Source organism: Trachemys scripta, chromosome 6 (assembly GCF_013100865.1).
Source record: "Trachemys scripta elegans isolate TJP31775 chromosome 6, CAS_Tse_1.0, whole genome shotgun sequence".
NCBI lineage: Eukaryota > Metazoa > Chordata > Testudines > Emydidae > Trachemys > Trachemys scripta.
Window position 1 is genome coordinate 40,355,503 of NC_048303.1, and position 71,661 is coordinate 40,427,163.

Below are 71,661 nucleotides of genomic sequence, written 5' to 3' on the forward strand. Positions count from 1 at the left end.
GCCTAATGTCAGGGTGTCCCCTTCCCCCCGCTTACCCCAACTCCATAGAGCAGGGGCGGGACATGACAGGGTTCAGGAAAGAGGGAGTTTGCTGGCAGCAGCTGCTGTCTCAACTTGCTGATCTACTTAAAAAGGCAGTGTACTTAGAGTGGGGTCAGCGTACTTAAAGGGGCAATGCTCATCTCTCTCTCTCTCACACACACAGGGTGTGTGTCTCTGTCTCTGTCTGCCATGCTGTCTCCCCTCCCTCCATGTGTGGTGCCTTGTAGAGTGTGAGGCTACATTAAAAACAATGTGTTAACCCTTGAGGGTTCAGCAGAGTACTAGTTCATCATTTAGCAGTAAGGCATTCCCTAGGAAATACCCCACCCTCTGACTTCACCACCTCAACCAAGCTTCACAATCATCATTGCTGTGTACAGTATTAAATTGTTTGTTTAAAACTTATACTGTGTGTATATATACAGTATAAGTGTGTATATATATATATATAGTGTTTTGTCTGGTGAAAAAATTTCCCTGAAACCTAACCGCCCCTATTTACATTAATTCTTATGGGGAAATTGGATTCGCTTAACATCGTTTCGCTTAAAGTCGCATTTTTCAGGAACATAACTACAACATTAAGTGAGGAGTTACTATATATAATATTATATTTAAAACAAGTGTTAAGAGAATATTAAGATAGCAACGTCAAGCCCTGAAAAGATAGGAAATGCCAGAATTAAGATTGCCCTTGCAACCTTCATTTGCCGCCCTTGTAAAATGCATTTTGCTACAATCTTACCCATTAAATAAGAAGTGTGTGTGTGTGCTATGAATATAACCCAACTCTCCTGAGTTCCAGTATAGTCCCTTAGCCATGAGAGAACATCCTCTCTCTTCCCATTACCCTCAGTCACTGTAAATCTTGGCATTTCTTAGCTTTCGAGTGCTTGACTTTGCAACTTTAACATTCTTTTAACATAGCTTTTTCTTGTTTTATGTAATTTCCTCATTTTTTGAAAAAGAGGACAGAAATTCCATCATATGGAACGTATTGTACCCCATTGCAAGGGTCAGCACCAGGGTATGAACTAAGGCCCTTTACCTCTTGAGCTAAATTAACTGTCCTCTACCTCTTGAGCTAAATTAACTGTTAGAAGTAGTAGGCTGTCATCCTCTTTGGACCAACCGCTAAAGGGGAATGCAAAAGACACTTTTCTAGAGGCTTGAACAACCAGAAGTGATCTTGTTCAACCTCTCAGTTAGGCAAATATCCCTCAGTTGGGTTTCTCTTAAGGCAGGGGTAGGAGGCCATGCTCAGTAAGAAGTGCTGTGAAGAACACAGCATTATTAACAACAGCCAGCAGAAGAGATGAGACTAAAACTCTTAGTGGTATCCCACTCCAAAAATCTTCTCCAATGGAGGAACATGATCAGTGCAGATGGAAGGTCAGGGAGGGTTCTGGAACATGCAGTCATGTGGGTACAGCCCAGGCATTGGACATTAGGAGGCCTGGGTTCTACTCTGAAGTCCTCCATAGATTTCCTGGGTGATGTGCACAAGTAATTTAGGTCTAAAATTTCAAAGTTTTCCACTAATTTTCAATGCCTCAATTTTTTGGTACACAGTCTGAGACACATAGCTCCTGATTTTAAGGGGCCTTGAAAACCCACAGCTCCTTCTGACTTCAACAGGAATTGTGGGTGCTGAGCCCCTCTGAAATTCAGGATCAAATTTAGGCACCCAAAGTTAGTGGATACTAAAAAAGTAGGGTTTAACCTCTCCATGCCTCAATTTCTCTATCTGTAAAATGGAGATAGCAATATTTACTACTCAAGGATTATATGAGACTTAATTCTAGAGCTGTGCAGGAACTAGATTTTTAGTTCTGGAGTTTCACAATTTCAAAATTTCTTCCATTCTGGAACAGAATGAAACAAAAAAAAATTCTAAATTTCCCACAAACTGAAATTCCAGGGGGAAAATTGCATTTCACCCCTTTGTAGCCTACTGGTTGCAAACTTCTGTGTGTCATTCTCTCTCATCATGCACAAACTTTCTGCAGTTTCAGGTAGGACTGCAGTAGATGTTGCAATGTCTATGGCCTGGGCTTGTTCTAGGTTCGATGCTAAAAGGGTTCATTATTCTTTCAGTCACAACTCTGCAGCTATTCACTTGGCAGTAGCTTCTTTGTGGAGAGTGTTGCTGAAAGCAGCATTCCACACATTTGTTTTGTCATACATAGCTGTTACAGCTGCCGTAATATGTGCAGTCAGGTGATACTTGGTCAGAGCCTTATCTTTTGTGCAAAAGTGCTCATGCTTCCCACAGTCCTTGATGAGAGATTGCTTGATGACCATATCATGCCGTACATCACTGAAGGGTCCGGAATTTTGATCCACTGCTCCCTGACTATCATCTAGGGTCTGATATATATCTAGCTTCTCCTCTTCCAGAAGTCTGGCTTCTGCTAGATTTACATAACCCCATCTAGCACAATTCACATGACCACCCTGGAAGTCTAGTGAAATCACCTTTGCAAATGTCTCAAGCTCCAGGGACTTGTTATTGTCTCTCTTTCCACTATGTAATCCATCAGTAGTTGGGAGAAATCTGTTACATTTCTGTTCTGGGAAGACTATATATCTGAACAGCTTTTTCTTTGGATAACATAAATGACCATGAGCTGGTGGAGTTATTGGGTCAGAAAGTCTGCCACTTTATAATTTTATAATTAGGAGGTAGGGGTCTTTTTATCTGCATAATTCTGTAAAAAAAAAAAGTAGATAGAAAACCTTTTCTCAGATCAGTCCATTCTACAAATAACGACAAATATTTTCATGTGTTACAAGGTACAAACAAGTTCATACTGTCATGTGGCTATAGACTGTTGCTTTAACTAAAGGCAAAAAAGTACGGGAAAATGCATAAATTATATCACCTGAAGCTAAATATTTCCCAAACTTTCCAAAACAGTACTATTTTGAGTACATAGTTGTATTATCAATTATATCTAGAACCGATCTGCCAATTTTGGTCACAATTAGACTATGTTTCTTCAAGTTATGGCCCTTTTTGTGACTTTTTTTTTCAGATTAGGTGCTCAGTAATGTTTACATGATACAGAAAAACTGAACCACTTCTGGCATCTACATCACCCTGGTGATAACCCCCCAGATATTTACCTAATGTGGTAGCAATGAAATTTTTCTAGCTGATGGGGAACCCTAACTCATTAATAAGACCCCTTTTAAAATCTTGCTGGTAGACGGCAATCAACTCTGATCTTCAACTTCACTGCCACTGCTGTACCCACAGATAGCTGTATGCTTCCATCCACTGGGCAGCATAGAGAGAAGAAATATGTAGCAATTTATTATAGAATGACATAGCAAGCCCCCATCCTGATTTCAAAATGCCTGTTTTCTTGGTGCATATTAAAGATGGGCCTACAGGCCAAAGTTCATATCCAGATCTGGTTCTGAATCTGAATTTTCCTAAAGATTAGGGCAATTTGTATCCAGAGTGTTAATGCTGCCTGTTATAGAGTGGGGCCAGCTACAAAGGGCCTGAGTCTGCTCTCATTTGCACTGGTGTGAATTAGAGTAATTCCACTGAATTTAACTGAAGCCAAAAGGAAGGATGGTTTTGTGGTTAAGGCACTGAACTGAGCTCGGCTCAGTTAGAACATAGGAACTGCTGTACTGCATCCTTATGGTCCATTTAGTCCTGTAACTGGCAATGGCCTTGTCACTTCATCTCTCTGTGCCTGGGTTCCTATTTGCCCTGTGGGCTGGAAAGCCTGAGCCTAAGCCAATCCTGATTACAGGGGGAGCCCCACCTGTGAGGGTTCAGGTGATTTCTGTATAAAAGGAGACTGCAGAGGAGTCTATAGAGACTGAAGGGAGCAAGAAGGCTCCTGCAGAGCCCTGAGCTCACAGGGGAAAAAGCTCAGAGCAAGAAAGGAAACTGCATAGAAGCGAGTGAGGGGAAGAAAGCTCTCTAGGTTGAGAGGCCTGACGGAGATCCTGATGAACCAGAGAAGTGACTGGGAGACCCAGAGGAGAATTTGAGAAGACAGGTAGGAATGGCCCAGGGAAAATCACAGCCACGGGTAAAGAAGCAGACCTAGCTCTTTGATATAAGGCCCTGGGCTGGGGAATGAGACTGGTTTCCCTACCACCACCATGGAAGGGGGCATACATACCCATTGTCAGGGCTGTCAAGTCCTGCAAGGGTGCAGCAGGCTGAGCTGAAGACTGGCTAGGAAAGAGCTGCAGAGAGGGCAGAAAAATTCTTTTGTTTCTGTTAAAGCATTTTTGGACTTTTAATTTGGGACAATTATGACCCCAGAAGAGGTGGACTAAAGTTGGTGACCTGGCCAGAGGGTGGAGTTAGCAGGCAGAGAAACTGCCACCAGGCAGGAGGGATCATTGCCAGGGGGTGCTATATATAAGAGAGCTATAACATCAGACCTGGTCATGAGAGTGCCTAGCAGTAAGTAGCCACTGTGCTACAGTTCCCCAGCTGTAAAACATGATTTTACTACTACCTGCCCAGTGAGACTATAGGCTTTTGGGGCAGGGATATTTTACTATGCGTTTGTGCAGCACCTAACATCTGTACTAATAACCTCTGAAATGTTATAAATAATTAAAACTAAAATATATTTGTCAAAAGAATAAAATACCGCTTATGATGCATTTTCCTTCTTCATTTAAGGTCCAATACTGTGAGGTTCTTAGGCTCTAGTCTTTCAAACATTTATGCATTTGCTTACCTTTAAGCCCTTGCATAATCATTAATATCAATGGACTAGTCTGTCACCTTTAAAGTTAGAGCAGGTACATGAGTGGCAGTAGGGTAAACAGCGTTAGTGCCTTTAAGTTTTGTGCCTAAGGGCCTTTGTGCCTCTACAGTATTGCACTGTATGCTGTTGTGAGCAAGTGGACACAGAATATGAGTGGCTCTGGTAGCAGTGTAGAGTAATAGAGACAAAAGGATTTGGGAGGTGCTGACTAGGTAATTGCTTGAAGTTCACCAGGGATGAGCAGATTTTAGGGTAAAATGTTCTAGTAGTGTAAATTTGAAGTATGTGGAGCAGAACCAATATATTGCAGCTAAGGCTTTGTCCCTGAGTCAGTGTTTAAATTTACCAGGGCTAAGCACATTTCACTGCATCACTCTACAATATTGAGTAACATGCTTCAAATGTGATCGTTAGCTTCATTTTTCTCTCCTGTCCCCTACTCCTTTTTGGTCTATTGCTTCTATTAGCTCAAACAAAGCTGTCTCACAAAGTGGGAGAAAATATATAGAAAGAGAACATTTATTTAAGTCTCTAACTCTAGCAAAAGGCTAAATACCCCTATAGGAAAGGAAGATTGAACCAAGCTTGAAAATGTAACTAAGAAAACCACTAAAACAGCCAATACTTCAGTGCATACTGCATTAGAATACCAAATTACAAGTATGTTGGATTATAAATGATAACCATATCCCTATGTAAAATGATACAATAGGTTTCTTTTACTCTAGTTTCTGTCATGAGAATGGAAGATGTGTTAACCCTTGAGAGCCTCAACAGTCAAATGTGCTGCATAGCTGCTACTTCTGTCCTAGGAGAGAAGACTGAGTCTTTAAGTCTGCTCTCCAAGCAAGTTTAGGATTCCATTTGCAGTCCAAACCCAGGATCCACCCAGACCTCCCCAAACAATTTTTCTTTTTCTTTCCATAAAATCTTGAATGTGCATCTTGTGAATTGCTTTAGCAATTGGTATGCAGCCAGCAAAATGTTCTCTGTTACGTGCCTATTAAACTTCATGGGCAAATTAAAGAAAATGTGGCCCTATCACAAATAAAATATATACACTCCCCAGGAAGTCAGCAATGCGTGTTTATTCCCCCTATAACAGTTCTGTAACATTCATCCTTTTTCCTTCATATCCAAAGGCACAAGAAGAGACATTAGTATTTACCTTGTCAATGATTTGTTGCTTAATGGCACCCTAACAAGTTTGGTAATGTACTCTATATCCACCTCCATATGAGCAATTAGGATACATTATCAATAATTATAATTCATCAGTAATCTAAGGGATCCTTTATACCAAAAATGAACCAATACAGGAATATCCAGATTATCCCATTTTCAGTCACCCATAGGGTGCTGAACATTCATTAAGTTGCATCAAGCTTCATAGTCTAACCGACACATCTCCTGGGTGTGGTGTTCTGTCCCATCTAGTGGCACTGAGACCACATAGAGCAGGAGAGAAAATGAGTTTGCACTACAGCCTTAGCTAATAGTCAGTTGGCTTTTAGTTCATGCTGTAGAGGCTCATGCACTAAGCTCCAGAGATCGTAGGTTCGATCCCGCCCGCTGATGACTGGGGTTTGTCAGTGTTACAATAGCACCCCTTGAAGCATCACAGCAGGACTGAAACACAGATGTCTGACTCACAAAGTAAAAGGAATAATAAAAGTTTACTTTCTAGATTTTTGGCCTTTGGAGGCCTTTAATTATACTACCATTTTAAAAAATCTATAACATTATGACAGTGACACAAAACCAATACAAGCAAATAAATTCAGATTTGAAAAATCACTGCCACACTAAATCAACCTGAACAGAATAAAATGTGTTGCTAAACTAAAGCCTCAATAAGCTATCATGTACTTTTCCTGTTTTCTTTCCTATGGACATTGGTCATTAGGTTTTCTCCTTTTTGTTCTTGGGGAGTTCCTGGCCGTGTTGAAGTCAATAGGAGTTTTGCCATTGACTTCAGTTGGGCTAGGATTTCCCCCTAAGTGTTGTGTTTTGCACTGTAGACACAACTCTCCATGAAGTGTGTTGCACTGCCTCCTCTGCACTGCTGCAGAGTTATTTTGTTATAATCACAACGTGCTGTTAACATCTTTATACATATATACAATATGATGCAAAAATGGCAGCCCTATCACTGCTATATATTGTTACAGAAGCGATAAATGCCTTATGACTCAAGGATCTCCAGCCAGAAGAGAAGAGCTAAAAAAAATAATGCAACAAAATTGCCATCTATAATTTAAATGGGCAGCATTCCCATTGAAAAATGCATTTCAATTTAAATTCTATTAACAGGAAATTAGGAAATCTCCCATCACAGTGTTATTGTTTATTTTATAATGAAAACTAAGAACATAAAAATACTATCAACACAAATGTTTGGTAGACCCAGAAATAAATTAAACCATCCCTATTATGTTTTCCCTCCCCCCGTGCCTATCTTATGATTTAAACATATGCAAGAAACAAAACTATTAAAGACACAGTGCATATTGAGATTGAGAGCCAAAGCCTTGTTGCACTGAAGTAAATGAGAACTACCATTGACTTCCATGTAATCAGAATTTGGCCCTCAGGTACCAGCTGAACCTGAATTTACAATATAGATATCACAAAAGAAGGGCCTGATCCTGCATTCTTTGCACACCCAAAACTTGCATTGACTTCACTAGGAAATTAAAAATGTTATATTGATTATTATTTGTAAAACAGAAATATTGCATTTACCACACTGATCTGTATGTAGTAATGTTTAGCCCTTATATAAATGTAATCTACTCCCACTTTAAGAACCTGTTTACACTGCCAGAGTGATATAAAGGGGCCTTCATGTAAATGAGACCATAGGATTTTAATCACTGCTGTTTAGATACCCATGTAATGTAGATACATTCAATAAATCTATTAACTCAATAGTCTAGTACAGAAGATTCAGTGTTTGTATTCATGGAGCTGCCATTAACTTTGGGGGGGGGGGGAATTATAACATTGTTGAACTTATCCAAGCCTCTTTGGCCTGGAAATGAGACTGAGACCCTCACAGGATCAGATTTTCTCAGGAGTTTTCCAACACTTCCATGTTTCAGCTATGCTGGAAATACCACTAGAACAGTCTTTCTCATAGAACTTTTGATCCACTTTGGTAATGTTTGAAATCAGGAAGTGCACGGGGATACAAAAATGGGGGGGGGGGGGAGCTAACCAAAATCTTTTTCACAGCTCAAGAAAATAGGAAGATATAATTGCCTTCATGGTTGCAATGTACCTGATCCCTGCAGTACAGCCAAGAAAGCTTTGGGTTTTGTCTGGTTTGAGTATGGTTTGAAGATTCAGCATAGCTTTTCTTTTATCTGCAGTGGATCAACCATCCCTGAGTTCTGGTTTTATCAAAGTTTGCTTTTACCATATTGCGTTGTTAGCAAAGTATTTTCGTGTTTACAGTAAAGAAACGTGACTTGCACTGTGGTGCTGCTTGTTTTTCTAACTCATACCCCTTCCCTATGCCCTGAAACCTTAGTCTCTGTAACACAATAAAACTCTGAATAGTGTAAATAAAAAATGATACTCTATAACAGTGTCAACACACGTAAATGTGATGGTGCCTTTCAGTGAACTGTGTTTTATAGGAGAGTCCCTGAAGGATGAAGCCTGTCAGTAGGATGATACCAAGTCTGGGGTGATGTTTTTTAGAAAGCAAAACCTACTTCACCTTTAGAACATCTCTGACCTCTGCTCAGCACACGGAGGAGAGGATGACTTTCATTGAGCTGGTTATATAGTTCCCTGATTCTACATTGGCCTAGTACCAGCATGATGTAAAGCAGTTGTGGGACTGCTCTGAGTTATATCAGTGGGGGATTAGCACAGCTGAGCTCAACTATGATTCCCTCTCTCCATTCCCAAAACCCACCCACCCATATCCCTATGCCTAGAAGGAGATGGGACAGCAGGCATTAGGAGGTGGTTCTGCTGGCTTTGTGCCAATAAGGAATTCCCCTTCCCAGAGAAATTTTCTGCTAGTTTTTTACAGCCAGAATCCATCCCATTTGTGCTGTCTATGTTAAAGGGGTCAGATCAGAACAGAGACTCTGACCCTACGTTTTAGAACAGTGGTTGCCAAACACCAGTATCCAAGACCCCATGTGTTCAGTGATTCCTTGGCTGCAGAATCTACCATTTGCCACAGAATTATGCTCCAGAATCTAAGCTTTCATTTAAAAAAATATGGTTTCTATTCAATGTTGTGGCAGAGCTAACCTTCCCAACAGGGATTCTCTGCAAACCTGTGCATTGCTGTCTTCCCGATTCTGCAAACAGCTTCTAATAATAGTTGTAAGAGAGGTCTGAACTGTTTCAAACATAGCTCTGGGGTTTTAACTCTGAAGCCCAGCTATGACCATTTAAATGTCAGTATTTCACTTCTGATCCTTTTAGCAGAAACATCCAGCTAAAGGACTTATCCATGACTGTAGGATGCAGTTGCAAGTACTAGGGCAACATGCAATGGGGTAGCAATATGCCATTAAAGCTTTTGGAGAGGGAATGAGAAGAACAAGATCCTCTCAATTTCAAGGGGGCTATTCACCCAGTAAGGTGCAATTGAGTGTAAGAATGGCAGAACGAGGCCCAGAGTACTCCCCTTTATTATAAGCACACATGCCTCTCCATGCACCATAACACACCCTTCAGCATGGAGCTTTCCTAGGGCACTTTAATTGTCTTCCTAGTTGAAATGTTTCCCATCTCTGCAGTACAACCAATTACACTGACTTTGAATGTTTCACTGTCTAACTTTGCCCATCTCATCTATTACTCTACAGGCCTACTTTGTGCCCAGCTGTCATAGCTCCCAGAGACTCTTCCTATATCCAGGGATCAGTGGAGCCCAGGAATGCCTTGGCTATGCTCCCCACTCCCATGTAGATGGGGGAGATGTAGGACTAGACCACCCGAAGATTCCCCTACACCAGAAGAACGCTCAGGGAGTTGGGTATGCCAAGCTTATGACTGCTTTGCACGGGGGGGCACAAAGCAGACTTAGTGGACATGAGAATCAAACTTTTTATGTCATGTTAAGATGTGGCTTTGTGGATGTCAAATGGTTTCTGGTTTGTATCCAAAAGCTAGAGATGTGAGAAAATAAGCCTCATGACAGGCTCAACCAGAACTATTGAGACAAAATGGATAAAAGCTGGCTAACGGATAAGTCTCAAAATGTGTGATGCTGTGGCCAAAAGAGCTAATGCAATCCTGGGATGCATAAACAGGGGAATCTCAAGTAGGAGTAGAGAGGTTAGTTTACCTCTATATTTGGTACTGGTACAACCGCTGCTGGAAGAGAGTGTCCAGTTCTGGTACCCACAATTCAAGAAGGATTTTGATAAACTGGAGAGGGTTCAGAGAAAGGTCAAAAGAATGATTAAAGGATTAGGAAATATGCCTTAGAGTGATAGACACAAAAAGCTCAATCTATTTAGCTTAACGCAGAGAAGATTAAGGGTTGACTTGATTACAGCCTGTAAGTATCTACATGGGGAACAAATGTGCTCTTCAATATAGCAGACAAAAGTATAACATGATCCAATGGCTGGAAATGGAAGCTAGACAAATTCAGACTGGAAATAAGGTGTAATTTTTAATGGTGAGAGTAATTAAGCATTGGAACAATTTACCAAGGGTTGTAGTGGATTCTCCATCACTGACAATTTCTAAATCAAGATTGGATGTTTTTTCTAAAAGATCTACTCTAAGTATTATATGGAGAAGTCCTATTGCCTGTGTTATACAGCAGGTCAAACTAAATGCTCAACAATGGTCCCTTCTGGCCTGGGAATCTATGAATCTATGAGACACAACACATCTCTCCATAAAAAATACTCTGATACCAGAGTGATTGCTGATAACTGCCTCAGGAGTCAGGGAACAAATTGATTATCTGAGGTTTGGAAATGCTAGCTTTATTCCCAATGCATTTAAGAACATAAAAGCATGGGGTTGTGTTATGGACTATCTTGGCTAATAGCCATTGATGGACCTGTCCTCCATGAGCTTATCTAATTATTTTTTAAATCCTTTTATGCATTTGGTCTTCACAAAATCCCCTGGCAAAGAGTTTCACAAGTTGGCTGTGTGCTGGATGAATAAGTACTTCCTTAGGTTTCTTTTAAACTTCCTACCTATTAATTTCATTGGGTGATCCCTGGTTCTTGTATTATGCATTTTCTCCATATTATTCATGATTTTATAGACCTCTTTCATATTGCCTTTTAGTTATCTCTTTTCTAAGCTGAACAGTCAGTCTTTTAAATCTCCCCTCATACAGAAGCTGTTCCATACCCCAGATAAGTTTTGTTTCCCTTCCCTGTACTTTTTCCTATTCTAGCATATCTTTTTTGAGATGGGACGACCAGAACTGCATTCAGAATCCAGGTGTAGATGTGCTTTTTTCTGTTTTATTTATCCCTTTCCTAATGGTTCCTACCATTCTATCTTTTTTGACCTCTGCTGCACATTGAGAAGATGTTTTCCGAGAATATCCACAATGACTCCAAGATATTTCTTGAATGGTAATAGCTAATTTAGACCCCATCATTTTGTACATATATAGTTGGGACTATGTTTTCTAATGTGCATTACTTTGCACTTATCAACATTGAATTTCATCTGTCATTTTGTTGCCCAGTCAGCTAGTTTAGTGAGATCCCTTTGTAACTCTTCGCAGTCAGCTTTGAACTTAACTATTTTGAGTAATTTTGTAGCATCTGCAGACCTTGCCAGGGCTGGCTCCAGCTTTTTTGCCGCCCCAAGCGGCGAAGGGGGAAAAAAAAAAGATAAAGCCGCGATCGGCGGCACTTCAGCAGCAGCTCTACCACGCTCCTTCATTCTTCGGTGGCAATTCGGCGGCGGGTCCTTCCCTCCAAGAGGGACTGAGGGACCCACCGCCGAATTGCTGCCAAAGACCCAGACGTGCCGCCCCTTTCTATTGGTCGCCCCAAGCACCTGCTTTCTGCGCTGGTGCCTGGAGCCAGCCCTGGACCTTGCCATCTCACTGTTTACCCCTTTTTCCAGATCATTTATGAATATATTGAACAGCACTGGTTCCAGTTCAGACCCCTGGGGGACCCAGCTATTTACCTCTCTCCACTGGGAAAACTGATCATTTATTCCTATCCTTTGTTTCCTATCTTTTAACGAGTTACTGACCCTGAAAGGACCTTCCCTCTTATCCCATGACTGCTTACTTTCCTTAAAAGCCTTTAGTATGGGATCTTGTCCAAGGCTTTTTGAAAGTCCAACTACACTATATCAACTGGATCACCCTGGTCCACATGTTTGTCGAAACCCTCAAAGAATTCTAATAGATTGGTGAGGCATGTTTTCCCTTTGCAAGAGCCTTCCTGACTCTGCCCCTACAAATCACATTCATCTATGTGTCTGATAATTCTCTTCTTTACTATAGTTTCAACCAATTTGCCTGGTACTGAAGTTAGGCTTACTGGCTTGTAATTACTGGGATCACCTCTGGAGCCTTTTTTAAAAAATGGCATTACACTATCCTCCAGACATCAGGTACAGAGACCAATTTAAGTGATAGGTTACATAGCACAGTTAATAGTTATGCAATTTCATATCTGAGTTTCTACAGAACTCTTTGGGGCATAGAATTTGATCCTGGTAACTTATTATTGTTAAATGTATAAATTTGTTTCAAAATATATTGTATTGACACCTCAATCTAGAATAGTTCCTCAGATTTGTCACCTAAAGAAATGGTTCTGATGTGAGAATCTTTCTCGCACCCTCTGCAGTGAAGACTGATGCAAAGAATTCATTTAGCTTCTCCGCAATGGCCTTGTCTTTCTTGAGTGCTTCTTTAGCACCTTGATCATCCAGTGGGCTCAGTGATTATTTGGCTGGCTTCCTGCTTAAGATGTACTTTAAAAAATGGGCTGTTCATTTTTGTGTCTTTTGCTACTTGCTCTTCAATTTTTTTTTTTTTTTGCCTGCATAATTATACTTGTTTATGTGACTTGCCAGAGTTTATGTACACCTCTACCCCAATATAACGCGACCCGATATAACGCGGTAAAGCAGCACTCTGGGGGGCAGGGCTGCGCACTCCGGCGGATCAAAGCAAGTTTAATATAACGCGGTTTCACGTAGAATGCAGTAAGATTTTTTGGCTCCCAAGGACAGCGTTATATTGGGGTAGAGGTGTACCTTTCTGTTTTCCTTAGTAAGATTTGAGTTCCAATTTTTAAATTATGCCTTTTTGTCTCTGCCTCTTTTACTCCATTGTTTAGCCATTGTGGCATTATTGGTCCTCTTACTGTGGTTTTTTTTTATTATTTGGGGTATAAATTTAGTTTAAACCTCAGCTATGGTGTTTTTAAATAGTTTCTTTGCAGCTTGCAGGCATTTCTAAATTCTATCAATCCCCTTCTCTCCCATTCCCATCTTTCTTAACACTTTGGGGCAAATTCAGCTCTGGCATAAACAGGTAAATCCTATCAACCTTCAAAGGAGTTGCACATGCTTATGCCAGTGGTGAAATTTTGCCTTTCACTGTTAGCACTCTTAAAAACAAACACCGATGGCACCTAGACTGTAATTGTCTCATTGCACATGAGTTCTGTAAAAAGTAACTATTTACCTAGTAGTGTATGTGGTGCTTCTGATCTCAGTGATTTTTGGACTGCTCTAATATCCTTTGACTAAATCCTTTTTTGAAAAATTCACCTACTGCAAGAAAAGCCGCTTCAAGGCGAGATGCTCACCAAGTTTAGTATCATGGCACGCTGAGACAATTTAGGGTAGTTATGATAAATGTCCTGACCACTAGCAAGAAACAAACTGTTTCACAGGGACATATGATTTAACACATTTGTACAGTTATCTGGGGCATCATCTTGCTGGCTATGTCCTGTCTTGTTTTTACAGTATGTAACAAATACAAAACCTTAGATAGTTATGCAAAATGGACACTGGCACTTTATACACACACACACACAAACTCACCTACACATATAAATTCAAGGAAGTTTTACTAGGGCTCTTTTTGTCATATAAAAAAGGAATTGCTTCTGGCCATTCCCAGACTCGTTCTATTAGCAAATTTGAGTGAGAAGCTATGCTTTATAAAGATCTGGCTCATTGGCTGTAGGATACTGCTGCAGCATTGGTCTAATAAAGAGAGGCTGTCACCTGCCTGGATGGATACTCGATGGCAAAAGGAAAAATTATTTGAATTGAGGGGGAAATAGAGCCTGTCAAGCCAAAATATAATGAAAGCTCAATCCCAGCCACTGTCTGTGGCATAGATTCTGAAGGCCCAAGCATGAAAATGCTACCTCTCTAATACAGTACCATTGAGAAAATGGAAGCATATAGAGCTACTTAGGAGTAGAAGAAAATGAGATCAGAGACACACATTGGGCTTTGAAGGGAAGAGAGATGGAGGAGATGGAGTTTAGCACAATATATCCATGTCTGCCTTAACATTTCTTCTCTTCTCTTGTTTCCTTCCATGTTTCAGCATCTCTTCCCTCAGATTTCATTTGCATTACTTTCTTCTTCAACCACAGCCTCAGTTCCCTATAATTGCTTCTCCTAACAACCCCTATATTTCCTTATTCCCATCCTCCCTAAACAATTCACCCTGTTTTCTTAAACAAGCTTTCCATTCCATCCTACTTTGATCCCATTAAATCTCACAAGCTAAGTATGGTTGGCCTCAGCAATTAGATGGGAGACCTCCAAGGAACACAGATGCTAGAGGAAGTGGTGCTGGTGTGTTCTTATGTATCACTTTCCCTTCTGAGTCAGAACCAAACCAACGTCCCAGAATGGTTTTAGGGAGCACATGGCTGCTGGAGGTGTAATTTTTAAATGAAATGTAACCCATGTCCTGACCACTTTGATCCCATAGCACTTTTTAGAAGAGCTGGGATGTCCTTCTCAAGATCCAGTTCTGGTCATTATAATCTGCCTGGCAGTTTCAGTTGTATGCAGTTCACATCCTACCCTATTATGAAGTGCTGCTATTTACTATTAAACAGCTGCCATATTCCACCACAGAGGGGGCTGCATTTCAGTGGCAGGTAAAGTGATCCCTATATCCCTAGCATTCCTCAGACTTGTGGGCTTAATTAATTGATTAATTGCTTGAAAAGACTTTGAGGATCTCAAAGTCATTCTCGACAGCCAAAGTATTATTAATTATTTATTTATTTGATACTAAAATGTTCCCTTATTCTCAATGCCTCAATATTTCTCGCCTTCCATCTCCTTCTTCTCACTTTAAGTGCTTTCATGAAGATATTTCCGAAGGCCAATGAACATGTTCTGCCAGGGACAGAAGTGTGACCTCAGTATATGTCCTGCTTACACTGGAACCAAGGTCAAGATCCTCAAAGGCATTTAGGTGGCCTAACTCCCACTGAAAGCAGTGGAAGCTAGGCACTTACATACCTCTGAGGATCTGGACCCAAGCTCATTCATATATATATATATATATATACACACACACAGAGGAGAGAGAGCGAGCTCATATGATGGATAATGGCCATCTATTCTCTATGTATCATGATAAATCAGCATTGATCCCCCTTGAGGTCTGCGGAACGGAAGAAGAATGTGTAACATGGACTCTGACTTCATTTTATGGCTTAATATTAAAATAATTGGAAAAAAAATATGAACAGGAATATCATAAATAGATTGTAGTCTGAGCTCTGTTTTCTATCTCTTTTCTACAGCTTTCATTTATCACTGTGTCCTGACAATAGACTCTGTGTGGCTATGTCTACCCTGTTAGTTTCCTTCAAATTTCCCACCAGTGCAGTGCAACCAGGGGTAGTAACTGTGGGAGAACTAGTGTAGACTGACCCCCAGGGCCAGCGCTTCCATTTGAGGGGGTGGCATTTTGCTACCCTCGGCAGCAAGGGGGGGGTCCTTCCGTGCTCTGGGTCTTCGGCAGCAATTCTGCGGCGGGTCCTTCACTCACTCCAGGACTCGCCGCCGAAGTGCCCTGAAGACCAGGAGCGCGGAAGGACCCCCTTGCCGCAGAATTGCCAACGACGACTGGGAGTGCGGAAGGACCCCCGCCTAGGGCGCCAAAAACCCTAGCGCCGCTCCTGCTGACCCCTGGCATTTTAACTACCAAGTCATTGAACCCTGCTCAGAGTAGATCTAGCGAAGTTGCTGTATACAATGCCAGTGGCTGTCCTACTCTAATGTTCCCACCATTGCCACAGCCAGTGACACTGGAAGGGTGAGAAATTTGAAGTAAAAAGCTAGTGCAGACAGGTCCATGAGGTTCGGTTTCTAGACAGCATGTGCTCCTCATTCTTGTGAAATTATAAATATCACAATGGAGAGATGATGTAAGATACAACCAAAGCAAAGCTGCAGCCTTAAAACTCAGAGTTAGTGTCATTTGTCTTTGCTGACACTGATCTTGCGTCACAGGTTTCCTAGAGCAGCACTCAGCTCTGTCAGCAAAAAGGGGTATTATAAAACATGTATATTGTAAATTCTAAGGGGAGAAGTAAAACATTTCTAATGGTTCAGGTGTACTCAGAGAAAAGGAGTAGGAGTTTTGGTCTCAGCACCCAGTTAGTTTACAGTGCAAAAATACTTGAGGTGATTTCAATTAGTTATTACAGTTTATACATCAAATCAAAAACTGGTACGTAGTGGAAAGTTGGTCTCATGGTTAAGGCACTGGGCTGGGCCCCCAGGGTTTGGATTCAATTGCCAACTCAGCCATAAATTCCCATGAGACGTCTGGAAAGTCACTTAATTGCTCTGTGTTTTATTAGCACAAGCTCATGAGTTCCTGCCTTGGCTAAAGACAATTATTAATGTTTTCTTAATAAACTGAGCACTTGATCCTGAGAGGTGCTGAGCTCCTACATCTCACATTGACATCAGTATTCAAATCCAGAAGCAGTTGCTGTGCAGGTGTGCAGGTTGGTGGCCAGGGCCCTGCATGTCTGCAAGTTTCCATCCTGAGAGGGCAGGTTTCCTCAGCAGCAAAGCTGATTCAAAGCTGCCTAGCCCCACCCCTCTGAGTCTGTAACTCCACCCTCACTGTCCTACATATCCAGGGAGGTTGCTAAGGAGTGAATTAACAGAGGCAATACCTTTTCTGATGGCTCTGCATAGGGTTCAGGCTCTCTCCAAATGACTATGAATCAGGAAAATACTGTTGTCCTTTGCCAGCAAAGCCATCTGGCAGCTCCAAACCAGAGCTGTCAGCCTGGAACAGGTTTCAGAGTGGTAGGCGTGTTAGTCTGTATCAGCAAAAAGAACAGGAGTACTTGTGGCACCTTAGAGACTAACAAATTTATTTGAGCACAAGCTTTCGTGGGCTAAAACCCACTTCATCGGATGCATGCAGTGGAAAATACAGTAGGACGATATATATATACATACAGAGAACATGAAAAAATGGGTGTTGCCATACTAACTATAACGAGAGTAATCAATTAAGGTGGGCTATTATCAGTAAGAGAAAAAAGACTTTTGTAGTGATAATCAGGATGGCCCGTTTCCAACAGTTGACAAGAAGGTGTGAGTAACAGTAGGGGGGAAAATTAGCATGGGGAGATAGTTTTTACTTTGTGTAATGACCCAGTCTTTATCCAAGCCTAATTTAATGGTGTCCAGTTTGCAAATTAATTCCAATTCTGCAGTTTCTCATTGGAGTTTGCCCATTGAAACTAAGGGAACCCACTTTCGCAGGACACTACAACTAGAAGGGAGAGCAGCAGCACCTCCAGGGACCACCAAATCCTCACTCACGGTTACCAGTTTTGGGGGAGATGCTGTGTCTGAGCCCCTCCTCATCCCTCTGCCTTCCCTGTGGAGGCTGCACTGCATGCAACCCCAGGAGTCTGTTGGCTCCTTTGTAATAGGGAAAGCAGCAGGATCCTCAAAAGGTAGGCGGAGGGGCAGAGAGGTCATCTGCCCCCCCTTCCGGCATGCAGCAGGTCCAGACTGCAGAGTAGCTGAGGATTTTCTCTGTGCCTTCCACTAGGCCCACTCAGTATCAGAGCTCCCTTAGGCAAGGAAGGCAGGATTTGGGCTTAGTACTGCTGAGCATCATGCTGTATATGAGCAGGCAGGATAGAAAGGAAAATCAGTGGTATAGTCCTGTATTTATACAATCAAGTACCAAGATTGGTTTATTGTTAAACAAAAATTTTCTGATAATATGAAATTAAACTGACAGGAAATAACACACATGTTAAAGTGTGGAATGATAGATGCTGCAGGATTTGCTCTGTGTAAATCTGATCTGGCACTATAGTCTGCTACTGATTTGATAAGGAACAGAGCTCACACACCATCTCAGCAAGTCTGAACATGTTTTCTCTACTGTTTTATTTTCTGCTACATTGACCTCAACTGATAATTTCCCAGTAAAACCACAATAAATGGGTTATGTCACATTACAGGAAATCACAAAAGCCTCTCAAGTGACTGATTTTCAGGAGCTTTCCTGATTTTGCATCAAATCTTTTGCCTTCTCAATCTGCTATTGCTTCTGAGTCAATACTGGAGCTTTATAAAGCAGAAAATGTCCGATTTTAAAGTAACAGTAAAGCTTTCTTATTAAAGGGTTGCCTTTATCTAAACAAATTAAATATAGAGGGCCTGATTTTTCTCTCACTTATAGTATAACTCTACCCGCTTCAACAGAGTTACTCCTATTTACAACAGTGTAAGTGAGAGGAGAATCAGATGCATAGTAAACCAAGTCATTATAATCCTTTTTTTGGAAACAGTCCCCTTTTCCACTCCTCCCCCCCCGCAGAACAGATGCCAATCCCGGAATTCTCCACCACTTGTTGTAGATCTCGTTACTGAATGCAGGCAATAAGAACTGAACCAAGGTCCCTGGAATGTAGTCCTTTGCATGCTTCTCTGCAGTGGCTTATTGTGCTTTCATACCTGAAAAAGGCAAGTGTGGATGGTTGCATTAGAATGGGAAGAAAAATAAGAAGTGAAGTCATAGCAAACTCTGTGTCCCCTCATACTGAATCAGAGGAAAGAGAGACACAGACATCCTCTGCCACTCTGGTTACTTAGTTAATCCCAGCAAGTTTTTGTGGAACGGATGTCCAAATTCCATTATTCAATAAACACAAAACTATAAAGGTATTTTCTGAACAAAATACTTAATGATTGCGTTGACTGAACAACTTATACTTGGAATACATACCCATCTATTATAATCCTTATGGAATGTTGTGAATGAATTCCTGTATTCCATTGTCTTTATAATGTTGTTGTTTCACTGTTTTAAAAGCTTTTATTTTCAATATTTCTGTCTTTATTGATGGTATGGATTTTTCTCCTATTTTTGGTCCTTTTAAAATACTCCCTGTACCTATCTAATTCCTTTCAATTTCCTTTCCCCATTTTCACTTTCTTGAAACAGGATGTTTGTTCTTCCTTTTTTCCATTTCCCCCACCTTTCCACAGCATGTCTCTCTTCAATTCCCCAATCATTCACCAACTTTTTAAACTCTCCAGCTGCTGTCTTCCAACTGTCTAATTTATAATTCTCTAACTAAACTTTGTGCTGTTTGTTAACATCTCCCCCTTCTGGACATAGGACTCGTGACATGTAAATTGCACCTTGCATAAGTAACATATATTTTATGTCCCTCTTTATGAATGCAACAAGATGATCAGGTTCTATTGCTATTATTTCCGTAAACCAAAACCCTAATGCTTTCATTTTCCAGCAGCCATACTGCTATGTACTCTGATACCTTCATCATGCCTCATAAGCTAAACAGTATTGTGCTGGGTTGCTGCTTGGGTAGAAGACCTCCAAGAAACAACTGGACACTGCTGAGTGTGATTCAGTAGGTGGTACTCACAGGAACAGAATTAAGGGTGGGTAAGATAAACAAACGCAGACTGGAATCTCTCTTTTTCTGACCTTTCCACTTGCCTCACCTGTTGAAGGGCCTTGAGAGATATTTAATCAATATCCTTACTATTGCCCCGCTCCCAGTTCATTAATCAATTGATCTTAAATTTATTCTTGGATGCTTTTACCAGAATCAGTACTGACCCAATGCCTCAAAATGGTGTTAGAAGATCCCGCGCTACTGGAGATGCCATATGGATGAGCTACAACCAAGATCCTCACCTCTTGTGATCATTAAAAATTCCACATCACTTTTTGCAAGGGTTAGCGTTGTTAATGCAGGGCGTTAGCCCAAATCTAGTTTGGGTAATTACCTTCTACTCACTAAATTCCCCCTGAAGTTTCATTTGGTTATTGTAATCTTCCCTTCTTGTCCTAAACTCTTCTTTAGTGTGCTGTAAACCAGTGGTTCTCAACCTGCAGCCCAATCAGCATGGGCCACTTGCAGCCCAATCAGCACAGAGCTGCAGCCCATGTGACATCCTCAGGGCCATAGAGGTAGTATTGGATGCGGCCCACATAACGCATTGTGGGCCAGAGATGTGGCCCACAATGGTAAATAGGTTAAGAACCACCACTGCTGTAATCTAATAAATACTTTGTTTCTTTTCCAAGATGTAACTACTTTTTATTAGTGGATGAAGTACTCCCTGTGAGAAGATTTAATTGTTATGCTGGGAGTAAAACCTTGGTGAAGCTGGTGGGAATAACAGCTGTGCTTCATTCAGGATAAATGTAAATAACAATTAATCTCCTTTAAGTAATAAGATAGTTGAAACAATAGATACCACTACTCATATCACAAGTCACATGCCAGGAATCTGAGCTGTGTGGGTGGAGACAGTTGACTGGAGGCTGAATGCAAACCCGGGGGCTAGCTGGCTGTTTGATGGAGATGTGTGCGTGAGAGACAAGCAACAGATACACCACAGAAACAGACAGAAAATCCCTCCAGTCTCATAAGGTGCACTAAATTCTAGTCTTGTTTAGTACATCAAAAAATCTAAAGCCAGCTGAGCACTGGGGGGACTGTAACTTAGACCACATCACATAATGCATAAAAACTTGATAAGGAAAGCGGTATGTATCATGTTCAAGTTTAAAGACAAAAGTTTATACTCAAAAGCAAGAACAGAAGATCTAATTAAGAAGTAGTGAAAGTGTAAAAAAATTCTGTATAAAAATTTTCATCCTAAATGTTGCATACTTTTACCATTTTTACAATATAGTGAATCACAGGCTAGGTCTACACTACCCGCCTGAAACGGCGGGTAGAAATCAATCTCTCGGGGATCAAATTATCGCATCTCGTCGGGACGCAACAATCGATCCCCAAATAGATGCTCTTACTCCACCAGCGGAGGTGGGAGTAAGCGCCGTCGACGGGGAGCCGCGGAGGTCGATTTTGCCGCTGTCCTCACAGAGGGGTAAGTCGGCTCCGATAGGTCGAATTCAGCTACGCTATTCGCGTAGCTGAATTTGCGTATCTTTAATCGACTCCTCTCCCCCCGTAGTGAAGACCTGCCCACAGTTTCATTCTCAGTCTTGCTACAAGAACAGCTTGTGACTTAAATCCTCCGCTGTATGGTGCAGTGTAAAACGCCAGGAACAATAAAAAGTTTTAAAAGTGCAATTCACTGAATGAAAAAGTCACATATCAGAAAACAGTACAACTGGACATCTTGATGTTTCTTTTTAACACCAATCAAGTTGCGGTGTTGAAAATCTCAGATTTTCTAAAGCTTGAAGTGTCAAGAAACAAGGGCTGATGTTTTTGACCTGTAAGTTGCAATTTCTCTAAGTGTCCCAGAGCTAGCACTGTGGTACAATTTGTCATGATCCAAACAAGATAATATGGTACTCCAAAAATGCATTATTAATTATTGTTATGGTTAATTAGCATTGCAGTAGCACTTAGGAAGCCCCAATCAGGGGCTAGGCACTATACACAAAAACAATTAAAAGAAAGTCCCTGCCTCAAAGAGCTTGCAGTCTACTCTTTTTACTGCACTAAGATTTGCATAAGTATTCTCCATTATGATTGTAAATGTGACAATTCAGTATTGTCTGCTATTTTAGACTAGGTGTCCAGTAGGGTTGCCACCTTTCCAATTGCTGGTAACCAGACCCCCAAGACCCCATCTCTCCCCACAAACGTCACCCCTTGCTTGCTGGATCATCTCCACTGTCCCGCAGCTGGGCTCCTCTGCTCCAGGGCTGGGACAAGTTAATGACCTGGTGCCTCCCCTGGCCCTGTGGTAACCGGACTTTTGGTGTCCGATCAGCACATCTGACTGGACACTGTCAGATCCCCTTTTAGACCAGACTTTCCAATCAAAAACCGGACACTTGGCAACCCTAGTGTCCTGCCTGATATCATTTGTACTATAATGCTGGCAACAGACAATATATATTTCTACCACCCCTTTTGGGATCCTCATGAAAATGAGACGTTTATATTATGAGTAAGCTTGGAAGGTTTTGATTTTTATCGCTAAATGTTGATGTCACTGTATGCACACAAACCAATAACAAATATTTTTATCAATAATCATCAAAATGTACAGATAGGGAAAGAAAGAAAAATACTGCCTGAGAACTTATTAGAGTCAAAATCCAGTGATTTAGACTTTTAAATTAGGCTTGTTACAAATGGACTACTAGCAAATAAACAGTAAAAACAGGTATGATTTGTTGATTTAAGGCTATTTCCTTTTTATATTTTGACATGTGATGTCCACTATTTGTGTTTTAACAGTTATAAAGCTTTAACTTTTTGAATCTCAGTGTCTGCTGTCATTAAATAATTGACTTCCCCCCTCCCCACAAAATTTTCCTGCAATTGTGAAAATTTAAATTGATAAAAATCAAAAATGCATAAACACCATAATTTTGTGCAACTGCAAAAATTTTAAGATACAAATAAAATATCAATATTATAGGTCAAAATCATTTTAAAAAATCAAATTCTGCAAAGCCCAATTATGAGGTATCCTAATTAGCAATACATTTAAATGAAATAATCCTGTAGACAAAGGAAAGGAGAATTTATAATCTGATGCACAATAAATGCATTAGTTTGACTTATCTACATGTTTATCAGGTCAGCTGCCTTCTGATTAAACATCCATAAATGCTTCACAAGTGCTTCTTGGAAGCTTCCCCTTCAATGTTGTTACATCCTTTTAGAAAACACAAAAGAGACACACTAGCCCCAATAGCTCAAGTGATTTTTTCCTTCCAGCCTGTTCCACATGCAGGTTGATTGTTTCTGAGTAGCATTAGGTGAAGTGAAGTGGCTGCAGCAATGGAAAATAACTAAAATCAATTTATCTGAAGTGCTATCTCCAGTGCCTTATTTATGTGATTCTTGTCAATTTCTATTCATTTCGGGAGACAAGAGGACAGAGACGAGCACAGGGCCAGATCATTCCTTTTAAATCAAATAAAAGTGCTCCCCAAAAATGTAAGGGGAAAGATATGCACAAAACTGCACTACAGGAGGGTTGCTCTTGCTACACTGTACCATTGATCAAATTACAGTCCTACCCTAGGTGCATAGGCTGCAGTGGGTATAGTTAGTGGTAGCCTGGTATAAATAAACATGAGGAATGCTATCAAAACCATTGGAAAGGATGCTCATTTACAGCAGTTGCCGAGCTCACAAAAAGCAGGGTGATATCAATCAGGTCACTGAGAAAAATCAATATTCTGGCTAGTCCTGTGCTTACTGGTTGAAAGAGAAAGAATCAGTCAGTGCAGGCACAGCTCTCATACTTGTCTGAGGCAGTAGGACACAGGCCCGCTGTACATCAGCATGCTGGCAGTAGGCTGTAAGTGAAAGTGTTCTTTGCAAAATATGGCAATGGGTGCCAGACTGAAGGTGGCACTAATTAAAAGTTTGGTAAAATGTACCAGTACACCTCCTTTTCCCACAAACAAGTAGATGTTGCTACACTCCTGGCAGTTATTTCAAATCTCTGGATTGAGAGTCTAACAGTATGTCTGAAATGTCAGCAAACACAATGATACAGAGCATCAGTGGGCAGCCTTGAGAAATAAGCATCTGCACAGATAAAAATCAACAGAAATAGATCTATATAATAAGCAGTAAATGGAAGTAAAGAACAAACACCCATCTGAAAAGGTGAAAAGGCCTAACGTAACAGGATTTTTCTGTGTTAGCAGGTTAACCAAATATAAGTCACTGTGCAGTTAGATATTCTTTTTTTTTTTTGTATCTTAATTGAAAAAAGATTAATGAAGTTTTTGACCCCACAGCTTTTCCTTTCTATTAATTTTTGAAAACTGTAACCTTATTTATAAAGACAGAGAAGAATTTAATGTTTGTGGACTATGATTTTGAATGCTCAGACGTTAAAGTATCATCCCTGCATGAGAAAACTATATGCTGATTTCTTTGATTTGATGTAATGTCAAATTACAAAGACATTTGAACTGGCATTAGAATTAATCACCTCACTGAATCAGGTCCTAAATCAAAACATAATCAGAAGAGTAGTCAATCCTTGCTCAAGCCAGTGCTCCATAGCATGTGTAAGCCCAAGATATAATCGTATATTGGCCGGCCCACCAGCTGCTCAGCGCAGCTTTGTCCCACATACACATCCCTCTCCCAACATGTCTGAGTTCCCTGGGACCAGGGTTGAACCAGGCCTAGCTGATACCATGCTGCACACTCTTTGCCCTGGCCTACGCTGACATGGTCAGCATTGTGTCAGCTCACTCAAACCCCCACAACTGTGTCTGATGGTGGTTATGTTGCACAATGTAAATGAGCCCTGTGAGCACACCTGGCCCATGTGCATAGGAGAGAGCCCTTGGTGCTCAGCTGGAGTCTGGTAGTGCCTTGATCTGAGCACCACACTGCTGCGAATTACACATGCTTCCTCTGTGACAGGCACACCAGGAAGGCCAGACCCACAGGGAAATGGAGGGGAGGTAGACGTTGCTAGGAAAAGCTGAAAGAAGATTGACTGATAGGGTGATCCCCAGGGGAGATGGACAGCCTGGGTTGCCACTGGGGGGCAGATGGGAAGGGGAGGCCAGGCTGCCGTGAGGGGCAGATAAGGGGAGGCAGAGGCTAGGCTGTTATTGGGGGGCATAGGGCAGGCTGCTGTTGGGAAAGTGGGAAGCCCAGGCTTTAAAGTGCACAGGGGGAGGTCCAGGCTGCATGGAGAGGAGGGGACACAGGGCAGGGGGAGGCCCAGTCTCACAGGGGAGAGAGGGTACAAGGGCAGCAGGAGGCCCAGGCTGCACAGGGGAGGGGGGGTCACAGGGGCAAGTGGAGGCCGAGGCTGCATGGGGCAGGGGAAGACTCAGGCTGCATGGGTGAGAGGGATGAGGAGGCCTGTGACACTGATAGACCAGGGGTCAGCTTTTGCCAAGGCTGTAGGCATCAGCTGAGCACTGACAAATTCATAGCTGGAAACTAGACCAGCTCACCTGTATGTTAGTATTGTTCCAGTTAGGTATTAGACTTATAAAGATGTGTTTAGCTACTATAAAATGTTTGTAACTTGCTGCATGCATTACTCTTTATTGTAATGTCTGTACCCCATGCTATAAAGTAATATGTACGTTTTACTTTATAACTGTCAAAATGCCTGCTCTGAACTTGTGAACCCAGGCTGCAGGAAGGTTACCCCACCCATCAAGGACTATCAAAACTAAGTGGGCCATTGTGAAGCACCATAATACAAAGACTGGGCTAATGGCTCTCACATCCCTGAAGATACTACATGCAAGGAAGCTTCTTGCATCAGTTTGAATTCTGAACGAAGAAGTAAAGATAGCTGACATGAAAGTTCTTCATCTCACTTTGCTGTCTGGACTCTCACAGGGTTGGAGCTAGGAAACAAAAGCACAGATCCCCAGGGTCAACCTGGGTTAGCCCTAAAAAGACATTCAGATGTCATCTTTTGGAACCATATAGATTGTAACCCATTTATGTATATATAGTACCTGCTTTAATCTGTAAATAACTCACATTTCTTTTAGCTAGTTAATAAATTCTTAGTATTTTACTATAAGATTTGCTACAAGTGTTGTATTTGGTGTGAAATCTGAGGTACAAATTGACCTGGGGTAAATGACTGGGAGTAACCTGAATATTTTGTGAATTTGGGAATATAGCAACCATCTATTACAAAATGCAGCTTACCTGGGGGGTGGGAAAAACTGGAATGCCCAAAGGGACGGTCTGTAACTCCATGGCAGTATTGCCAACCCCAAATGTTCAAAAATCATGAGTCAGGCTCATCAAAAATCATGAGATTGGCTTTAAAATCAAGAGATTATGTAAAAATAATAGATTTGGAGTTCTTTTTATTTGCATTCTGCTTTTTGAGTCTTTCGGGTGCACTGGGGTCACATTTTGAAACTTTTTTCACAAACAAGAGAGCTAGAAACTTACTTTTTCTTTAATAAATGACAGCAGAAACCATCATCTATCCACTTGATTCCAGGAGCTGGGGCATTAAGGAAAACAATAATTACCATGAGACTCATGACAAAATCATGAGAGTTGGCAACACAGACTGTTATAGGACTTTAGAAGTTCACATCTGTTACTGGGTTGGTGAAACCTAATTACAGAACATACCACTAGTTTGGGGTATCTGCCGTGTCTTGAGAGTCTTCCCTGAGGTTTGCACTCATGGATCAGACAGCATGACAAGGCCCAGGCTGAGAGGAAGGACACAGGGGAGGAGGCAGCCCAGGCTGCACAGTGGAAGGGGGCACACAGGGTGGGGGAGGCACAGGCTCCCACCTAGACATAAGGTGGAAGGCACAGGGCAGGGGGGTCCCAGGCTGCATGGGATGTGGGGGGAAGGAAGAGGCAAGGTAGGGCAGGGAGAGGCTCAGGGCAGGGGTGGGGGTCCCAAGTGGTACTGGGGAGGGGGCAGGGCAAGGGGGGGGTTGGTGCAGGGGAAGGGGCAAAGGAGGAAGGGACAGGGCAAGGGGGCAGTGTGGAGGAGGAGGAGGAAGAGGCAGGGCAAGGGGGGTCTGTGCAGGGAGGAGGAGGAGAAGGAAGGTGCAGGGCAAGGGGGCAGTGTGGGGGGAAGGGGAGGAGGAGAAAGGGGCAGAACAAGGGGGCAGTGTGGGGGAAGGGGAGGAGGAGAAAGGGACAGGGCAAGGGGGGCAGTGCGGGGAGGAGGAGGAAGGTGCAGGGCAAGGGGGCAGTGAGGGGGGGAAGGAAGAGGCAGGGCAAGGGGAGGTCAGTGCGGGTGAGGGGGAGAATGAAGAAGGGGCAGGGCCAGGAGGGCACTGCGGGGGGAGGAGGAGGAGGAAGGAGCAGGGCAAGGGGGCAGTGGGGGAAAGGGGGAGGAGGAAGGGGCGGGTTAGGACAAGGGGAACTGGGGGGAGGGGCAAGGCCAACGGGGGCAGTGCGGAAAGGGGGGAAGGGGCAAAGCGGGGGGGGGAGACAGGCTTCCGTGGGGGCACAGGTCAGGGGAGGCCCGGCTCACTGCCTGCGCCGCATCGGGCAGTGCCAGTGACCCGTTCCCTGCTCTTCCCCCGCGCTCCTTAGTGGGAAGGTCGCTGCTGCGCTCAGTGGCCGCCCCAGGCCGACAGGTGGCGCTGCCGCGAGCCGGGCCCTGTCCCTAGCCGGGCGGGTCCATTGGGCCGGAGAGGGGGAGGGCGCTGGCGCTCCCCCGCGCGCCGCGCTGTAGTGCGGGGTTCCGGCCGCTGAGGACGTGGCTGGCCCGGCTCAGCTTCCGCAAGTTCCGCTGCGGGCCGCGGTTACGGGCCTTGGCTCCCTCCCGAGCTCGCAGCACGCGGAGGATGAGGAGGCCCCGCGGCGGGGGAGGCGGCCTCCGCGGCTCCTGAGACCCGGCATGGAGACGCCCTACAGCGGCGAGGCCCTGGCCGGAGGCGGGGGGCTGGGGCCCGTGGATGTGCCCAGCGCCCGGTAACTGCAGCTCCCAGCGCGGGGAAGGGGGGAACTGGGACCCGCTCCGGGGTCTCTACTCAGGCTGCCAGCAGGGGGCGAGGGGAAGTGGAGGGGAGTCCCTGAGCCGCCCGCTCAGGCCAGTGCCCAGGCGGGCAGAGGGCCCCGGAGCCAGCCTGCGTTCCCGAGTGGATCTCGGTCCCTGTTGCCCCCTGCTTAGGAAATGCCTGTGATCATTTGTTCTTTTGCAGGCTGACCAGATACATTGTGCTGCTGTGTTTCACCAAATTTTTAAAGGCCCTGGGACTTTTTGAATCCTATGATCTCCTGAAAGTGGTCCACCTTGTCCAGTTTATCTTTATAGTACAGCTGGGGTAAGTGTGCTGTTGTTTAAGCCTTTTATAACACTGCTGCAGCTTCTTTCACTTGTGAATAGTTTTGTGGCAATGAATGCCTGGGTTTCTTTCTATTGGGTTTGTAAAAGAATCATTCTGAAAGGGAAAAAATGTTTCGTTCATAATAAGTCAAGGGCGTTTGTGCCTTTTTTGTGCTGCATGACTGGTTGTTAAAGGGAAAAACCTTCCTTGTTTTGATGTGATGTACGTTTTGACAAAGGATAACAGCTCCTGACAGATGTGCCAGAAAAAAGTTGAGATGCTTTGTTGTCCTATCCAGCTACTGGGCCTGCTTTTCCTTTACCCCTTTTCAGATTTTTATTTTCAATGTGGAATTTGTAGGTATTGATGTAGTGATGGTTAGAGTGTAGCTGTTGTGCTTTGACTTTATTAGATAAAGGGTAGTCTACGCATCCTCTTGCCATGGATGGTAAAAGAATTTGTATTGTAATGCACAGCTGTATGATGCTACAAAACTAACCATTTAATTGATAATAGAAATACAATGGTAGATGCATTTAAAATGATCATCCCCAGTTCTAGTAATAGTCCCCATACTTAAGAGGAAGAATATCTTATTAGAATCAATAGTATCTAAAACCCTAATCTTTAAGCGTACTTACTGTAGTTTGAGAAACTATAGGGAAGAAGGAGAATTTTTTTAATTCATTAAAGTGCTTGTACTTGCTACTTTTAGACAGATGATGTAATGACAAATACTGAGTAAAGAGAATAAATGTGTATCTAGAATATTTCATTTAAGTAAAAATTACAAGTAAGATCAGTGTGGTCTCTTCTTATGCTACCCTTTTCTTTGGAAGGAAGCTAAGCTGTCCTCCACTCTAGAATCTTACTTTCTACATCTATTGTCATCATTTAATAGCTTTGTTGGTAGCTGGACCTATACTAATTTAAGCTTAGCTCATAATGAGTTGTGAAAGCTGTGCTATAACTAACTTGATAACATTGACTAATATCAGTTAGTTTTATGTTCCCATTTTATTTCCACTTTTGGGTTTTTCACTTGGCTATTTCCAAACAACATAATCTTTTTTTTTTCTTGTAGTTTATTTTTTATGGTTGTTGGGAAGGTAGGATATAGAGTACAGGTCTGTCTCATCTTACGCAGGGGTTCCGTTCCGTGGTTAGCGCATAAAGCGAAAACCGCGTATAGCCAAAACCCCATTGAGTTCAATGGCGGGCGAAATCACCCACACTACATGTATAGTATTAAAATTGTTTTTCTCTTTTTTTTTTGTTTTGTTTTTGCCGACCGCGTAAAGTTGAAATTGCACATGTTAAATGCGCATAAGATGCGACAGACCTGTATACTCTTTCAGGCCAGTTCTAATACAGGTGTGTGGGTGAGTGGCTTTATTTAGTTTTTATGCACTCAGAAACCTTCAGGTAGGGGCACCTTAGAAATGAAAATGTAATAGTAGTATTATATAATCATGCTCCCATTCAAAACTTTATTCTTTTCTACACATTCACTTGTTTTGATCCCTGGTAAGTGTGAATTAACAACCATTTGGCTATCCTCTGCCAGACTTGTATGGCTGGCAAAATAGGCAGGACTAAAATTCATTTGCTACAAAAAGTTTACTGAAGCTTATGGCTATTTGAATAGCTGAAATGGGCTATGGGGGACAGAAACATATTGAGCCACTATTGTTTTTTCCCTCCTGCAAAAGCCAGGTAGCATTAATTTAAAATACAAGTGGAGCTGTAGAATAGTTACTTGTTACAGGGGAGAAACAATTGCCTAGAATTAGTGTGAATAATAAAATAGCTACATTTGAACTTTGACTGAAAGTGCACTTGAACTAGTCCACTAATGGAGAATATTTCCCCTAACAGGTCTGCATTTTTTATGGTTTTGTTTCAAAAGCCATTTTCTTCTGGAAAAACTGTGACCAAGCGCCAGGTGAGTTGACTTATACCTAATGCTTGAACACTCACTTTTAGATACTCTGGGACAATATGAACAATGGCTCTAGTAAAATGTTTAGTTGCTTGCTGGAAGTGAAAGGGATGTTTCTGGCTTCATCTGGAAAACATGGCTGGGATTTTCAAAATTACCTAAGTGTTTTAGGAGCTTAAGTCCCATGGAAAATTACATCCTGCATGAGCACTCTGTTCTTTACCAACTAACATGCAAATAGCTGTAAATATGAAGAGATCAGTCCTGAGCTGCACCCTGGGGAATGCCTCCTGTACCAGGGACTAAGAGGAGGAGGGTGGCCCAGAGGATTGTATTGTGCAGGAGGGTTTGGGTCACCAGCTTTTCAGCCCCTTTGTGCTGATCCCACAGTGCAGAGGAGTCCGAGCAGTTGTCAGAATGGAGCCTGAAATATGGAGAGGAAGAACTTTTGTCATCATCCCTTCCCTGCATTCATCTTTATATAAAATAATTGATTGTGCCACTACATAGTAATTTGGAATGTCTTTAGTATAGAGGATCTGAACCAGGAAATGTCCTAAAGGTAAATTTGGCTTGAGAAAGCTCATGGCAGGATTTAAAAGAAAGTGAGAGGGGGACCAAATTTCTTGGTTTTGTCATACATCAGGAAAAATCTATCTTTCTGTCTGCTAAAGGTATTAAATTGGTCTTAACTCAAATGTTGGATTTTTAAGATTTTTGGTGTAAGAATAACTTGAGTGGATTATTTAAAAAATAAAAATTGCATCCAACTTTATCTAGTTGTTTGTCTGGTTTAAAACAAGAAAATACATCTATTATTTGCAGTGTTGTTGTAGCCATGTTGGTCTCAGGATATTAGAGACCTGGTGGATGAGGTAATATCTTTTATTGGACCAACAGAACTTCTCACTCACTTGTCTCACTAAAATATATCCTAAGTAGTTTTATTTTAATAAAAATGAGCTGCATTTCCTGATAAAGACTTCTTAAATCATAATCCTTCAAATTTTAGGTGCATGCTTAATTGTAAGCACATAATTTTAATCCCAGTCAACTCGGACTACTTAAGTACATACATAAATATTTGTAGGGTCAAGGCCTTAGTTTTATAATGTTGAACAACTTTATCTAGCACTGTGAATGTTTGTCAGATGTATTTTATTGTGTAATACACTGAGTGTTAGCATTTTTTGACCACTAAGTAAATTTGACTTCAGCCTAACTATTGTAACCCATGGATTTTTTTTAAAAAGGCACTAAAACTACATCAAAAGAAATTGCTGCTGTGAGAGAAAATAATAAAAGTAAAGAATTTCAGCCATAAAATGTATTTCCAAAAGTAAACATAATGGGTCATTGTGAAGTAGTCAAGACAAGTCAGATTGTTTTAATTTCTGAAGATGCTCTACAGCATACATTTTAATGTTCCTTTAATGTAATGATTGGGATGTGAACTGAATGCAAGATGTTTGTTTTGAAAGCAGGCAAAAAATGTTAATAAAATGTTTTTCTTTTATAGTGGATCAAAATAGTTAAACATGCTGTTGTTGGCTGTATCATTTCACTTTTGTGGTTTTTTGGCCTCACTCTTTGTGGACCTCTCAGGTAACGTACATGCCTGAAATCATACTTTATTTGTATACACAAACTTAATTTGTTTTATAGTTATTTGAAATAGCAAGTCTGTACACTTAATTTCTTTTTAAATGAAGTGTGTTTGATAGAAATGTACTTCTGTTTGTTTATAAAAATAAATCCTCAGATGAGCAGCCATTATTCAGTTCCTGGTTTGCTACAGGACATCCTAGTTTATTTACTCTTTTAGTGTGTAGGGTCTGAGCGTACTGTGGTGATGGTAATGCTCTTATGTCTGTGTAGAGAAAAAGTCCCTTGCATCACTCAGTGATTGCCACTTAATGATCTAAAGGGACTATCTTGACTGATTCAGAAAGGATCAGAAAAAAGATGACAGCATTGGACTTCCAGAGGTGAAGAGCTTCTGGAAAGCCTCTCTCTGAATAGTTAATGTGTGGAGATAAGGTTTAAAGCTATCTAATTCTGCAAAGGTTAAGCTTTAGTTTGCCTTAAAAAAAAAAAAGAGGGGGGGGGTTAGCTCTTATGATAGCAAAGATGTCCAAATGTGAATCAATTTACTGCTGTTTTCTCAGGTCAGCTGAAAGTTCCAGTGCCTTTGTGAATGCTAGGTGTTTTCCCAAGCAGAAGCAGTGAAAATTATATGTCTTGTAGTCACTTTTACTGCTGCTATTAAGAAAACTATGCACATTTGTAAAACTGACACTTTCAAACTTCTGCTGCTTGGGAAAGCTACCAGCAGTAGAGGAAGTCTCTGGAGTTATGAATGGTGGATGAGGATCCAAAAGTGAGAACTATACGTTGTCTGCATTGAGGCGATTGTATGAGAAGGGAGAGTAGTGGAAATCAGCTCCTCAGTAATCAGAAGTTAACAGGAAAAGAAAAGGTCCTTTGCCCAGCCAGAGAACAGGGAACTTCAGATTTATCAGACATTATTGTAATATGAACATTAATTCCATCTTGAGCAGTTTGATTCTTGATTCTCTAATAAAGCATGCTACTGTTTAAAAAGTGTTTAGGTAGTTACTACTACTCAATTACTGTACATGATCTATTGTTTGAGCTAGAAAATAGGTGTTTTTATGTGATTTGTCATCATGGCAGAGTCTATCAACAGCTGGATTGCTGGACTACACTTCAGGTTCCCTACCATTCTTTTGAATTGCACAGTGTTCCTATTGAAGCCATAGATTAAATTCTTGACCTCCCTTCCATTTAATTTTAGTTGAAACCAGGTATATCAAGCTAGTGCATCATATTGAAATGGATGTGATAAAAATTGGTGTCTCTCTTGTTTTGTAGGACATTGTTGCTGTTTGAGCACAGTGATGTGGTTGTTGTGTCACTGCTTAGTGTTTTGTTCACAAGTTCAGGAGGAGGACCAGCAAAGGTATTTAAATATTTTTTGTTGAAAAAGACCATTATAATGTATAAATGTAACCAGTATTCAGGAATACAGAAGAGATAAACCTAATTGTTTCTGACTCAAATTCATAAAAGGGATAGGTAAATTATGTATATTTTAAGTTTAATGTAGGTGAAACTACAATCTGTACTTCCTTTTTTAAGGAAATAAATATGCAAACAGGCACACATACAAGGAGTAACAACATGAAAAGGTGTTTGAGATTCACAATGATGAAGAGATGCAAGGAGTTTATCATTTGTATGCAGAAGAAACTTAAAATATAGTATTTTGCACTTGTATAGCACTTTCCACCCAAGGACTTCAAAATGATTTACAAACATTAGTAAATTAAGCTTCATATTTCTGGGAGCAGAGAAACAAGGACATATTATCCCCATCTTATGGATGTTTCAACTGAAGTACAGAGAGATTAGGTGACATTCCCAGGGTCATATACAGCAACCATAGCCATATTCTCAAAACAAATAATTCTGATAATACCTTTCATCTATAGATCTCAATGTGCTTTACAACGGAAGCAAATATGATTATCCCCATTTTACAGAAGGGGGAAATGAGGCACAGAACTGCTGTGACTTGTCCAAAGTCACCTAACAAGTCTGATAAAAGCTGAAAATAGGTTTTTTTTATAACCAAGATCAGTTTCTCCAAATGTAATTTTTGCTTTAAGGATTTTGTTTGGACTTTGTTTTTCTTACATGCACACACCTGTTGGGAAGGGAAAAGCCCTTTGCATGGTTTTTTTGCAACTTTTAATGTTTGCCATCCAAGTAAGCCATTTTATATTGATGCCCTTTTGTTGTCTTTCCAGACAAGAGGTGCTGCGTTTTTCATTATTGCTGTGATCTGCTTATTGCTTTTTGATAATGATGATCTCATGGCTAAAATTGCAGAACATCGTATCCTTTCTTACCATGTGTTTGGAGTAAAAGTGTAAGTTAGCCTTGTTTCAACTGCATTTTCCTTTCCAGAGCATTGTACTCGTGACTGGAAAGAAAAGAGGAAACAGTCATTCTGAGCAACTAATCCAGTCAAATCCATGTTATTAGTTACTTTAGGGATAACAGCATCGGCTATACATTTGCTATAAATAATTACAATCGAAATGAACATAATGACAGAAAAATCCCAATTTAGTTACCAGGCCCCTTCAACTAACTAGAAGCCTCTCTGTTCAGTTTCCCTCTCAGAGAAAGCTTGAGGCCTATGTCCCAGGAATGGTGGATGCAGCACCTCATAGTATGTCTCTACTGTGCAGTTAACCTGTGTGGATTGGCACATGGGTTAGCCTAGCCTGGTGTGAATCCCCACTGCAAAGCTGTACCCACATTTTTGTGTCCTCCCTGTTTATGCAATCCCATGTGTGTCTGGGGTACATCCCATGGTTTCTTGTGCTGAGGTACTCATTCTTTGTCAGTCATTTGTGTTAGCTGCAAGAGAGCTTGTCTGTCCTTTGGAAGGAATTGTGGGAAGAACATTAGAGGACTGATTTAGCAGGCTCATCCACACCTAATCTTACCAATTGTCTTCCTTCATTTTCTATTAGACCGATTTCACTTGCTTCTAAGTTAAAATATAATTTTTGTCTATTCAGAAGGAATAATTGTTTAAAAATTTATCTTGATTGCACTTCTCTTTTTTTATTTGTCAATTTCATTAATTTTCTCAAGTTTAAATTTTTGTTCGGAAACTCTTCAAAAGCTGTCTATTAACAGAATGTTTCATACTTTAGACATTTCATTGATAAATAAATATTGTAATGCTTCCAGTGAAAATTCATCTAAAATTTTATTTCTGATATCCAGTTCATCCTCTTAAGTCCAAATAAGTACCAGATTTAACATCAATGTTAAGACTAGCTTATGTGAAATGTTTCAAGTTCTTTCATTGAGTAACATCATTTCAAATATTTTCCCTAAGGAAGCAATAGACTTATGGACTTCTGTAATTTAAAATTTTAGAATTATCCAAACTTCAAAGCTTAATTTGATTCAAATTTTACTTTCTTTAAATGTACAATGTTTCCTCTATGTCTCTCCTATGGTATTTACAGTTTCTGGTCCTCTTATATACCTGTAGCTGTGTTTTCATTATTTTTTAAATAACATCAGTAAATCACTTGTGATCCTTATGAGAATGAGGTGCTGTTGAGATGTGGTTGGCCAGTTGGAAGAGGGTTCATTTGGAGAATCTTCCTTAACTTTGTTTAGCTGAGGGCCATCATGACAGTGCTCTTACCCATGTTCTTCATACAATCATTGCTTTCCTAGGAGTTGCAGATCACAAGGTAAATTGCTTTCTTCTGTAATCTATATGCTGAATTATTGAATGTGTTCATAAAAATTCTGAGAAGAGAGCTGCATTAATTCAAAATGTCCTATCAACTATTAGCAGCATTTTGCTTTAATACATAAGCTGAAAGTGTTTGTTAAATTTGTTCCTTTTTTACTTGAAGTAGTTTCATTTCAACTGTGACTTAGATATTCATGACCCTTAATAGACAAGCCTTCTGTTCCCTAGTGTTATCAGTCATTGTCTTGTGTGTCTGACTCTTTCCCACGCTACTTGGAGCCTAAGAGCCAGATTCTGATACCCTCACTTGAGTTGGGTGGTACCCCAATTTTCTCTGTAGCCCTATTTTAATTAGTGCGGCTTTTTACTCAGTAAAGTATCAGAATCATGCTGCATGAGGCTTATTGCTGTGTTTGATTAGAACTGCCTGTCACGCTCCAGCTAGTTAGTCTTGTTGCTAGAACTGCTGCAGTGGCAAATGAAAAGCCGAAAAGAAAATACTGAATTTATGACACAGCTAGAAAACATTGGCCTTATTTAAAAATAACTTAACTCATCTGTCTGATTTAAATTGGTTAGTCTAGCACAGGGTAGATTAGACCTAAGAAATACAAGAAGCTAATTTTGTACAATATATTTTGTAAATAAAAGGTTGGGGAGAAATGACACAGAGCTTGAATGAAGATAAATAAATACAAAGAGTGTGGATGATATAAGATGATTCCATTTTATTTTCAAACATTTCCAACGTGCTACTTTGTGGGTGGAAGAAGGGAGAATGGCAAGGGAGAAATTGAAGATGGAGTTCCAGTTAGAAATACTGGGAGTTGCAAACTAAGTCATAGAATGTTAGCGTTAGCAAATAAAGCTTATCTTTGGAGGGGACGGGGGAATACCTTGTCTGTGTCTTATGTTAATAAGGAAAAGGAGGAAATAAGGAAAAGAATATTAATATTGTCATGTAAATACTACTTATATTGGAGTGAGGTAGTTGACTTAAGTACTGCTAATAAGATCTATGTGTGTTGCAGGGTGGAGTGCTGTTGCTGGTACTAGCATTGTGTTGCAAGGTTGGTTTTCATATGGCTTCCCGAAAGCTCTCTGTAGATGTGGGTGGAGCCAAGCGACTTCAAGCTTTGTCTCATCTTGTTTCCGTCCTTCTGTTGTGCCCATGGGTCATCGTCCTATCTCTGACAACTGAGGTAACAGCATTGCAAGGGTTCATCAGCAAAAGTGACTGATAGTCTAACAACTGCATTTGTAAACTACAACATATACCTTTCCTTTACAATAATTTATTTTACATTATTGGAACTTTATTTTTCTTGAGATTTTTGCTTGAAAAATAGATTGGTTTTATATGCACAGTGTTTCTGATACGTACATATGTGTGATTTGATTTTGGGGGCGGGGGGGGTTGCTCTCTCAAGACTCATAAGAAGAGGATATGTTGGACTGTGTGCAGTAATTTGGTTTCTCTACTAACCTTACAGAGGCAGTGATGATGAAGATATTGTTTCTCTTGGGGAATACATGTTCTAAATTTGCAGCTTTTACACCATTATCTTTCTATATAGAGAGAATTAAATCAATAGAAAACATTTTTATAGCAAATCAACTTCATTAATTTCCTAACTGGATGGTTTTTCTAGAAGACTTGTTCTAGTTCAACCACAGATATTGGACTTGAAGCAGTAATTAATTCAGGGAAGTTCTGTGATCTATGTTATACAGGAGGTCAGACTAGATGATCATGATGGTCCCTTGTGGCTTTATAATCTATGAATGTGTGAATACCTGTTTATTTAAAGTGTCTGAAGTATAGCAAATGTGCAATAGATTAAATACTAGATACATAAACTGGTACTATATGTAGGTGACACTTCTGCCAACCTGTGATCAATACTGCTAAGAATTTGTTCTTTTTTATCACAGAGTAAAGTAGAATCCTGGTCCTCTCTCATCATGCCTTTTATAACTGTTATCTTTTTCGTCGTGATCTTGGATTTTTATGTGGAATCCATATGTTCTGTCAAGATGGAAGCCTCAAAGTGTGCCCGTTATGGATCGCTGCTCATTTTGATTAGTGCGCTGCTCTTTGGCAGCTTCTGGACACATCCGATAACAGATCAGCTTCGAGCTATGAACAAGCCAGCACACCATGAAATCACAGAGCATGTTCTCTCTGGAGGAGTGGTAGTGAGTGCCATTTTCTTCATTTTATGTACGTATTCCTTTTTTTCCCCTTTAAATGATAAACCAGTTAAAAATAATTATATATTACTGGAAGGTCACACAAATTCTCTGTAGAATTCCACCACAGTTGCTTCTGTGGATTCCATGGGTGAGGGGGAACAGCACAGTATTGTAGACCCACAGCTACATTCATAATTCATTGCCTACAAAAAAGGATACAGTAAATCTTTCTGCTTGTGGAAATGATGATCCAATCTAGTATAACAATAAAACGTTAGCCTTGAAAATGAAGCTGGTGACTTTCACTTTCCATATGCTTGTGGAAGTTTTAATCACTGATAAAACACTTGCATTATCAATCATCCATAAAGGTTAAAAACAACAACAAAAACATCTACCTCTCTTTGCAGCTGCCAATATTCTGTCCTCCCCCTCCAGGAAAGGGCAGAAAGGCACTCTTATTGGCTATTCTCCTGAAGGCATTCCTCTCTATAATTTTATGGGTGATGCTTTGCAGCATAGTTCTCAGTCGTTACCCCGGTTTATTAAAGAGTCACTGAAACAAATCCTTGAAGAGTATGACTCTAGACAGATTTTCTACTTCTTGTGCCTAAATCTGGTAAGTGCACTTTTTTAACTCTAATGACAAATCATAGAAGGGTCAATCTCTTTAAAATTTACTGGCAACTTTTAATATGACCTTTAACTTAGAATCATAGAACTGGAAGGCACCTCGAGAGGTCATCTAGTCCAGTCCCCTGCACTTATGGCAGGACTAAGTATTATCTAGACCATCCCTGACAGGTGTTTGTCCAACCTGCTCTTAAAAATCTCCAGTGATGGAGATTCCACCACCTCCCTAGGCAATTTATTCCAGTGCTTAACCACTATGACAGTTAGGAAGTTTTTTCCAAAACTTACTTAGTTTTGGCATAGTTAATTTAATGGAATCTTAAGATTGAATACATTTTTGCTGGGTCTTCTGTGAAAGACAGGATAGTTTGACTTACAGTTGTACTTGTCAGGTTAATATTAATAGTCATGGCACCTTATATGTATTTGTATAGCAACTAGCACAAGGGGCCTCACTCATTATTGACTCTTCTGGGCCTACTGCAATGTAAATATACCCTGACAAAGCACTGAATGCATTTACAAAGACTGGCACCTGTTCCCTGCCCTGAAGACCGTACAATCCAATACACACAAGACACTCAACAGTAATTCAGGAAAGAGTGTTGAAAGACAGAGATCAAGGTATGAAGGATTTCTGAAATAAATCCATTTGAAGAAATGGAGAGGGTGGTTGGTGGACAAGAATTGGGAAACAATTCCAAATGTGTGGCACAGGATGATGGTGTGATGATGGAGATGAAAGATGACTGAGAAACAAAATGAGTAATTGGCAGTAGGAACAAAATCAGAGATGTAGTGGAGGAACGGGAGATCACATAAGACCTAGAAATATGAGCAATGAGCTTGAGTGCCTGCAGATAAGATAGAAAGTGGGAAGTTAGTTGAAGACATTCAAAGGGGGATCACAACAGCAGTAGAGGGAGATCAGTTTAGTGTCATTTTGGAATAGATAGGAGTAGAGGTGAGAAATGGGGAAGCTGCATGGACTTAAGTTATAGTAATTGAGGGGGGAGATCAAAGAATGCATAAAAATGTTAGCAAATAAGATTCTAATAATTTTCCAGGAGTGTGAAAGTTTGGGATGAAGGGAGTAAAGCGTCAAAGGGTATGTTGACCCTGCAATTAGACAGCCGCGGCTGGCCCATGCCAGCTGACTCAGGCTCACAGGACTCTGGCTGAGGGGCTCTTTAATTGCAATGTAGACTTCTGGGCTTGGGCTGCAGCCTGGGCTCTTGGATCCTGTGAAGTGGGAGAGTCCCAGAGCTCAGGCAGGAGAATGGAACTGAACACTGCAATAAAACAGCCAACAGCTAAAGCCCCGCAAGCCTGTGTTAGCTGTCATGGGCCAACTGCAGGTTGTTAATTGCAGTGTAGATATACCCAAAGATGACTTCAAAAGTATGAATGTAGAGGATGGGGAAGTTAATGGAGAAAGAAGGAGCTGGAGAAGGATTAGGAAGAAAACTTGATTTTATAGAGACACAGATTTATAGATAACAATGGGTCATGCAGGAGGATATATGAGGTAGGTACCATCTTCCTCTCAAGACTAATTCCTAAACTACTTAAAACCTTTAGTTAGCAAAGAAAACGGAAGTAATTTCTATAAGCAACCTCCATAAATAAAATGTGTAGTGACTGAAAAACACTTTAAACTACATCTTAATGCAATGGCTTTTTGAAACCTGCTCAGTGAATAAGAAACCATCCATTAGGTGACAGTCTTTGAGTAAACAGCCTTTTGATTTGTTACAAATAATGCTTGTTTGGGAGGAATTCAAAATCAGTGTTGGGGACAATTATGTTACTGAGTAAGGGAGCTTGTGTAAAGACTTGTTAACAGGAGTACTTTTTTCTGCAGGAGTTTAATATATGCTGGTTGGTCATATCAGATATCTGAGGTATTCGCTAACCACTTAAGGAGTGCTCTAGCTTTGATACAAATCACTTATGAACAGCAGCTGTCCAATTTTCAGATATTCATAATCCTGCAGGATGGACCAGTCATTATCTGTAAAAAGCACCCACCAAAACGTGTAAACAAATGGCTACAGAAGCTTTCATCTCTAGGGAAATTTTTCATCTCCCTGTTCACCATTGCCTTGGCAAAATAAACTGATAAACTGCCTGGTTCCAGATAATTATTACCATCATAATTGAAGAGAACTGTCTCCCATGTTGACTGCTTTGATAGACACACTGTAGACTAAATGGGCTTGCAGATTATATTGTCCTTTCAGCCCAAGAGATCAGATCACAGTTGAGCTACATTGCCATGCCAGTGTGCTTGAAACTCCCTGCTCAGTACTGTTTATATTGATTTGTTTGTAAATAAAGAATTCTAGTTTCCCATATAGATGCTGTCCCTTTTATAGAAATTACGTTTGTTTGTGCAGAAGAGGGGGAGTTTTAAAATGTCTGCATTTACATTGACTTTTAATACAAAACTTAATATTACAATCCATCGTTTTGTTTTGTAGGAGAATAGAGTAAAATTATGCATCCGAAGAAGTGGGCTGTAGTCCACGAAAGCTTATGCTCTAATAAATTTGTTAGTCTCTAAGGTGCCACAAGTACTCCTGTTCTTTTTGCGGATACAGACTAACACGGCTGCTACTCTGAAAAGAGTAAAATTGGTGCAGAAATATTTAAATTCTCTAAAATTAGTAGCACCCTTCATGGCAGAGCTTCATGCCAACTGCATATGCAAATAAAAGCACAATTTCATCTCAGAACATGTTACAAGAAAAAAAATCTATTTTTCTTTCTTTTTAGGCTTTCACTTTTGTGGAACTCTTCTATGGAGTGTGGACCAATAGCCTTGGTCTAATCTCAGATGGATTTCATATGCTTTTTGATTGTTCTGCTTTAGTTATGGGACTTTTCGCAGCTCTAATGACTAGATGGAAAGCAACCCGCATATTTTCATATGGGTATGTGCACTAATTTTTACATAATTATTTTGAAGAGATGCTGCTAGTTAGTTGTAGGTCCTCATTTTTTCCTCTTAAACACAAGGGGCTAGGGGTATGTTCCTACTATGAAATGTTTTCATGGCAATTACTATTTCAACACTTTATTACCCCTCCTCTTTCTCCCTGCCCCTCAAAAATGTCTGCCAGTGTTATGAACCCATTGTGCTACTCTAGATCAGTCAGTTTTTCAAAAAGAAAATGAGGTTATTACATGTGAAAAATACAAGCAGTTATGTCAGCATGATTGCAGGAAGGGATTTGGAATTGTGTGTGTACACGTTGAGATATTCAGAATTTAATGGGGTATTTAGCCATATAACTCCCAATGAAATTAGCAGAATTGTGTGGCTAAATTCCCTAGCCAGCTTGTCAACTATCAGCTGTAATGTGTGTAGTATAGTTAACTTTTTTTAATTGTATCACTATAACTTTGTATTATGAGGACAAGGCCAATTACCACATGGCCATCTTTCATCCCTTTTGTCTACCTACCATCTCTTTATTTTGTCTTTGATTGTAAGCTTTTTGGGGTAGAGATTGTGCTGTGTTGGGAAAGCACCTACCACTTTGTGAGTGCTACCACAGGACAGAGCAGAAAATTAATTGTGTAACATATTTGTTATGGTAGTTTGTTCTAACATTGTGAAAAATCAAACTGACTGGAAAAGGAAATACTGTATTAAATGCATGAATAAGCCAAATAATATTTTCAAATATGATAAATCTAGCTATTCCTCAGTCTTTCTTAAATGTACATTACACTTGTTCACTTTCAGGTATGGCCGGGTAGAAATTCTCTCTGGATTTATTAATGGCCTTTTTCTAATGGTAATAGCTTTCTTCGTGTTCATGGAGTCTGTGGCCAGACTGGTAGATCCTCCAGACATAGATACAAATATGTTAACTGTAAGTTTTGTCATTTTCTTCTGTTAAAAACAGTTTTAGTTACTCCTGTAGAATATTTATTCCGTAATTGAAATTAAGATCCACTCATCTGAATAGTGGGGACTCAAATTATATGATGTCAAGCATTTGTTTTCAGTATGACTTCAAAATGTTTCTTTGCTTTCTATTATATAGTGACTAACAGGATTAAAAGTCCATACATCTAAAGATAAAAACTTCATTATATTGCCAGCTTCTAAATGTTATCTTCTATTTTAAAGAAAAAAATAAATTCTCTCCAAACCTATTCAAAAGTATTTAAATTACAGAAGTAATTCCTTATATTACAATCCTAGTTTTATAATGAATGGCATTTGTCTGTTAGAAAGGGGGATAGAGTGTGGTTAGCTTTGTGAACGAGGCTTTAATTATTTGATCCTCCTGTTACATACATGGAAGGAAGTTCCATTTATCTACAAAATAAACTATTGGATACAGTAACTCAACATTGCATTTTTCAGGAACATTACTACTTTAAGCGAAACGATGTTCAGCGAATCCAATTTCCCCATAAGAATTAATGTAAAAGGGGGTGGGGGTTAGGTCCTGGGGGGGGAGGGAGGGGAATTGCCATAAAAAAGACTACATACATACATACACACACACACTATAAGTTTTAAACAAACAATTTAATATGTACACAGCAATGATTGTGAAGCTTGGTTGAGATGGTGAAGTCAGAGTGTGGAAGAGAGTAGAATAGCCTTACTGCTAAATGATGACCTAGCACTCGACAGCCCTCAAGGGTTAACACATTGTTGTTAATGTAGCCTCACACTCTACAAGGCAGCACGAATGGAGGGAGGGGGGAGACAGCATGGCAGAGAGAGACAGAGACACACACTGTCGCGCATTGCCCCTTTAAGTACACTGACCCCACTCTAAGTACATTGTCTTTTTAAGTAGATCAGCAAGTTGAGACAGCAGTTGCTGCCAGCAAGCTCCCTTGGTCCTGAGCCGTCTTGTCTCCCTCCCCCCCCCCCCCCCCCGTGAAGTTAAGGTACAGGGGGGGGGGGGGGGGGGGCCCCCTGACATTAGGACCCCCCTTCCCCCCCCCCCCCCCCCCCCCCCCCACCTCTGCACAGCAAGCAGGAGGCTTCCTGGAGCAGCTCCAAGGTAGAGGCAGGAGTAGCACATGGCAGTGGTGGGAGGGACAGCTGAACTGCCAGCAATTGATAGCCTGCTGGACAGCTGCCACACAGGAAACTTAGGAGAGTGGGGAACTGATGGGGCTGCCGTCCACCCTGGTTCCAAGCCCCCACCAGCTAGCTCCAACTGACTGCTCTTTCTGCAAGCAGTGAACAAAGCAGGCAGCTGCAAATCAACATTATAAGGGAGCATTGTGCAACTTTAAACGAGCATGTTCTCTAATTGATCAGCAACGTAACAATGAAACAAAGTTACCCGGGACAACTTTAAGTGAGGAGTTACTGTATCCTAGCTGACTTTAGAGGTATGGTAGATATGCCTCTAGTTAAAACCATGATGGAGCCATAAGTAGTTAACATGCATTTTAAGTCAGTCAAATCAGGTCATTGGAGTTGGTCAATAGAATCTAAGTATATCATACTTGGTATCTATAGTGTGTTTATTGTATAGCTATAATAATGTATGTTACTCTTGCTCTATTTTATTACTGTATACAGTATATTATTATACTGCTGGATTCCAAAAAAAAATTAAAACAAGATAAGGGTTTTGATTGCTGGAGAAATGGTAATTAGTACCCTTCATATTCAGTTGCAAAAATATCAAACCATATAATTGTGTTAGTGTAATTGGCTATTTCTGTGATTTCTTTGTGCTAAAGTGACTGGGCTGATTCTAACACCCTTCACTGAAATTGAACTAACTCACAATTTCAAATTCCAGCCTCTTAATCCCCAGTCCAGTAGGATCTGGCATGATTATAGAAGTATTAGGTCAGTTCCTGGAGAGAAAAGTGCTGTATGTTCAGTAACAATCCTTTTGGGCAGAAAGAGGAGCACTGATTACTTCAATGGGAATCTTTCAACTTTGTGGCTTTCCTGTAAGAAGAGCAAGCCTCAAATTGGATGGAACAAATCTCAGGGCTTCAGCAGAGATGTGAAGGAACATAGATCAGATTAGTTTACTGTTCAAACAGGAGCTGATCTAAGTTTTCGCTCTAAGCTGCGCGGCCACGCAGCTGCCTATTAAGCTCCATGTAGGGGCTCAGGGCTACAGTGAGGAGAGGCACCCCTCCCCACTGGCCCCAGTGTGGACCTGCCACAGCAGGGAGAGGCACCCCTTCCCCCTGCCCCAAGCTGCTGGGGCTAGAGAGGGCTGGGGGAGTCCTCTCTTCCCACTGCAGTTGCAGGGCAGCCCGGACCTCCAAGCCCCTCATTCCCAGCCCCGCACCCCCAGCTCGAGCCCTCATCTTCTCCCCCCCCACCCCTCTGCTCCAACCCTGAGCCCCCTCCTGAACCACTCATCCCTGGCCCCACCCCAGAGCCTGACCCCCAGCCAGAGCCCTGACCCCCCCCCCCAACTCTCTGCCCCATATCGGTACACATGGAAATTCGAAGGAACACTGGTGCTGATCACCGCAGGTCGTCTTAAAACCGTCCTTGATGTATGTATGGGTACAGCTAAATCATGGAATCAAAACTGTAGATCCTGTCTTTTCACAATTTTTGCTTTTTTTCCCTAAGTCTAAGCCTTCACTTCTTAAACAAAAATAAATTTTACTTTTGTTTTTTGTTTGTTTTTCAAACAAGTGTGAAATTCCCTCTTTCCTCCCATTGAAGGCATTGAACTCCAGTGCTTATATAGACACTTAAATACTAAATTTTAATAGTGTAATTTAAGAGATACTCATCTGGAGTTAAGGCCTATTTTAAAAACATTGCTATCCTATATCTCACACTGCTTTCAGGATGAGCTCTGTGGCCACATTCTGCAAAGGAGAGCTTCCTATTCCTGTACCCTCTGCTAGGAGGTGGGGGTTCTTTCTGTCTCCTTCCTAACTGGCATTTTCCTGTTAGTTTTCCAGTCTCTTCATGCAAGAGTGGTGGAGAGTTATTTGTATTCTGGTAGCACCCACAATGTACTACTTAAACCCATAAGGCGACATGGTCCCTACCCCCAAAATATTTACAATTTAAGATGAAGTGTGCAGGTCCTTTTTAACTGTTCCTGTATGTTCTACTTGCTAAGTGATTCTGGGGAGTTAAGAGAAAACTTTTGCTCTATCCTCAGAGCTTTATTTCTTGTGGGAGAAGTAGACGAACTCAGTCTCACTTTGTTGAAAGCAAAGTTGTCTATGTCTACCTGCTGATGCTAGATTTTTTAAAGAGGAAAAGAGAAGTCCTTCATATGAAGAGAAGTTTCACTTGTGAGCATTCAGCAGCAAGGGAATCCTCCTGCTGTTGTCTTTGTTAACTTCAACTAATTGGACATGCCACGGAAGTATGTTAGATGCTGTTAACAGAAAAAATGTAGTTTTCTAGCGAACAAGTTAATCTGAGTGTTAAGGAAGAAATATTGGATTTAAAGGTTGTGCTTTTTTTCTTTTCTCCCTCTCATAGCCAGTCTCAGTTGGAGGGCTTATAGTAAACCTTGTTGGTATCTGTGCCTTTAGCCATGCCCACTCCCATGGGGCTTCTCGTGGAGGCTGTCACTCACATGATCACAGCCATTCACACCATGGTCATGGACATGGACACAGTCATGGCCATTCCCACAGTGACCATGGACACAATCACAGTCATGGACACTCTCATGGGTTTTCAGGAGGAGGCATGAATGCCAACATGAGAGGTAAGTACAAATTGTTTAATTTTAAAAGTAAACTAGCCGTCGAAAAACCTTTAAATCAAAGTATCCCTTGTCCACTTTTCTTAATCTCTCTAAAACTTGTTTTCTGGCAGTCTTTTTATATAGCACACATAGAGCTTTTTGGAAACACTTTTTCTAGCTAAAATGTTTTAAAGAATAAACATAATTTGGGATATTCCACTAGCTTCTTCCCTCACACTTTAATGTTCTCAGATTTGTGATGGTATGGGTCCTAGAGGCACTTAGTGTTTTATTTTTATTATTATTTGATCCATAATATTTTTACAGTACCTAAAATGTACTATATGTCTTAAAGACCAAGTAGAACTCCAACATCCATGTATCTAATTTTAGATGGCATATGATAGCTGATGAATTAAAATAACTAGGAAAGGGATGGGGAGTGGAAGAACCAAGGTTAACAGCAATACATTTAAACAGTTACTCTATTTAGACACATTCACCTATTTAATTATTTGTACTTGGGTAGCATCTATAGGCCTGAACTTCTGGTTCAGTTAAAGTGTTAGCTTTTTTAAAAATAATTAACTTGCCACTTATGGTGTGACATCCCCCAGCGTATAGTCTAGGCTGTGGAGCCACTGTGTCCCCTTAACTCTCCAGCCTGGGGTGTCTTTTACTCTGATTTGCTATCAGAACAGCCACTCCTGGCCTGCTCACGCAGCCGTCAGCATGCAAAATCAAACCCAGTTGAAAATATGAATGCTCTCCCAGCCACACATGAACTATATATAGGGTGACACCCGCAAATCCCCCAGTCCCAGCATTACATCCCAGAAATGTGTCTTGCACTGCTTTGGACTCCCCCCACTTCTCCCCGAGCTGTGTAAGCTCATTAAAAGTCTGTCATTCTATCAAAGGGAACAATGAGATTCCCCAAGCACTTCAGTCAAAACACGCTGGTCTAGATTAGTTAATAAACGTTTTATTCTTTTAAGAAAGATTTTTAAGTGATTACAAGTGGTAAAGGCATAAAAGTCAGTATTGGTTACAAGAGAAATAAAAGATAAACACGGAAACTTTATCAAGCTAAATCCTAAACTTTACCAAGCTAAATAAGATTTGAAAGCAAAAGGGCTTCTCACCCAAAACTTTCAGCAGTCCTAACTGGAAAGCCTTCGTTAGGACCACTCTCCCCAGTTCAATGGTGATTCTTTGTCTTTCAAACAATCTTGCTGCAGTGAGTAGAGATGGGGGAGGAGAGGTGGTCGGGGCCTGTTTTCCTCCTTCATATATCCTGACCCTTTTTACTGGAAAAGTCCTTGCTGGGTCCTGGGGTCAACAGTTGTATTGCATACATGCTCTGCCAGCTGTCCTTCAGGTGAATTGTAAATTTCTTGCTTACAATTCCTGTTGCTGAAGAACGGCTGCTTAAACTGATGATTGCTCTTTCACACCTGGCTGGAGCCAGAGTGCCTTTTACTCTGAAAAACTCATTTGTGGATGTTACCCAGAAGTGTACAGCATGTTACAGTAACAATCATACAATAGAATCTTATAACTTCATACGCATTGTTGCTACACACATCAACAGGACAATAATGTTCAGCGGATTATAAGTTTTCAAATTGCACCTTACAAGGCATACTTTGTACAAGAGTTATCATAATTTTATGAAAAGTGGTGACCATAATAGTATAGATTGTTACACTGGGATAGCATCTATAGGCTTGAACTTCTGGTTCAGCTAGTCTTGGGTTTTTAAAAATAATTAACTTGCTATTTATGGTCAGTAAGGAAGAAGCGAATTTTGAGAGGATTTGAGGGAAGAGAGTAGTGACTGTGTGGGCCAGGACTGGGAAGTCATTCTGTGTGTTGGTAACATTGGTGGTAGTCTGAACAAAGCCATAGAGATGGTTGTGAGCTAAGTAGACCAATGGGACGTTGAGGCTGACATAGTTGTTCATAGTTTTCCTTTACAAACCAGCATGCAACACAGTTTCTACAAAACTTTGTAAACCGTGTTTGTCACTGATTCATAATATAAAATAATACTTCTCATCAGTTCTGCTAAAGACCAGAGTAACCTAAAACACAAAGCTGGCCGCATTATTTAATAAATATATTTATATATATATATATATAATAGCATGGTTACTTGCTGGAATCTTCCTGATAGTATGGAAAATGTACAATATATAGCAAATCTGCCAAATATTTGTCTCATTAAGTCTATTACAATACATTTTAGTATGTAAAATGTATTGTTTCAAGCATTTAACTATCACAATGCTATATTATTTTAATTGAGAAGTTGAATGCAATCAAATAGCTTAGATGACTATTCTACTGATCTGAATTTTTTTTCCTTGGTAAAGTCTTCTCAGCTTCTCACTACTTGCATATTCTTTAGTGGGAGCTGAAGTACCAGGATTAATCTCTCAAACTACTAGTGTTAAGAGGTTAATGTTTTGTACCTTCTAAATGCAAACTGAGTACTAGAGTTCAAATGATCTAAAACACTAATCAAAGCAGCAGCAGGTTATGAGAGATGTAAATCGCACCAAAGTTGGAGTAAAAACACAAAATGATAATGGTCTATCTTAATACTTGCCAGCATTAGAAACAATTTAGCACATCAGTAAACTTTTCTACCATAGGTCCAAGACCAGTGATCCAAGAGAGAATTTTGATCCCTGTACTGAGAAATTTTATTTTAATACTCACGCTATATAGTCCATGTGCTGATGGCAACTAAATGCAGGCACTCAGTCATTCAAAATCTTATTTTGTTTCAGGTGTGTTTTTACATGTGTTGGCAGACACCCTGGGTAGTGTTGGTGTGATCATATCTACGATATTTATTCAACAGTTTGGATGGCTGATAGCTGATCCCCTGTGCTCTCTCTTTATTGCTACATTAATTTTTCTCAGTGTTATCCCACTGATAAAAGATGCCTGTCAAGTACTTTTGCTGAGGCTACCACCAGAATGTGACAAAGATCTGCACATTGCGCTAGAAAAGGTCGGAACTTAAACTTGTATTTTGTTTTACTTTAATTTCTTTGTTTATATACAGTCTAGATTTATAATGAGTTTCTGACTGCATTTATTAACTTTTACATGCAATCATTCCTCATTGTGCCAGTTATCTTTGTATAAGACTCTTGGTCATCCCAAATTGCTTGTCTAAGTTCATCAGTTTTTATAGAGATACATGAGGTTTTTTTGGTTTTATTAATTTAACATTTACAATTCTAAAAATCCATGATTTTTGCGGAATAGACTGTTTAAATAACAATGGCAACCATATGTTGCTTTTGCTTTTATGGACAGCTCATAACCTTGGACTAACTTGGTAACTCTGTAAACCTATCCAGCAGAATGAGGGAGGACTATTTAATACTTAATTGTACATAAAAGCTGGACAGGCTTTTTTAAACTCTAGCATGACCAGATTTCATTTGGCTGCAGTATTCTTTCCTGGGCATGCAGTTGCAGTTTGGCCAGTCTTCCAGTCTACTGTGGGACAGGTTGGCTTGTAGTGAATTGGGCTGCAAAACTGAAGCTAGTTCTGTTCTTCCCATTTGCAGTCTCTATTGCTGATTTTTTCCTTCCCCTTCAGTCTAGGCTGCTTTCTGCTCCTGTTAAATCAGTCAAGGCCTGAAGTCTATGGCAGCACTCCACTCCCATTGTTAACTCTTATCCACTAATTGTTGCTCCCAGTGTTAACTCTTGTGAGTGCTCTGCCCAGAACCCCAATGGGCATAGTCCTGAAGTACATGGTGTGCTTGCTAAATACTTTTAAATCGGGAAACTGGTGTGGGAACTTCCAGGATTCCATCAACAAGAGTAGAAGGGGGACTCCAGCAACAACAGTATTCAACACTGCCTGTCACCAGGGAATGGGGATAATAGATTCTTGCCCCCAGGGAATACAGGATGGAATTAAATTGGATGAGGGAGATCCGTGGAGAGGAAGGTGAGGATTGTGGACTTATGTGATTTAGTGAAAGGAGATGGAAAAGGAAAGTGGGCAAAGCAGAAGAGGGAATGGAAGTGTGAGTGAGCTTGAGGTGGGATAAATAAAAACCAGAAACAAAACCAGAAAATAATCAAAATGCTAGGAGTGGGGAGAAAAAAATTAACCAGTATGAAACTTAGTAAAGAAATATTATAGTAAATAACCTAATAAAGTTCACTTTAATAAAAAAAAACTCATGTGGACAAGGAGGGAGAGGAAATGTGAACATATTAAGTCCAACTAGGATATTGAAGTATCTGTTTATCTTGGTTATCATGGGGGTAGGTCCTTAGAAATGCTTGTGTGCCCAAAGCCAGCCTCTCTGCTAGTCTCTCCTTTGATGCTACTATAGTCTGGCCACCAGTTGGGGACTCCACTTCAGTGTCTTTGTCCCTCCTTTTAGCCCCTACCCACAAACTTTTCATTTTGCCTTCTATTTTTGGCAATGATGGAACACTGTCCCAATTCCAAAAGTGTCTCTATATAACAATTTCTGTATATAACGTAAAATGATGGCAGTTTATTTTACTGTATAATAGTATCTGCTGCATGAAATAATTGCCACCAGTAGCTATCTAAGTGTGCAGGAAGGCATAAAGTAGAATATTGCAAAAGTAATTCTTACTGTTAATGCAATTTTTTACAGATCCAGAAAATAGATGGTTTAATATCCTACAGAGATCCTCATTTCTGGTGTCACTCTGCTAGTGTTGTGGCAGGTACTATACATGTACAGGTGATGTCAGATGTGATGGAACAGAGAATTATACAGCAGGTAACCATAGAACACTTTCAGAATCTGTTGGCTCTTCATATTTTACGCCCTGTTGATTAACCCTGAATATTTCAATCATAGGCTTAAGTTTGAAGCTGCTGCTGCTATGATTTCCATAGCTAGTAGCTGATGTTCCAGGACAAGCCTTTTTCAGTATTGCTCTGCTCCTCCTCCTGCTGTTGTCCTATAAGAAGTTGGTTTGGTGGTTGGCTTTTGACCTTTGAAAACAGATCAGCCAGTTTCTTTTGTCTTGCTTTAGAGGTGACCTGCCAAAAGAATTGTTGGGGGAAACTAGTTTTGTAGTTTTTTTTCATGGTATAACAAAAGTCTGAACGAATTCTTCAGGGTGGTGGTGTGGGGCTTTTTTCAGCTTGTTTTTAATCTTCGTAATATCAGAAGTATTTAGCCTATTTTTCCTTTGTTTTGCTGGAGGACTTCCTGGGGATCTGAGATGTATTTTAGGAACTCTCACCTTAAATGAAGGGGCAAGAGTGATATGTTTTTTATGACATTCTCTCCAAAATGTTCATTAATCAGTGCTGTTAAATAGGGACTAACAAAAAGAAACAAAGGTTTTAAACAGTCAGAATAAAAATCCCTTACTTTTTCAACAGCTCAGGTTTTACTCTTGTAAATATAGTTTCACTGGTTCTCTTTTCACTGTTCCAAGTTAGATGAGACCTGAATTAATAATGTTTTTTTAAAAATGGGGAAACCTTTCCAGGCATCTTTTTTATGTACTAGACATTGCTACCAGCTCTGCCTGTAGCTGACGTTGTCAGACACTTCTCATTATAAAGACCCTGTTTTTAGCCACTTATAACTTTACCAAACTTTAACGATTAGGGCTGAAACTTTCCATGCTGAATGTTTTCCTCCGACTTTAAAAAAAAAAAATTAAGTTTTTCAGCAAAAATGATTCACCATGGTTTGCCCTTGCCCCTTCCCTGTACTTTCCCTGCAACTGGTGCCCGTAGCTGCCAGGAGTTGCTGTTGCACTAGGCTTAGGAATTGAGAGCAGGAGTGTTCTTGATGCTCCCTTTTCTGGCACCCAGGCAGCATGGAGGAGGGAGCAGCTTAATTCAGGAGGGACAAGAGCTGGGCCTGGAAGGGCAGTGTGGGTAGTGGAAGGAGTAGATTAGGAGTAGAGTTAGGGGGCAGGGAGAGAGCTTGGGAGTGGGGCTTTTGACTGGGTAAGGCTGTGCAAGGAAACTGGGAGCCAGGAATAAAATGGTGTGTGGGAAGGACATGGGAGCAAGACTGAAATTGAGCAGGAGCTGGGGTGTGAGGCTGTGGCTTGGGGTCCACATAATATGCCTAAGATTTCCAAAGGGGCCCAAACCTCCATTTGAAATTTATTAGGGATCCGCAAATGAAAAAAGGTTGAAAACCACTGATTTAAACCAAACTTTCATAGTCACTATTAATTGTGTTCCTCATTTTCTGGGTGCCACTTGCCTTGAGACCCTGGGGTCTAATTTGTGGAAGTGCTGAGCACTGACGGTGCAGTTGAAGTCAATGGGAGCTGTGCTTTGAACATATAAAGTCCTTATACAATGCTAAGTACTCTGGAAAAAAAAATCAGATCCTAGGCATCTTAAATTGGGCATCTGAAACTATTGGATACTTTTTACCTTGATCTCTGTGCCTCAGATCCCCATCTGTAAAACAGGGGTGTTGTAAAGATAGTTTGTTTGTGAAGCACTCAGATACCATAGTGATGAGTACCATAGTAAAGCCTATGAGGAAATCAATAATTCTGTATTCAGAGCAGGATTTGAACAGTTTGCAATAAATAAGGCTTGAGGACACACATTGAACAGTGAGGATAAAACATAATGTCCATTTTTGCATGAATGAGGCAGAATTCCTGAGGGAATAAATATGTAGTCATATTAGACTATATCATCATTCAGCCCCCTCAATTAAGCATTAAGGTTGCCTGTGCGATTCCTAACTTTTGACTGCTTGACTTTTTTCCCCAAAAATTCTAGCTACAAATAGTCATTTTAATTTTCTGACTGGCTCCTCTCCGGGCCATAATAAATGTTGTATCTAGATTTGATGTGACCTTTTGCGCTCGTCTGTAACTACCGTTCTAGTGTCTGAGTGTAATCACAAGTTACAATTTAAACAGATTTAATATTGAATTTCTGTTATGCTCAGGTAACAGCAGTTCTGAAAGATGCTGGCGTGAACAATTTAACTGTCCAGGTGGAGAAAGAAGCCTATTTTCAACATATGTCTGGCCTCAGTACAGGATTCCATGAAGTCATTGCTATGACACAACAAATGGAATCCATGAAATACTACAAAGATGGCACTTACATCATGTGATGTGAAGTTACATGCACCACTGGGATATAAACTGTAGTATTCAATATTTGTATTATTTTGTCAGGAGACTTGCACATAAATGTACAGAAACAAATATAGTATATATTTGATTTTTTTATAAAAGCTTAATATGTTGAGACTGGATCAGGGTGCTTTTATAAAGGAAATAAGATGGACTAGAACATTTGCTGTATATGTGGAAATAATGTAAATCTGAAATACTGTACTTGGTGTTTATTAAACAGAAATCTTGCTACATGTGTGTGGATGAGCACAAATGTATTCCATACCTTCCCTAAAGTATGGAAAACCAAATCAAGAATCATGTTCATGTCAAAATTAAAGGGAAAAGAAAACGCTTTGCAAGAGAAACAAAATTGTCTCCAAAAATACTTTATTTCCTTCAAAATGATTTTGAGGAATCTGTGTGTGCGAGCGTGTTTACACATCTATTATGAAGAGTTAAACTGCATATGAAGTCAAGGTTTTTTGCAGAGTTTTAGATACAAAAAGGAATATACAATTTTATATTTATTCACTCTGTATAAAACTGATTTCTAACCATAATTTTAGTACACCAAGGCAAATAGATGCTATCATTTTAAATTTATATCAAAATGACTAATTTTTGTAAGAAAAAATCAACCGGTACACATACTAGCAGTGTGGATGTAGGGAAGAACAGAATGGCAAGTTTTGCCCTTGCACTATTTTGTGTTCTTGTTTACTGGGGAGGCTGAAAATCAATTTGAACCACTATGTAAAATAAACATTTTATACTTTTTTATGATAATTGCAAGTGAAATATTATTGTTTGAAGTGTAAAGTACTTCATCCCTGAACATTCTAACTCTCTCTCTCCTCTAGCAATGCTATTCCTGTTAAAATGGTATAACCCAGTTATTTGTAGATGCCTAGATTTCTTTCTCCTTGACAGGGTAACTAATTGTGGAATTTCATGCAATTGATATATGTAAGTTCTATGGCACTGAATATCTCAGTATTGTGCAAAGAGCTATTTCATAGTCAATTGAAGTTAATTCATAAGGAGGGAGGAGGAGCAGCTGAATGAGCTGGTAGTGAACTCGTAGTACCTTATTTAGCATTGAAGACTCTTTGGAATAGGTGTGAAGAAGCTCACAATGTTGTTCAGGAGCAACTGAACAGTATCTTTCCATTAACTGAACATGTACCATGTCTAGACAAAAAAACACTTTCTATTGTGGCTAGGTAATGGAGCCTACCCTAAATCTGTCATCTAGTTCAAAAAACTTACCCATAGACTGGATTTAGTATATTATGTCTCTTTTTTATAACAGATTTACTTATGTAAACTATACCATTGTATAGTACTAAGGAAAATGTCCCTGTAATCCATATTAACAGTCTAGGGCTTTACAAGATAAGACAAAATGTGTAAATTTAAGTGAAAAATATTTACTTTAGCCAATATATACACACAACAGAAGAAAAGCCTTACTCACTGTTCTGTTAGCAAAAGCCTGGTAATAAGATTATCTACAGTAGTTAAGTGAACACATGTTTCTTACTGTGTTGTTGGAGATAGACTTCCTTAAAGCTATCAGTTTATTTCCCTGTGCCACACTCATGCTTTTCCTCTTCCTATATTAAAAATGCTTAACTGTGTCCTTTGAAATCAGCAATCACAGAATGCAATGGTTAACTTAATGTAACTGAGTAGTTCTTTCATCATTTAGTCCACATATTTGCTCACTGTTTTTATTGTGGCACGAAGCTTGTCCTCTTTATACAGTTTGGGGAAGGTACCTGAATTCTTATATTTTGATCTCAATTATGAAAGACTTGAATTAGTGTTGGTGGAATTTAGCATACAATAACCTAGTAACTACTGTATCATATCAAATTTAATATTTAAAATATCATTTAGCAAACCAACTTCTTTTGTGATCAGAATTTTTCTTGCCTTCTGTATTAATTTCCAGTATATGCGTGTTTAAACAAGGATGTTCCATATCATTCCCTTCTCTTCCAGTAGTGCTGAATTCGAATAATTTCTACGGCCACTGGACTGATTTTTTTTAAAAAGTAAGTGTGGCCAGAAAAAAAGTAAAAATGGCATCTTCCTTACTCAACCAATCGTAGGTGTCTGTATTCAGTTGTGTTTGCAACTTTAATAAGTTTTTACTTCTGTAAGCACTATAGAACCAATACAGCCCTGGAAGTGTGATCAGGATGGTTTTCTGACTACATCAACAGAATTGCTAATGTTCTGATTGCATTTATTTTATTGATGGTGTGTGAGCTAGAAAGAAAACCACTAACTTGCAGATCCTAACACAAATTCAATGTGCAAAGGGGACTTTTTTCTGCTTAGATTTTTATTTTTCATTGTCCAGTTGTTTTTTCTGGATAGCTCTGGTCAGCTAGGGAACTAGTAGCCTTATGTGGTCAGAGCTATCATGCAACTTCAACCTGATTATCAGAGGAGGAGAGTAATGTGTTGACGAACTGTTGAACAGGTCTTTCAGACAAAATGTTTGGGACCACCTTCACACATCATGGTCAAGTTTGAGTTGCAGTACTGGCAGTTGTGACTGTAAACTGACCAACCTGAGCAGGAAGCCACTGGCATGTCCTGATATACGTTTTTGCCTGATTATTTTTTTCATTCAAATTATCAACAATTGAAAAGACCTCTTAATGCATATTAAGGTCTTGTCTAGACATGCTAACATCACACCTTAAATTGTCTAGATAAGGCCTGAGACCCAGGCGAGCGCATTTAAAATGTTGTGGTGGTGATGTAGCTTAGGCTCACTCTAGCCTATAATAGGACCAGCTGTCAGGCTTTCAAACATATTACCCTGCATTTTAATAAGCATTAAGAGCGCTCTTCAATTGTTTTAGGCTAACAATTAGAAACCACACCTTTTTTGCCCATCAGGATAGTCAAAGAGACATTTTGCTGCTTCCATAGAAACCCTCTTCAGGCTATAACCATATTTTTAAGCAAAGGATTCAGGTTTCACTGCACCATCAAGCAGAATTGGACTATAAGAGTTTTTCAGCTCACACAAGTTCCTGTTTAGTAATTTAATTTGTGTACAGGTAGATAGTTGCAGTTTCAAAGATGAAACTGATTTAGAAGATACAATGAAACACTATCTCATTTGTATATGTGGCAGCAAGTAATGTATATGTATGGTGCAGCCAAAAAGTACAAATATTTTGTGAATGTTAATCATGTCCTGCATCTTGTGCAATTTTTTTAAAGATTTTATTTTCATCTCATGAGATGTATAAATGGGCAGATTTGAAATAGAGAAGGTTCAGTTTTACCTTTTGCAACATGCTCGTGGTGCAGAAGATGAACACAGACTGCTACTGCTCATTAGTCAATACTACAGCACTATGGTATGTTAGATCATGAGCTTTACTACTGCTTGTAATGTACACTTAAATCTTACTAGTTTCAAAGAAACATACTGACCTGTTGTAAAGTGATAAAATTTGTAGTTTTAGTAGGTGTCTGATAGTCTCTATGTCAAGGTCAGTAAGATAGTTTCTTCTGAAAACACTTGCAGCTTTTCGTGGAAATCCATCATAACTCACAATGCACATTGCTTTTTGATCTAAAACTGGTTGTAGCATGTGAAAATTAAGACACTACTGTATATTTCTTTTTGTCCATATCCCTATACCACAAAATTAATGTGGTGGGAAGATGCCCTTATTCTGTAAAAGCATATTATCTTTACATGTTTTGTGGTAGCCTGTGCCAATGCAAGCAGTGGGTTCCTCCTCAGTTCTGTGAGCCACAATGATGATCAATTACCCTCCAGGATTTTTCCTGTTCTAATATTATTCTGCAAAAACCTGCAGCTGGCTCTAGAGGGAAATTTTGCCCTGTCGGTGGTTGGGCAGGACTTCTGCAGCAGAGCTTCGCTTTGGGAGTAAGTGGAAGTGAGATTCCCCATCTCCTTACGTCTCAGGCAACTTCTGTAAGACTTTGTATTCACTGTGCTCTATCCTGTCGTTGGGCAATCACACGTTAATTATTAGAGCTGATTAGAAAATACTATGTTTTCCACAGAAAATTATGATAAAAATAATTCACCAATTTTTCCGAGGAAAAATTTGAAACTTTATTGAAAACTGGCAGCATTTCCAAATTGAATGTTTTCATAGTGCCTCCAAAGAACGGTAGTTGGAATGCACCTGTGATGGGTTGGATCACAGAAACCCCCTTGGGAGCTGCCAACTGATGTGCCAAGACTACCTCTGCTCCTGTTTTCCCTGCCAGCTCAGGACTCCAGCACCCTGTCTTACTGAGCCAGACACTCCCGTCTGCTCTAACAAAGACCCAGGGTCTGAATTACTTGCCCAAAGCTCACAGAAGTGCGCTTGTCTTTAGCACTCAGATGCCCAACTCCCAATGGGGTCTAAACTCAAATCCGATTTACCCTGTATAAAGCTTATGCAGGGTAAACTCATAAATTGTTTGCCCTCTGTAACACTGATAGAGATGCACAGTTGTTTGCTCCCCCCAGGTATTAATACATACTCCGAGTTAATAAGTAAAAAGTGATTTTATTAAATACAGAAAGCAGGATTTAAGTGGTTCCAAGTAGTAACAGACAGAACAAAGTAAGTCACCAAGCAAAATAAAATAAAACGCACAAATCTATGTCTAATCAAACTGAATTTAGTTCTCAGCCTCAGATGTTTAAGATTTTTCTCAGACTGGACACCTTCCAGGCCTGGGCACAATTCTTTCCCCTGGTACAGCTCTTGTCTCAGCTGAGGTGGTAGTGTGAAAGTAGAATGAATTATATTGTAAAAACAGAATGGATTAAAGAAATGCTGTATGTACCTTTAAGCAGAAATAAGGAATGTTGAAATACAGGTGTCAGGAAAAGAAACATTAAGGCATAAACAATGAGTTCACTTAAGCTAATGGCAGAACATTAACCGGAGATCAGTAAAAGTTAGTAAGGACATTAAATATGTATGTCTAGCCTCACGTAAACTTGTCAGTACTGCTTTCTTTGTCCTCTTGTTAAGTTCACGCCCTTTTATCTGTATAAAATAGGGTAGTGTGGGTCTTGCATGATGCTCACGTTATCTGGGTGTATTAGCAGAGCGCTTGCTAATAAACAGAGTGGTCTAACAAATTGAGAGTCCTGAATCTGACTTTGACAATTTGGAGGTTCTGCTGAGGTGGCAAGCGTCTTCAGTGGGGCCGTGTGATTCCTGACCGTTTTTGTAGGATGACCGTGGCCGGCACCTGGGCATTTGGCCCGAGCGGTCCTCCCCCTGAACGGAAAGGCGCATGACCATAGTGAAGTCTACGCCATCGAACTTGTTGGTTCCCACTCTCTTCTGATAGGGATCCTGGGATCTGACATCAGGAATCTGGTCAGGCAATTATTTCTGTGTTTTGTCCGGACTGAGGACTCTCCTATCTCTGTGTCTATCTGTCCTCCCTGTGGAGTGTTTGAGTCTAGGCGCCGTCTCTGTCCAGGGATCGGCCGACCAAGGGGTTCCTGTCCCCGCAGTCTGAGTGAGTGAAATCTGCACAAACACAGATGCACCGCACCTTGGGTAAAACCCTTAGTGTGAAAGCAAGGGCGATTGAGGCAGTAGGCTGTGGGCTCCTTTTGTGTATTGCACCGGGCATCGCTCTGACGAACCCGAATTTCCTTCTTGTGTGATTGGTGTGTGTAAAGTCCTCCTGTATATGTAACCCGACGTCTAAGTTGGGAAGTTCCCTAAAGGAATGCCGGCTCATTTTATGTATTTTAGGAAGGGTCCGGACTCCTGTAAATTTCTGGAAAAATGGTTAACTCGGGGATCCTAAAACTCAGTGGCCACTATTAGGATCTTGGGACTAAGACCGAGTGGACATCTTAAAAGACAAACTGGCCAACCTAAAACTAAATTGGCCAGAAGAGAGATTGATTGTTTCATGCAGTGGTGGGAAGAGGCAAATCGTAGGTGGACAGAATTGAAACTTGCCTCTCTCAAAGATTCAAATGATAAGTTAAAAGCTTTATTGGAAGCCTCCTCTCCCACCACTAGACCAAGCGCTCCCCTTTACCCCATTCTCCGAGCAGACTCAGATCGATCCCAACCCCCTTCATACTCCCATCTCATTGTGGAAGAGGACAAAGAAAACCCCTTGTTAAATTCTGGGGACAATGATGAGGAAGATGTATTAATTGGCTTGGCAGCCTTATGTCAGATCAATAGATGATCACTAGCCTCCCCAGTTCAGGAACAATTCCCAGAGGTCACCAGTTCAGACCAATCTGGACCATCCAATGCCGCGTAGGCCTATAAAGAAAAATCCCTTGTTCCCCTGAAACCTCCAGTCTACCTGACTCCTCTGCTTTTTCTTATACATGCAAAGATAGCCTGAATAAGGTTTGGACCCGTTGCTTGTGCTCTAGCTCTAAAACTGTCCAGGCTCCCCTCCGAATCCTGCATACTGGCGGCCAAGAAGGGGGTCCCACTTGGAGCTATAAACCATGGACTCGCACAGAGCTCCATTCAATTGTAAAAGGCTTTCCAAAGTCCCTGGAAAATCCTACCAAATTCACAGAGGAATTTTTGTTAGTATGCGACACCTATGAACTCTCTGAGGCAGACCTCCTGCAGCTGTGTAAGCTTCTTGTAATCCCTAGCGAACATGAAAAATGGCTCACAGCAGCAAATTGGCCTGTCAGTGAGTGCCACTCTAATTTGCCAGACACCGGTCCTGCTGCTGAAAACCGGAAAAAGTGTAAGGAGCGAGCTAAAAGTCTTCTTGAAGCAATCCCTCGAGTATGGACTCCTAAAACCAACTGGATGGCCATACACTGCTGTAAACAGCAATAGGGAGAAAACCCGGGCGACTATCGCACCCGGCTGACTGATGTTTTTCTGCAACATTCTGGTATACAGCAACCAGGTGAAAATGGACGGGGCACCCTGGCTCATGCATTTGTTAATGGCCTCCTACCTGCTATTGGCAGTATGCTAAAGTGAAAAAGTGTTGGGCGGGAGACCGAAACCATGGACAAATTGCAAACAGTGGCAGAGCACTGCCAATGCACTCTGAAAGGAGGAACAGTCCTCTCAAAAATTAATGGCCTTGCAAATTCAACATTATTCAGGGCAGGGCAAACAGTAACGGGGACAGGGAAGGTTCCAGGGATGGGGACGTGGTCGAGGGAGGGGTCGTGGAATTGGATTTTCAGGTTTTGGGGATGTTTGTAATTACTGTAAGCAGCCCAGACATTGGAAGAACGAGTGACCGAGCCGGCCTGATAGCTCTGTAAATAACCAGTTAGACCCCCTGTTGGCACAGCCCGACAATCCCCAGCCTTACTTTGTCCCACAGCAATGACGGGACGCCAGGGAACCTCAGGAAATTTTAGCTCCTTTACTACCTCTCACTCCCACGGGTGAGTGTGTTTTGACTATTAATGATCTTTCTCTCCCTTTCCTTGTTGATACAGGAGCTTCGCTCTCTGCAGTTCGTACTACCGATCTGCCTGCGATTCCTCGCTCCAGAAAAACCGTGTCCACTGTGGGTATTACGGGAATCCCAACCCCTTATCCCCTTTCAATACCTCTACCAGTCCAGGTTGGTCCCCTTTCCGTGGATCATGCATTCCTTCTCTCTGATTCTACTCCGGTAAACCTTTTGGGTCGGGATCTGTTATGTAAACTTGGCTGTACCATGTATTGTTCCCTGGATGGTGTCTACTTACAAATCCCCCAGTCCTCTCTGAGTGATTCTGTGGCCTCCCTGCTGTCTGAAACTCCCTTTTCCACTCCAGTCTCCTGTTTCCAATTGATCCTGTCCCTTGAACACCTAATTTCGCAGATCCCATCCTCTCTGTGGCCAACCCACCCATCTGAAGTGGGCTGCTTAAATACTGACCCCGTCTGCATTACTGTTGACTCCTCCAAACCCCTGCCTCACCTGTCTCATTACCCTTTAAACCCTGAAGTAGAAGCTGGCATTGCTCCGGTCATGACTGCTCTGCGGGAACAAGGCATTATTGTCCCCTGCTCCAGCCCCTGCAACACTCCTATCCTCCCAGTTTGAAAAGCTGATGGTAAATCGTGGCGGTTTGTTCAGGATCTTCGAGCCATTAACCGCATTGTTATATCCGCCTTTCCTGTTGTCCCTAACCCAGCAATGATTCTGGCTTCTATCCCACCAGGTGCAACTCATTTTACTGTTGTTGATTTGTGCTCTACTTTCTTTTCTGTCCCGGTTCACCCTGACTCCCAGTATCTTTTTGCCTTTTCTTACAAGGGGCAGCAGTACACATGGACCACAGTCCCTCAGGGGTATACTGAAAGCTCATCTCACTTTTCCCAAGCATTAGCCTGAGACCTTGCTGACCTTGTTTTTCCATCCGGGTCCACACTAGTCCAATATATAGATGATCTACTCCTCTGTGCCCCTTCGTTGTCTGCTTCAGAAACTGATTCTTTAGTGCTCCTTACTGCCCTAGCAAAGAAGGGTCACAAGGCTTCTTGCTCTAAGCTACAGCTCTGTCAAGCCTCTGTCACACACCTTGGCTTTCTCCTCTCCCAGGATTCCTGTACACTTTCTCCCGCCAAAGTCCAAGGTATCCTCAACTTTCCCCGACCCCGCTCCCCACATCAGGTCCAAAAGTTTTTGGGCATGGCTGGATTTTGCAAGCAATGGATTCCCCAATATGCCTCCCTTGCAAAACCTCTTCAGAAACTCACTCGAGTCTCTGTGCCTGACCCCTGCCGTGGCCCCCTGAGGCCGACTCTGCCTTCGTTTCCCTCAAACAGGGTTTGGCTTCTGCCCCTGCCTTAGGGCTGCCTGACTATTCTAAACGTTTTACCCTTTTCTGCCACGAACAATCTGGGTGTGCACTAGGAGTCCTCACTCAGCTGCACGGAGACAAAAACCGCCCAGTGGCTTATTTCTCTGCCACTTTGGACCCTGTTGCCCAAGGCTTACCCCCTTGCCTGTGTGTTGTGGCTGCCGCAGCGCGCCTAGTCGAAATGTCTGAATCCCTTGTCCTCCGCTCTCCTCTTACCCTCATGGTACCTCACTCTGTGTAAACTCTCCTGCTACAATGTAACACAAGCCACCTCTCCTCTGCCCACCTTACCAGGTATGAACTTTTACTGCTGTCGGCGTCGTATATCACCATAAAGCGTTATTCTCAATTAAACCCTGACACTCTCCTTCCTTTGTCTGATGACGGTGCTCCCCATGACTGCCTTGCAACTGACTGCTGTTACTGTCCCGCGCTCTGACCTTTCTGATGGCCCTCTCCCCAACTCTGACCTTGTTTTGTTTACTGATGGTTCCTGTTTTCGAGACAACCAAGGTCGTCTCCTTGCAGGATACGTTGAAACTCTAGAAGCTGTGCTTTTACCTTCTGTAACCTTAGTGCAAGTCGCCAAATTAGTTGCCCTCACCCGTGCCTGCTTTTTGGCGGAGGGACGCTCCATCTCCATTTACACTGACTCTCGCTATGCTTTTGGGGTTGTACATAGCTTTGGCACCCTCTGGCAAGCTCGGGGTTTCCTTACCTCCGCCGGTACCCAGAGGTGAAAGTAAGCCAGTACGGTTTGGTACGGCGTACCAGACTGCATCAGCTTCCATGGCGGGGATTTAAAGGGCCCTTTAAATCCCACCCGCAGCTCAGCGCCTGGGCTGGGGCTGGGATTTAAAGGGCTCGGAGCTCCCTGCCACTGCGGGGAGCCCAGATTCCCCGCCCGCAGCTCCGGCGCCCGGGCTGGGGACGGGATTTAAAGGGCTCGGGGCTCCCCGCAGCCGCAGGAGCTCCAGGTCCTTTAAAACCCGGCCCCAGCCCAGCAGCCGGGCTCGGGAGGGGATTTAAAGGGCCCGGAGCTCTGCGGCAGCTGGAGCCCCGGGCCCTTTAATTTGCCCCTGAGCCCCGGGGGCTCCCAGCCGCCTGTGCAGCTGGGAGCCCCTGGTTGATTTAAAGGCCCAGGGGCTCCCAGCCCCAAGGCCTTTAAATCTTGAGAGGCCCCTCCTCTTCTGGTTGAGGCCACACCTCTTCCGGATGAGGCCACCCCCCGCTCAGGACTCCGGCAGTACCAGTAAGTCCTGTAGATTACTTTCACCCCTGCCGGTACCCCTATCAAAAATGGCCCCTACATTGCTGCTCTCCTGTATGCAGTTTTACTTCCATCTGCACTAGCTATTGTTAAGTGCCCTGGCCACTCGATGGCAGATACTGATGTTGCTAAGGGTAACACATTTGCTGACACCTCTGCTAAACAAGCTGCTGCCATAGAACCTTCCCCAGATGCATTTCTAGATTCCCTTTCTGTTTCTATACCACTGACGTCCCTCACTAACCTCACCCTGCTCCAAGACTCTGCCCCAGAAGCCGAAAAAGACTCTTGGGTTGCCCAGGGTTGCTCTCTACATCCTGATTCCCTTTGGCATTTACCTACTGGTGCCTATGTGGCCCCCTTTTCAATCAACCCGTCGCTGGCCGCTCTGCTACACAGTGTTTCGCATGTTGGAAAGGAGGGGATGGTCTCTGCTGTAACTAAGGCAGGATGGTTAGGCCCCCCATTTCAGTTCTTTTGCAGCCTGCCACTGTGCCGCCTGTACCACTTGCCCAAGCCACAATATTGGTAAACCTGTAAAAGTGGCTCAGGGGTTCTGGGGCATGCCCCAAGCACCATTCTTGCATGGGCAACTTGATTTTGTACACATGCCTAAATGTCAACAATATGAATTTATCTTGGTTATGGTATGTTTATTTTTGGGTTGGATCGAAGCCTTTCCTTGTTGCAAGGCTGACTCACTGTCTGTTGCCAAATGTTTGTTAAATCATATTATGCCTGCCAAGGGAATTCCTGCCACTCTGTCCAGTGATCGGGGTACACATTTTGCTGGACAACTTGTTCAACACCTGGATCGTGTATTACATATCACACACCTGTTGCACTGTCCCTACCACCCACAGAGCGCAGGTGCACTTGAAAGATGAAATGGTGTACTTAAGAATAAGCTTGCTAAAATTTGTGACTCTACAGGGTTAAGCTGGCCAGCAGCTTTACCGTTGGCCCTTATGGAAATGCGATCCACTCCATCCCAAAGGCATAAATTGAGTCCCTTTGAAATTGTTATGGGATGCCCTATGCGAGCCATGGCTACCATTACTCCAGTCCCAGACTTGAACTTGACTCATAGTATGCTCCTTCAATATTGCAAGGGATTAATGCAAGCCATAAGTCACTTCCATTCACAGGTTTGAGCCGCCTGGCCGACAGAACTCACCTCTGACGCTTGCCACGACCTCAAGCCAGGTGATTGGGTCTACGTACAGCACCATCATCGAAAACACACCTTGGAGCCCCAGTGGAAGGGTCCTCATCAGGTACTGCTTACTACCCAGATGGCTGTTAAACTATCTGGCATCACAGCGTGGATACATGCTTCGCAGTGTAAGAAGGCACCATCCCCAGCAAACCAATCATCACCTCAGAACCACGCAGAGTCAATTTTTACTCCAGAAGAAGACGTAGAGGAACAGCCTGCAATACCTTACAATCTATGCTCTCATAAGGGTTGCCAGAAGCAGACGATGACCTAAAGCAAGGCCCAAGAAGAAGCAGTAGCGAGTCTAGTGCCTGCTGCCTGATGGACATAAAACCGTGACTGCGGTTTCCTCAGTTGAGGTTGTCAGAACCAGAAGGGCCTTGCCTCCAACATGCGCCTCTGGTGGCGCCTGTTCCTTGGCTGCTGGTGTCTTAAGGTCTGGGGAGTCCACAATGACAATTCTTTTATCCAGCAGCAAGTGTGGCTAGCTCAGACCCTTAATATTTCTAATTGCTGGGTCTGCAGCCACATCCCAGCCCATTCTCAAACTGGTGTTCCTGTCCTGGCAATCCCACTCAATTCCCCAGACCTCACTGGGGAACCTCGTCCATTTAACAAAACATGGAACAGCAATGACACTTGGGAAGCAGTGGGAGTAAATGTATCTAAATGGATAAGTGTGGTGGAGGGAAAAGGTCATTGGTGTTGGGTGTGTAATGGGACAGAGCTGGCTCTGCGAAAAAGCTGTTGCCTTCAGCATATTGTGGCCAATGGTGTATGGGATTATTCGAACAAAACTAAAGAGTGGCCGGCCGGGTATGAGGATATGAATTTTTTCTCGACCTGGGATCAAACAGAAAAATCAATCTCATATTCCCCCTACAGTAACCTTAGTGAAAACAATACAATCTTTCAATGCCATGCAAATAACACTACTCCTCATAAGGAGAATTACCCTGTGCCCTGGGGGATATTACTTCTCCTTTGCAGGCACCTATATGACAAATGGCTGCAACCGACTCTTTCTGGCCTTAATAGGTCATCATTGGGTTTGTGGGACCAAAGCTTATACTGCGTTACCAACTGGTCAGGTATCTGTTATCCCGCCCGACTCTTCCCACAATTCCAAGTGCTAGGGTCCTTCCCATGAGAACGCTTCCATAATTTCAAGCGAAGAAGAAGGGACTTACTAGATGCCCAATGGTATGTAAATAACATAAGCCCCTTAACCTGGGAAGAGGCCATTGGCGGTTCCCTTATCCCACCTGGGGGAGTAATACACCATGCAAAAAGGATCCTGAGGTTACAAGCAGTAGTTGAAATAATGGTAAATGAAACTGGAGAGCGTTTAAGAGCCCTGGCCAAAGAAACAGGGGCGATCCAACAGATGGCCCTCCAAAACCATCAGGCATTGGCCATAGTGCTGGCAGCCAAAGGAGGGACCTGTGCTCTCATTGGAAAAGAATGTTGTGTGTATGTCCCTGACGACACCAATGAGGTAATAGATTGCGCTAGCCACTTAGAACAAATCGCATATCTTCCCCATGAAGAGCTGAGTTCTTTATGGAAGTGGCTAAGTAACCTGTTCAATTTCTCTGGCATAGGAAACTGGTTGTTTCAGGGAGCCCTGACGATCCTGTTTGGAATCCTAATGATTTTTGTATGTTTTCAGTTAATCTCCTGTTGTATCCAGAATTGTGTTAGGCATGCCACCCAGGTGACTGCCCCAAGACAGAGTGCTAATATGATGATTTTGAATATCGCTGATGAACAAAGAGATAAAGAACGGTTAATATGTGGAATCCAGTAATTGTTGGTCATTGCGTAGCTTGTTCAAAAGGAGGGATTGTGAAAGTAGAATGAATTATATTGTAAAAACAGAATGGATTAAAGAAATGTTGTATGTACCTTTAAGCAGAAATAAGGAATGTTGAAATACAGGTGTCAGGAAAAGAAACATTAAGGCATAAACAATGAGTCCACTTAAGCTAATGGTAGAATATTAACCGAGATCGGTAAAAGTTAGTAAGGAAATTAAATATATACGTCTAGCCTCAGGTAAACTTGTCAGTTCTGCTTTCTTTGTCCTCTTGTTAAGTTTGCGCCCTTTTTATCTGTATAAAATAAGGTAGTGTGGGTCTTGCATGGTGCTCACATTTTCTGGGTGTATTAGCAGAGCGCTGTGCTAATAAACAGAGTGGTCTAACAAATTGTGAGTCCTGAATCTGACTTTGACAGTAGCTAGGGGATTCTTCATGATGGCTCCTCTCTCCCCCCTTTGTTCTCTTCCACCCCTTTATATATCTTTTGCATAAGGTGGGAATCCTTTTGTCCCTCTCTGAGTTCCCATCCCCTCCTTCTCAATGAAAAGACACCAGGTTAAAGATGGATTCCAGTTCAGGTGACACGATCACATGTCACTGCAAGACTTCATTACCCACTTGCCAGCATACACGTATACAAGAAGACTTACAGGTAAAACATAGCCATTTGCAGACAATGGTCCTAGTTAATGGGAGTCATCAAGATTCCAAACCATCATTGATGGGCCCACACTTTACGTAATTACAATAGGCCCTTAGAGTTATATTTCACATTTCTAGTTGCAGATACAAGAGTGGTACATTTATACAAATAGGATGATTACACTCAGTAGATTATAAGCTTTGTAATGATACCTTACAAGAGACCTTTTGCATGAAGCATTATAGTCACTTATTATTAAATTTTTATAAAACCATATAGACTGCACAACGTCACAGCATCATGTTTCCACTCGCCTCTCTATGATGGGCTCTCTAGTCAGACTACATCTCCCATGATGCATCATAGTCTCCCCTCCTGAAGAGTGGAGATGGTGTGTTAGGCAGGGGAATCACTGGCTATGGTGTGTCATGGCAGATATAGTCAGGCCAGAGAGCTCAGCCTGTAAAAGGAGCTTGCAGAGATGAGACAATCCATCAGCATAGCTGGATCAAAATATTTCCATTTTTGGGCATGTTGAGTGCATCACAATCTCTGAGAAGAGAGAATATTCTGGGGCAAAATGGATGGAAGACACCAATGGTTTGGAGACTGCTTACAGCCAGCCACTAGTGCATCTCTTGATGCCTGTCCAGTGTTCACTACAGCAAAGGCAGTAAGAGATGCCTTGTGCAGTTGGGTTCTTGAGCTGTGGGGTGAGTACATTGGGCTGATCACATGTTGCTGCAGGAGTGTGACATGCACTAGACTATGAAATAAATATGGTGAACTTGTCATTTTCTATTTCTTGTTTACCCATTTTAACTCCAGACAAACACCCTCCAAAGCTTTATTGAAGGTGAACATATTTAGGCCCAGTCCAGCTGCCATTACAAAGCTGAAAGGTGCACAAAACAAACAAGGGTGAAACAGCAACAGAGGTGCATAATATATCGGTGGAAAACAGTCCAACCAGTAAGAGCAAGATAAACTGAAAATAGTGATGCACAGCATTACATGTATTGGGATAACACATCATCAAGCTATCTGTTCTCTTTCCCCTGCATTGGAATGGGAGAACAGTGCGAGGGATGCTGCTGATGGTAGGCAGTTCCATGGCTCATTGACGGGCTCCCTCACATGTAGAGTTGTCCATAGGTTAAAGGCCACGGTACTGTGCAAGCAAAACAAGCGGACTCCATAGCCCATCCAGCCCTCTGCTCCTTTTTAAACTACTTGTGGGGGCTGCCACTCAGTCAGCCTTCCAGCACCTTTACCAATCCTGACTCAGCTACCTGCCGCCTGGTGGCATCTTATCTCTGTCATCTAGCTCACCTCTCCTGCATTGCTGTTGCTTCACTCTTACTCCTACGCTCCTGATCCACCTGACTCCCTCTATTCCCATCAAACCTCCAGAGCTGTTCCAGTTTTCCCACGCTTCCTTCTCCACCCAATCCACCCTCAATTTCCCACTGCAGTTTCCTTTGGGCCACCCTCCGTTTTCCTACTCCACACCCACACAGCTCACACACTACCTGACTCCCCCTGGCGCTGCAGCCCACTGTGACATTACTCAGGGTACAAACTGGACTGATGCTGTGTCCCCTCAATTTTCCAGCTTGGGGTGCCTTTTACATTGCTTAGGGCTTATATTGATGTCATTAGGGTGACAGTGTCCATGTAGACAGTGTGTTACATACATCTGTTACTGACATTCTTCTCAAGAAAGGGTAGTAGGCTCCCTGCTGTGAACTCCAGGCCTGGCTCACAACTCCACCTATCACCCCAGGGCAGGTGGGGGGGCTCCCAGCTAGGCTGACACCCAGACTCTTGGCACACCGCAGGAAGCCCTGCTGCCCTGCCCCCTGACTCCTACCTGGGCTCCCAGCAGGGAACTCCTTGAAGAGCTGAAAGCCCCGTGGTAGCCAAGCTCTCAGGCCCCTCTCCCCACTGTCCCTCTTAAGTTGGTGGAAGCACTCCTGGTGAGGATGCGCACCACCAACAGAAGGATGGCAGCATGGGCATGAAAAACACAGTAATTACTGTGGTGCTTGTAAATCGACCTAACACAGGTCAACTTAAGTTTGTAGTACAGACATGCCCTGAGTTACCACTCCCAGACTTTCTCCCAGAAGTGTATGCCTTATATTACCAAGTCCTCTCCTGGACAATACATATAAAATCTGCCATTTTATTAATAGAACATGATATGCACAAATCCTATTATCTCAAATGGATTTTCCCAAACACTTCACTCCAAACACACTGACTTAGATAAAATAATAAAACAAGTTTATCAACTACAGAAAGATAGGTTTTAAGTGACTTAAGTAATGAGGCATAAAAGTCACAAGAAAATAAAAGTAAAATGCAACTAATGTCTAACTCAGTGGTTTTCAAATTTTTGTCCTGGTGACCCCTTTCACACAGCAAGCCTTATAATAATAAATGGAGATAACCTATCTCCTAGAACTGGAAGGGACCTTGAAAGGTCATTGAGTCCAGCCCCCTGCCTTCACTAGCAGGACCAAGTACTGATTTTGATCCTGATCTCTCAATAGCCCTCTCAAGGATTGAACTCAGAAGCCTGGGTTTTGCAGGCTAATGCTCAAACCACTGAGCTATCCCTCTCCCCAGCGTACACCTCTCAGTGTAATCCCCTTTATAATGCTTCCCCAGGGCGAAGCTTGCTTTTAAGAATTCCTGGGTTAATGAATGAGAAAGGACACAGTACACGACCATTGAAAGACTATCAGCCACGGATCTAGCCAAGCTCCACTTCCCACCGCCAGGCTCCAACCTACGCAGCTCCACGCTCCAGAGATGAAATTATAAATGCAACAAGGCGTCACGTAGTACAAACAGCCCACCCCCATCGCCCCGCCCCCTTTTCGAACGTCTTGAGGAATCAGCGCCCGGTCTCCACAGAAACGCATTCGGGGTGGAACGAGGAGCAGCCAATGACGATCGAGGGAAGACAAGAGGACAGCCAATGAACGGAGCTCGGTGCGTGGTTTAAATCTGCGGCGGCAGCTGCTGGGAGATCGCGTATTCGTGAGCTGGGCAGCTGTCGGGACAGGAGTCACTCGTATCAGGCCAGGCAGCTCAAGCGGCAGCGGAGGAGCCGGGGTTCTGTGGTGCAGAAGGCGCGCGGGGCCATGGCGCTGCGGATCAGCAGGGTAAGTTGGGGGAAGACGGGGTCGGGGCCCCGCCGAGCTTCCCCCGTAGAGGAGGATGGGTGGCTGCGGCCCTTCCTTCTCCGGGACGGGGGGCAGACAGTGACCGTATAAGCGGGGACCTATGCGCCTCCACGCGGGATGCTGCTACGGCTCCATCCCCGGGCCCGCTGCAGGGAGAGACGCTTCCTCCCTCCCCCCGGTGTTTACTCGTCTGGAGCAGGCTCGGGTAAGCCCGGCTAATGGGCTCGCCCCTGCTGCGCCCGAGCAAGTTGCCGCCCAGAGGGCTCCGGGAGGTGCCGTAGTGCCCCCTCCCGCCCAGGCCTGCCGCGCTGACCGGCGCTTTTCTCCGCAGAATACCAGAGTCAACGCCGAGAACCAAGTGAAGAGCAATGTGGCCGCTGCCAAGCGGGGAGCGGCTGCTGCCAAGCCCGGCCTCAGGCCGAGAACTGCCCTGGGCGACATCGGCAACAAAGTGGGCGAGCAGCCGCCCAAAGCGCTTCCCAAAAAGGTAAGGCTGGAGCCTGCCCCCCGCCGGAGCCCTGAGCAGCCCGAGCCTGGCCCGCTCACGCCCCCTTCTCTCTCTTCAGGAAACGAAGCCCCCCAGCGCTGCGGTGAAGCCCCTCGCCAGGAAAGCCACGAGAGCCGCGGAGAAGGTGATCGAGCCGGCTAAGGAGCAGAAGCCAATCCCTGAGCCTGCTAAGGTATCTGTGCGGTGCCAGTCCCCCGGCACGCAGCCCCTGCTCTGAGCTGGTCACAACCAGCAGGGCTCGTGGTGAGCCTGGAGGAGGAACACGCTTCTTCACACTCTACACCTACCATGACCTCACTGACTCCTGCATGGCTTGGAGCCTCTGCCTGTGGAGCCTCCTTCTCCCATCACCTACAAGCTCCCTTCCCTGGGGGAAGGATAAAAGCAGTGATCAATTCAAGTAGCAGTCTGTGAGTAGATTATTGGACTAACTCATCAGTAGTAAATAAATAAGGTATCTATATGGCCCCATTCATGCAGTATTTGAGAGCTTGCCTACACTTGAAAGGCTATAGGTGCACCTGTAGCCCTTCTTCAGTGTAGACCCTTCCCATGTGATGGGTTCTCCCATGGGTGTAGGCAATCCACCTCCCTGAGTCTTCAGTAGAAGCTATAGGTGCTCAATCTTAAACTTTCTCCCCAGTTGGAGTCTCCATCCCCAAGCCCAATGGAGACCTCTGGATGTGTGCCAGCAGAGGAGGTGCTGTGCCAGGCTTTTTCTGATGTCTTGCTTGAAGTGAAAGATGTAGATGTAGATGATGGTGCTGACCCAAATCTCTGCAGTGAATATGTAAAGGACATCTATGGCTATCTGAGAGACCTTGAGGTTGGTATGAACAACAAAGAACCAGATCTCTGCCATTCTACTGTACCCTGACTCTAGTGTGTCCCCATATCTTTGGGGCAATGGCTATTTGGGAAACTGGACCGCTATTCCTAGACTTGTCTTGTAGCACTCCTAAGGTACTCAGCAACTCCTTGAGGCAAGCATTTCTCTTAATCTAACCACCTTCTAGTGACAAGGTGGATGAGGTAAGATATTTTATTGGACCAACTTCTCTTGGTAAGAGAAGCTTTTGAGCCACACAGAGCTGTGCTGTCTCTCAACTTGACTCTCACCAACAGAATTTGGTCCAATAAGAGATTCCTTCACTCACCAGGTCTTTCTAATATCCTGTGACATGCTACAAATACACTGCATATAA

The 71,661-nt window shown here is 42.1% G+C and overlaps 2 protein-coding genes and 2 long non-coding RNA genes across 4 annotated transcripts in view; 2 read left to right on the forward strand and 2 right to left on the reverse strand.

Moving 5' to 3' along the window:
- Positions 1-18,657: 18,657 nt before the first annotated feature.
- Positions 18,658-26,650, reverse strand: LOC117879381. The gene is made up of 3 exons (XR_004646253.1): positions 26,390-26,650; positions 26,201-26,255; positions 18,658-18,773 (listed from the first exon to the last, which is right to left on the reverse strand). It is a non-coding gene; the product is annotated as an uncharacterized LOC117879381 (long non-coding RNA).
- Positions 26,651-27,452: 802 nt separating this feature from the next.
- On the forward strand, positions 27,453-53,749 carry SLC30A5 (solute carrier family 30 member 5). The gene is made up of 16 exons (XM_034773736.1): positions 27,453-27,697; positions 27,928-28,050; positions 29,932-29,998; positions 31,515-31,600; positions 32,891-32,978; positions 33,829-33,916; positions 35,228-35,304; positions 36,341-36,511; positions 37,245-37,533; positions 37,916-38,124; positions 40,917-41,074; positions 41,893-42,022; positions 45,610-45,841; positions 48,619-48,845; positions 50,491-50,619; positions 52,786-53,749. Exons 1-16 carry the CDS (start codon positions 27,624-27,626, stop codon positions 52,954-52,956), a joined length of 2,319 nt encoding a protein of 772 aa, XP_034629627.1. The 5' UTR covers positions 27,453-27,623; the 3' UTR covers positions 52,957-53,749.
- Positions 53,750-69,656: 15,907 nt separating this feature from the next.
- Positions 69,657-71,661, reverse strand: part of LOC117879314 — an 8,010-nt gene continuing 6,005 nt past the window's right edge. The window contains exons 2-3 of the long non-coding RNA XR_004646235.1: positions 70,744-70,823; positions 69,657-69,815 (exon numbers count right to left, since the gene is read on the reverse strand). This is a non-coding gene — a long non-coding RNA (uncharacterized LOC117879314). The remainder of the gene's footprint in view (positions 69,816-70,743; positions 70,824-71,661) is intronic.
- Positions 69,752-71,661, forward strand: part of CCNB1 (cyclin B1) — a 4,841-nt gene continuing 2,931 nt past the window's right edge. The window contains exons 1-4 of the mRNA XM_034774411.1: positions 69,752-69,927; positions 70,280-70,435; positions 70,515-70,628; positions 71,100-71,282. Of these exons, the coding sequence (XP_034630302.1) occupies positions 69,907-69,927; positions 70,280-70,435; positions 70,515-70,628; positions 71,100-71,282 (474 nt within the window). The 5' untranslated portion in view covers positions 69,752-69,906. The remainder of the gene's footprint in view (positions 69,928-70,279; positions 70,436-70,514; positions 70,629-71,099; positions 71,283-71,661) is intronic.

What these genes read in the sequence shown, in the direction of transcription:
- SLC30A5 (XM_034773736.1), top strand. Translation starts at nt 27,624, where the DNA reads ATGGAGACGCCCTACAGCGGCGAGGCCCTGGCCGGAGGCGGGGGGCTG. An exon ending in GGCTAAAATTGCAGAACATC is followed by an intron (nt 33,917 to 35,227) that starts GTATCCTTTCTT and finishes AACTTTGTTTAG; the next exon opens with CTGAGGGCCATCATGACAGT. An exon ending in TGCCATTTTCTTCATTTTAT is followed by an intron (nt 37,534 to 37,915) that starts GTACGTATTCCT and finishes CTCTCTTTGCAG; the next exon opens with CTGCCAATATTCTGTCCTCC.